This window comes from Coenobita brevimanus, chromosome 97 (assembly GCF_032717465.1).
Source record: "Coenobita brevimanus isolate Jiangsu-jjx chromosome 97, ASM3271746v2, whole genome shotgun sequence".
Lineage (NCBI taxonomy): Eukaryota > Metazoa > Arthropoda > Malacostraca > Decapoda > Coenobitidae > Coenobita > Coenobita brevimanus.
The window spans coordinates 9,841,442-9,913,530 of record NC_137050.1 but is presented as its reverse complement, the minus strand read 5'-3'; the positions used below and the strand labels follow the sequence as shown (position 1 = coordinate 9,913,530).

The 72,089-nt window shown below is 41.2% G+C and overlaps 2 protein-coding genes across 2 annotated transcripts; one reads left to right on the top strand and one right to left on the bottom strand.

The window, feature by feature from the left end:
• Window positions 1-5,801: 5,801 nt before the first annotated feature.
• Window positions 5,802-14,259, bottom strand: LOC145413820 (uncharacterized). Its single transcript, XM_080283482.1, has 8 exons — window positions 14,158-14,259; window positions 12,904-13,109; window positions 9,951-10,171; window positions 9,261-9,422; window positions 8,338-8,501; window positions 7,818-8,021; window positions 7,167-7,334; window positions 5,802-6,070 (listed from the first exon to the last, which is right to left on the bottom strand). The coding sequence occupies exons 1-8, from the start codon at window positions 14,249-14,251 to the stop codon at window positions 5,802-5,804; spliced, it is 1,488 nt and encodes a 495-aa protein (XP_080139608.1). The 5' UTR covers window positions 14,252-14,259.
• Window positions 14,260-32,222: 17,963 nt separating this feature from the next.
• On the top strand, window positions 32,223-57,359 carry LOC145413861 (cysteine-rich protein 1-like). The gene is made up of 3 exons (XM_080283536.1): window positions 32,223-32,330; window positions 54,163-54,315; window positions 56,419-57,359. The coding sequence occupies exons 1-3, from the start codon at window positions 32,291-32,293 to the stop codon at window positions 56,460-56,462; spliced, it is 237 nt and encodes a 78-aa protein (XP_080139662.1). The 5' UTR covers window positions 32,223-32,290; the 3' UTR covers window positions 56,463-57,359.
• Window positions 57,360-72,089: the final 14,730 nt, after the last annotated feature.

The following is a 72,089-nucleotide window of genomic DNA, read 5'->3' as shown; positions in this document are numbered from 1 at the left end:
TCGGGCCACCGGCCGAAAGTCCCAATACAAGGTAACAACATTCCCGAATCCGCAGCTGCAGCTCAGCAGTAGTTCCGTCTCCGCAGAGGTCCATATAGGCTACCAGGGTGGTGCCGAACCACCATGGTCCCTACTACTAGCTAGACCTACAGCCCACGGGCACACCCTAATCTTTCCAGTTGCAACATGCTAAGGGCCATCGACGAGAATGTCGACGAATATGGAAAATTCCACATATTTAATGCCAAAGACGGGAGAGAGATGATAAGAGAAAAGGGATGGAAAAAGCAACAGTAGAAGAAAAATGTTCCGCAAAATTACCTGGGGCAGCGACGGGTATCCTGCAAGAGCTTCCCTACACATCAAGTCCCAGTACACGTCTCCGAAGTCTCCCCATGACGACAACGGGCAAGGAAACGGAGGGTATGATGATGATGATAGCAGTGGTGGTGGTAAGGAAAATTACAATAATGGCAGCATGAGCTGGCCAATAAATTAATGTAATGCTTGAATGTTATTGTGGGGATGATGATGATGATGATGTATGAGATTAAACTGATTATTAGAATGAGGAAGACGATAATTATATATATATATATATATATATATATATATATATATATATATATATATATATATATATGAGAGAGAGAGGGAGAGATTTTTGTAGCGTACTCTTATCAAAGAGGAAATGAAGTCTTTTTTTTTTTTTTTTTTTTTTCCTGCTCGTGTCGCAAGAGGCAAGACTAAGGAGAGAAACACGAGCTTACCTTTGTTTTACTGTTCCTGTTGGTGAAATTTTTGAAATAAACTCCGCAGCACTCAGGCCATAAATGTATCACAGTTTATTAGTACTTTAGAACAGCACTATAACAATATAAAACCCGTTCACTGCAAGACCATCACTTCTCTTGCTACGTCCAGATTATTTTATTAAGATTACGGGAGACTTTTCCAACTAGTGGGATTAGATACTAGCTTCAGTAACTTCTTCACCATACAAGTCTTCCCATACTCCCTTCAGTCCGGTGACGTCTTATAGCTTATTTTAGTAGTATTTGTTTCTTATCCTGTCACTACCAGACCTCCTTCCTATGATAACTATAACCGTCTGGGGTAGCAAGAATTTAAAAAAAAAGTAAGAATGATAATAAAACTGATAATAATAAGACTAATATACAATATATCAACAACAACAATACTACCACTACTACTACTAATAATAATAATAATATTAATAACAGCAACAATAATAACACAATAACAATCATACACACATACAGCAACAACCCAGTCTTACCCACGATGGAGTGGAGACCGAGGACCTACAGAATATTTTGTTTTTGCTGCCGAAAGACGATTTTATTCGGTCTAGGCTAGGAAAGATCTTCAGCAGCGACGGTATTAAAGAAGGTTCCTGTATATCTTAACCTCTCCTGTCCTAAAGCTCTGCCCTCGGTTGCATAAAAAGGAGAGGGTAAGAATAAGATTAATAGTTGATCCTCCCTTTGAAGATGATGGAAGGTTTGGTGGCAGTTTAGACGCAGCCACCCTGGATGAACTCTGAAATTATGCGTGTAGCTCTTGACTGATCGATGAGCACAGAAGCAGGCAGCGGAAAGCTTGATTAATAGATTTAAGTAGATTAACAGGAAACTAGACGAGCAGAAGGACAGACAGGTAGATCGGTAGAAAACTAGATAGACAGACATAGGTTGAGGAGCTGAAAGCTTGACAGACAAACGTAGGTAGATAAATCGAAGGCTAGATAAAAAAAAAAAAAACAGACAAATAGGTACATACAAATGCACAGATACAAATAAGTAGATATATATGTGGGCTAACCGAAGATATAGTTGAGGTATCATAATGTTTTAAAACCTTCACTGTGAATCACTACTATTAATGCTGACCCTCAGGATATACTCATCAACTACCTTTTAGAAGCCGCCAAAATACAATGGTTTATGAATACATCACAATATGTATCCTGTGTTTATTCACATTAAGTACTGCCATCTTAATACTAAGTGGAATGTAGCTATGTTATATACTGGTTATCGAGAACACACACACACACACACACACACACACACACACACAATTACATTAGGCCCTATCACCAAGCCAAACACACATTAACACCGTGACTGACCTGAGGTAAATCTAGCCGTACCGTCTCCAGACTTGGGTTTGGATTCATAAATACTTTCGATCGATTGATTCTCGTAACTAAGACTTTTTTCCGGAAAAGAATAAGGTAAAGTGGGAGAAGAAAGTCCCCCCCCCCTGTTTTTACCTTTTCTTCTTACGAAAAAAATATATATATATATTTTTTGTGACCAAGAAGGGGCCGTATTTTCGTTGGCCTGGAAGCCTTCATAACACCTCTTTCTTAGCGATTTATTCTGGCTGTTACACCTTACTATCCTCCTGTGTGCTACTGTGTGCAAAGATATTGGAGAGATACAAATAATGTGCCGCTTTGGAAGAAGTGCTAGGATACTTCCTGAATGATTTATTTTGCATATTACGCCGTAGCATTACCCTGTACGGCATTTAGATCATTTTTATATGGGTGTAGTTTGCACAAGTAGCATTCAGGGCAACATGAGAAGTACTGAAAGTATGTACCATGGAAGATATGTTAAGATTCCTAAGCTCACGAGAAGGCGATCCCAGGGTGCGGTTGTGAGGTGCTGTGGCGTGATGTGGTAATGTGGTGTGGTTGTGTGGTGATATGGTAATGAAGTGGTGTGGTTTGATAATGTGGTGGTATAGTAGTAAAGTGATGTGGTAAAATGGTGGTATAGTAGTGACGTGGTGTGACAGTTACGTGGTGTAGTGGTTCAGATGTGTGATGGTGAACTGGTGTGATGGTGAGGTGGTTGAGGTGATGTGGTGCTCAGATGGTGTGATGGATGAGATGGTGTAGTAGTTGAAATGGTGTGGTAGTGGAGCTGTGGTGGTTGAAGTGATGTGAAGCCTCGCTGTGGCAGGTGTTCTCGTTACGTACACATAGAACACAACGTACCAGGTTGTGCTTTATACTGTAGAGGGTTTTCCGGGGACATCAACAAATCAGATGTTAGCCATATTGGAGGCATTACAGTAGCGAACGAAGCTACCTGCCTAGCAGTTCTCACTCATTCTTTGACTGTTTAGTCTACAAATGGTGAAGTACTGTCATGTTCACGGCTGTTATTATAGGCAGGACTGAGAGAAAAAATTTTACAGGTTGCTTAACATAGTACGAAATCAGGAAGTAAACTTCAAACGTGCAAGAAGCTTACTTCTTGCTCGGCTGAAACAATATCTCGAAAGAAAAAAAATACTGGATAAGATCAGATTCATCAAACTGCAGGTTAATCTCACTACAACATACCACAGATGTGATGTCCAAGTAACTGGAATTAAAAGCGAAAAACAAAATGTAACTCACAAACCATTTGACTGGAAGGACGTTTTTGTTGGAAAATTCACAGTAAAGATGCCAGATGTGGGAACAATATTGCGAGTACAACGGAATCATAAGAATTAGTAAGAAAACCCTAAAATACATATTTTTTCAACATTCTGCAGTCTACTTCGTTTACCTTATTATATTTACATTTAGAGACTACTGACCATGTTGGCATGTGCAGACCTTTTCATCTTATGGCAGCTGCCTAAGAGATGCTGTCTTGAGCAACTTCCCTACCTAGTCCCCGCAACACGTCGTCCACGTTATGGTAGGTCTACCTCTGGGTATTCTTCACTCCACATTCATACATGTGACTCCTCAATCAGTCGCCCTCCCCTTTCCTCTCAACATCGCCAAACCATCTAAACCTGCCGATTTGCATCACTTCTCTAATACTTATCACTTACACCAAATCTCTCGCAATACACTGTTTTTAGGTCTGTCACATTCATTTAGAAATTCTCTTTTCCTTGCGTTCTGATCTGCTTGTATCCACTTCTCCCACTGGCTGTCTCACTGTCATACAGCAATACACATTTCAAATACTGTTTTGTATACAGTACTCTTAGCACGAAAGGAAAGCTCCTTCATAGCCTATCAACGAAGTTGCACTCTGATCATATATACTCTCCCCAACATAATTTCGTGTGCATTTAGATAAATACCTTTACCCTATGCAAATATAATGGAAGTTCTACGTTTGATTTATGACAGTTCACTAATTCTGAGTAAGCTGCCGACGATAACACATTTCAATCACAGGACAAATTGTTCATTTCGTACGGATCTTCGCGGATTATTTAAATTTTTACATCAAACCGTTCCTTTTCTCTTAGTTGAAGACCATCTTTGTACATTTAAGTAGAAATGGACCACCTTTTCTATGTGTCTATACCCAGACGCCATGATCCCGAAGGGGGTGGCCGTTTGTCTTCGAATAGTTGTTTTACGGGAAGGGGCACTAACCCTCCGCCAACCCACTTGTTGACACGTAGGGAATACGTATGGACTGATTTTATGGTTACCACCCAACACTGTAAATGGTTTCCTGGCTTACAGGAAACCATTAGGCTTGTCACTCATTGTAAAGTCATCTGGAAAGGAGAGAAAAGTAATAAAAAGTGACAGGAATGATAGGAGAAACAGGAAGAGAGGAGAGCAGACAGTGAAAAAGAATGATAAAGGTGAAGGAAAAAGCAGGCTGCACTACATCAAGTGAGTGGATGATGGTCGCCATCACTTACCACCTTTTCAGCGTGTTAATATCGTTTAACATGACTAATATATAATCTTATTTAGACAGGTACGAAAATTCTCTTTATAAAATGCATGAACAGGTAAGGATGGTGCAGTGTCAAAACCACAGGAACTACGTCGAAGTAGCTTAAGAAATACAACCCCATCCCTACATCTTTTACATTCATCTTTTTAATCGCATACTTTTATTCACTGCATGGTGGACTAATACTACAGATACATCAATTACGGCACTTTTCTTCTCAAGGGCACTGTTTACATGACTGTTACACTAATGGAGCTTACTAGAGTAAAAAAAAGTGAGGATAAGGGTTATATGTGCTTATAATGCCTCAGCCTAGTTCCTGTGTGTGTGTGTGTGTGTGTGTGTGTGTGTGTGTGTGTGTGTGTGTGTGTGTGTGTGTGTGTGTGTGTGTGTGTGTGTGTGTGTGTGTGTGTGTGTGTGTGTGTGTGTGTGTGTGTGTGTGTGTGTGTGTGTGTGTGTGCGCGCGCGCGCGCGCGCGCGCGCCCCATAACGATATCTTCATACATTTTATAATGTGCATTTTTATACTTGTTCTTCCGACTAAAAAAAAAAGTTTATGCACTGATATTACAGGAAACCCACCGTTGCAAAGTAAGAACCTGTGTGTCTGGGATCATACCGGCTAGAGAATGAAACCTCTTTGCAAGAAAACCAAGATGATCAGTTATTCCATTCAAGATTAGGATGTTCTATGAAAGAAGGAAATGGTGTGACTTCATCATTACGAAGGTATTTTTGGGAGCTGTTTTGGGTACGGAAAAGCTCGAAGACAAAGGGTAGATGCCTATAAAGACAGAGCCTTTGTGACTGGGAGCTACATTTTTTTTTTTTTCTTCAGGTAATGGAAGTGTCGGTCCAATATCTACACGGAGACTACTGACTCATATACTGCTGTGTACTGCACTAGAATGTTTATATACCTCATATGCCTCCAACATGGTCGTTCATCCAAGACTTCCGGAAGTTGATGGTGACAGTGAAAACCCTCTAAATCCACAACATATGGTCATGCCACTGGCGTTTGTTCCACCGCAGACTGGCCCGTGTGACAGCGACTTAACTGCCATGCTCAATGCACGCGGGGTTATCAATGCCAGTTTTTTCTTGTGACGAAGGTACACTTTTACTGCTGTTGGTGTTTGAGGTGGGTTTGTCAGCAGGTATGATGGTGGTAATGCTACCCGATCTACACCTGACCAGGGTGTAGAAGGCACAGCAGTAGGTGATGCTGGTGGCGAGGGCGACACCTGCCAACACTCTGAAGGTGATCACGTCCCCAACTGCCTCCCTTACCTCAGCACCCACCATCGCACCCAAAAGCTGACCTGAGGATAAATGTGATGTAAGTGAATGTTGTACAGCCTTCCATGCCTTTGACTGTATTATTTATGTATCTAACTAGACTAGTGGTCCATTTGTTCTTATTTACATATTGCGTCAAAAATGGAGTTATTGAGTACCAACTGATGCTACCAACATGGGTACGCCTGTTACTTATTCACTGCGTTTAAGACTGGAAAGTCTTAGGAAGTGCTGTGTATAAGCAACAACAAAGATGTTTTCGTGGCATGGTCATGGGTTTATGGAGGAGTACTGAAGAGAACACCACAACTGAGTCCCACAAATATCTGCCTTGCATACTCAGAGATTCTAACCAGCGGTAATGTAATCATGTCATAAATAACACCCATTAACCTCCCCTTCTCTACAAATTAACACAGGCTCTATAGTGTTTGTGGCAAATCTATCATAGACAATTAAAAAAAAAAATCATTTTCAACCCTCTGATGATGACAGAAATCTTGACTAATTTAATCTGGCAACCGGTAAACTAGGTCTTTACACTGCCAACCGATTATATTCGGCTTAGGGGCTGCTTTTTATCATATTAGGATTAAAAAGTCTCCATTAAACAAAATGAAAGTCTAAAGTTAACTGACAAAATGATATATACAGAGTGATAAATGTAAAGTCTCCTTATATTTTGTGTGCATTGCATGGAGACTCGACCAGGTGGTGTAAGAAGCACAGACATCTTGGTTATTTTGTCAGATTTCTGTTAAACAATGAAACATGTCGACGCAAAAAGTCAGATATTATAAACCATGAACAGGTTTATGGGAAGCTGAAAACTCTGACTGAGCCGTCCCTACAACTACAACACACGAGAATCAGCCAGCTATGAGACAAATGGGGTACAGTAAATGAACACCCTGCATTTGAGAATGACTGACTTCTATCTAAAGGCACAGGAAGCTTAGGAAGGTCTTAAACAAAAATGAGTGAGAAAATCTAATAATGAAGGGTTCAGTCGTATTCTTCCAAAAATTTGGTGTGGCCAGTGGGGTAGACAAACACATTTCAAGGGTAACCAGTGCCACCCCAACCACTCCTCTGATTATACTACGGAAAGAAACGTACCGACACCAATGTACACGACGGCGTGGATGCCCTTGAATGAAGCGAGGGTCTGGAGTGTGAAAAGTGCCGTGCAGTACATGACAGCAGCCGTGGCCAGCACACCATTAGCCACAGACTCCAGCACCTCCAGCGGTAGCACCCACCACGGGTCCTCCAACAGACTGAAACCTGACATCGAACACAGAAGGTAATGAATAATTACAGACACGCAACATAGAAGGTAATAATTAATTACTGATACGCATCACAGAAGGTATGAATAATTACTGACGCGCAACACAGAAGGCATGAATGATTACTGACACGTAACACAGAAGGTATGAATAATTACTGACGTGCAACACAGAAGATATGAATAATCACTGACACTTAACACAGAAAATACGAATGAATACTGACACGAAACACAGAAGGTAAAAATAATTCTTAGAATTAAAGTTCGCGACAGGCACAAACATGAGTGACAGAAATATTGATCTGACCGTGAAGAGCTATGGGTACAGAGACGGTGAATTTGGCCAGGGGGATGTGTATAGTCTTTTGCTTTCATCTAAATGGATAAATAAAATAATTACTTGATAGTTTATACAGATGAATTTGAATATCGGCAATGTATTCCAACAACATACAGAACTGGAAGTGTGAACTGACCAACCAGTCTAACGGAATGTGCAAAGATGCCTAACATGATGAGAGGTGCGTGGCCCAGGTGGCGCACAAGGAATGACGTCAGCAGTGTTAGGACCAGCTCAAATGGCGCCCCTACGGTCACTGTCAGGCCGATCAGGACGGGGGAGGCACCAAGGGAAAACAGGTAGCGGTACATGAATGTCTCCAGGTAACCAAAGAACACACCTGGGGGAAGACAAGTGAACAAATAGCATTCAGTCCATTTTAAGTTTCCTGGCAAGAATACTATGCAAATACTTTAAAAGTTGCCAACCCTATTTAATCCTTCCTGGATTGCAAAATTCAGTCCCTTCCTCATCTGTGCCAGCAACTCACTCAAAGTGTCAAGGATATCTTGCTTTAGCATGATGTTACAGCCATATTCATTTTCTTTTCCAATGGAAAAAAAATTACATACCTAACTTATTAAATGTCGTAGAATTCAACTGTTGTAATTTCATCTGGCACTTTGATAGACATCACTGAATTCCCGTGGACTGACCTGATGCCAACATTGCAGCAAAGAACATGATGACCTCAGCACGGAGTATCTGCGTGATGATGTCCCTGGTAAGCCTCTGTGCCGGCAGCTTGAACTCAAGCCCCAACAGCAGCACCAGACCTGCTGACACCATCTGCAGCCCCGCCGAAACGTAGAACAACAAGCTGCCCATCAAGGGATACAGTTATAAGCTACGAGTATAGTATTCAGATGTCGATCAATCTCTCTCACCTTTCCTGCTTTGGTTTTTGCTTTTACCTTGTTAACATTTTTACACTTACTGCGCCCGTACTTCAGGACATGTACAGTTCTGTTCGACGAGCGAGCATGCATATATGTACGGACTTATGTACGTACGTATGTACATATATGTACTGTATGTACATATATACATATATATATATACAGTATATATATATATATATATATATATATATATATATATATATATATATATATATACAGAATATATACAGTATATATATTTATGTACATATATATAGTATAAATATATATATATATATATATATATATATATATATATATATATATATATATATATATATACAGAATATATACTGTATATATATATATATATATATACAGAATATATACTGTATATATATATATATATATATATATATATATATATATATATACAGAATATATACTGTATATATATATATATATATATATATATATATATATATATATATATATATATATACACAAGCACTTTATTCAGATCCCTTCAGTCACTATCTCTCTCCCATAATTCAGAATTATACTGCAAACTTCAACAATAGTTTAGGAATATGTATTTTCACTGGACATTTGCCATTTCATGGAGAAAAATGAAGGTGATGATGTTACGGCACACTACCAAGAGCCTCCTAAGCCTCCTGCAGGACCATGTTCCTTACCTGAAGCCTCCAGTGGCTTGGACGAGTTGACCACTGAGGTATGAGCTAATAATGACCCCCAGGGTGCCCCAGGCCCGCTGGAACCCATAGTCCACCCCGTCATTCTGAGAGTGGGCCATCACCGCCGCCTCAAACAACATGTAGCTTACAGTCTGCAGGGCCCTGGCCAGGGAAAGGTCATTAATAATGAGGTGGAACATTACTGTAAGTTATTTAATCTATCAAATTACTGCCACCATCAAACTGATGGAACAACTAATACAAATATTACTGTCTGAAAGTAGACGTGAATTTAGTGGATGACTATAGTGGATAAGAATACTTAATCCTACCATAAGGTAGGTTAGATTCATCTCCTGCATTATTAGGTAAGGTCAGGTGAGATTCGGTTATACATTAAATTAGGTTAGGTAAGATGATCTGGTTAAATTCGAGTAGAGTTTTCGCTTGATAGCTATTTATTACAAACGACCACAATAAATAATGGCACTTCGGTTACTGAACACTACAATATATTACAATATATATACTGCAGTTTATAATATACATACATACATACATACATATATATATATATATATATATATATATATATATATATATATATATATATATATATATATATATATACAGTATATGAGAGAACACCAGACATTCTGATATGCACACGATACTTGTTTCATAACTTACCCATACGTGACGCGTACAACCAAATACACCATAAACGTTACAGACAGGGCTTCAGGGTCCACGCTAGTTCCAGATGCGACGGTGGTAGCTGTGGTGCTAGTGACGTTGTAAGTGGTGACTGTGGTGATGTTAGTGGGTGTGGTGGTGATCCTGGCACTTGGTACGATTGTAAACAAGCACGCCAATACACCCGTCAGCAGTGTGATCACACAGTGGCACTTCTGTGAACGCAAATTTTGTTATAAGTGGTATGTTCATCTTCACTTGCAGGAGATTTTCGTCTTTTTGTAGCCGTTTCCTCGTAGCTCAATAGCAGAGTACGACGATACTACGGCTCTAAATCTTTTTCACGGCACATTTCCCGCTACAGCTCAGCAGAAAAGACAGAAGGATGAGTTCTGCGCCAATTAAAAGTGGACAGAGAACAATACAATGGACTCCTTCCATACGAGACACTGAGGGGATTCTGTGGAAGGATAATGTAACATTCATACAGTAGAACCCATCCATACGAGAAATCCTTCCTAATTTGAATAAATGCGTCTGGGGGTATACCCCTTTTACTCTAATCTGGCCTCAAACTGCGACATCTTATTTTGAACACTGAGTTGTACTATACGACTCCAATGTGATATTAGTCACGAAGAATTGCTATGAATAGGATGTAAACATACCGTTGTCAATTTCGTCTATTGACCTACGTAACACAATCTGCAAAAGAGTGAAACATCTGGGTCATGTAAAAATAAAATGGCTATAGTGGGAATCAGAAAAAAAAAAAAAATCGTACTAAAAATCGTACTAAAAGTGTTAATGGAATAATCTCTAGCCTAATAAATGACAGAATTTGTTGAATAAAGTCGTCTGGAAGTAAAGGGAATAAAGAGTAAAAATTGCGCCATCTTAGTACTTACAAGGTGTAGGGGCCCGAGGCTAGGCTAGTCGTAGTCCAGATAATTTCGTAAGGGTAAATGACCGGCCGACGCTCCTGGTGACTTTATATGGTGGAAAACTACCTCCAGATCTCTCGTAAGTTATAACCCTGACTGGCGCCTTTGACCACCACGCTACCACATTTCAGCTTTTTCCTCTTCAGTACGATGATGTGATGGCGCTCTTCTCTCTCTCTCTCTCTCTCTCTCTCTCTCTCTCTCTCTCTCTCTCTCTCTATCAAAATATTGCATTATTTAAATCACAAAAATGAGATAAAGTCATTAACAACGTAAGGAAATGAACTTTCATACCACCTTTGCCGAGAAATGTAAAAAAAAACAAAAAAAAAACAAGCTGTGACAGAATGAATAATGTGAGAAAATTTAAATTAATGAAAGCTTAGGTGTGTGTGTGTGTGTGTGTGTGTGTGTGTGTGTGTGTGTGTGTGTGTGTGTGTGTGTGTGTGTGTGTGAGAGAGAGAGAGAGAGAGAGAGAGAGAGAGAGAGCGTGAGCGCGCGCTCCCCTACACCCTGAAAGGAGCATGGGGAACTGCAGGAGAAAGGCAACTTAATTCTGCAGTCCACCGGGTTTGCGTGATAAGCCCGGGACACACAACAACACGAGCAATGGGAATACCCTCGTACTAAGCGTGCCCAGTGGTCTGGTGGACTGAACGCCCCAGTCGAAGTAACGTCATTCTGTAGGTTGGATTCCCGTGAGTTTAATGAGCTGTACTGTCATACAATGCCACCAAGGGAAGTAGGCTGGCCATCTACCCTCCACAGAACTGGGCAACGGTAGGTTAGCCTTGGACCCTTACACGTTTAAAGAGGTAAAATAGGAATGGATGTTAATCATGTTGTTAGTGTTAATTCCTTCACTGCTATGACGTATTTTTTCATTTTGTGCTTGTTATCTTCTGACGATTAGGCCTATATTAAGCTTAAGGGAGACTTTGGAAATAGTGATTTACATACAGTACCGCCTTCATTAACTTTTCACCATTAGGAGACCCGCCAAAGGTAAATAAAAATAGTCTGTAACTGCCGATAACTAAAAAAAGTCATGATAGTGAAGGGGACAGGAGTGACGATCGAAAGGGTGGGTGGACAACATTTTGGAGGCACGTAAGGTCTAATGTCTTTTGCTGCAGGATTATCTGAAGAACAACATTTAACTATGACTATTTCCATTGTTCATTAAGACCTGCCACTATGTCTCCCTCACAACCACAACTGGGACCCTATTCATGAACTTTCCCCATTTGTGTACGTGAGTGCTTGTTTATACTTCTTCACTCAAGCAGCTATTAAACATCTGACGATCTTTAGAATAAATATAAAATGTAAAAACAAATAAAAAGTAAAACAGTAGTTAAGCGTTATGGGAGATTAAGTACTCTTCGGGATCCTTTATCTATACGAACCCTGTTTTGAATGACGCTACTCTAGCATAACAATACAGTAACAGTGGCCAAATGGTGACGTGTGAGGGCGTATGGGAAGTCGATAACTAACGTTGTTGTGCAAATTCCAGAATGAAGACTTCTCAAAGAAAGACTGGTAAATATATCCAGGTATCAATACCCAGTGCTACAGTTACCGATGCTGTGAAAGTATCTTCGGGAACAAATAAATGATAAATACAGTACTGTACTTATATTTGCGCTAAATTCATAAAGTCCTCTGGATCTTCAGGGTCTCTTACAGTTATGGTATCTTACAGCTCATTGCATGCATCTGGAATTAGCAACAATAAATTCGTTCGATATTTTATATATATATATATATATATATATATATATATATATATATATATATATATATATATATATATAGATAGATAGATAGATAGATAGATAGATATATTGTTTACCACTATGGGTGCTGGGGGCCTACCACATTATATATACCATAGTAAGGAGACCAAACAATATGAGGTGCACACCAGTTCCGTCCTGTTTAGTCCCTGGCCTCAACCACACCACATCACCACATACCCATACTACACCACACCACACCCACACCACGCCACCCACACCTAATCTGGTACCCTTGCCGTCTCTCCACACCTTATAGTCGCCCAGTTTGTCGCCGACGAGGCCCGCGAGGATAGGAACGATGATGGCAACGGATGCCATGGCGGCGCTGACCACTCCAGTCTGGTAGGTGGTGAGGCCCAGGTGCTGCTGGTGGATAGTGAACTGGGGCCATAGGAGCACAACACCTGTCAGGGTGAACCAGGTGAGGTTAGGGCAAGATAGATGCAATAATATCCCTTCAAATACGTATACTCTGTTCACTTAAACTAAGCGTAAAATTGTTGTCTCTCCATTTTGAATGCTGATATATAATAAGAGATTAACAATAGAATATGATGCTAATCATGAAGTACTGCAGAAAATATGTACAGGTAGGTTCGCAGTATTTTCTTCTGTTAACACTGAGCTACGGGAAGTAGGTTGCAAAAGGACATAAATCTCGACCATGTTAAAGAGATTGAACTATAGGGCCTCTACCACAACTGTCCGGGCAGAATATATGGGCTTACGGAAAAATAGATGCAGTATCAACCCTTCAGTATTTAGGGCTATTTCACGCCTGCACGGAAGGGGAGAAGACGAGTTTAGTGGGACTGGGTCACAGCACATGGAATAGCAATGAAATGTTTATCGAGATTGCTTATCATCCACAAACTAAAGCCACACCAGCACCACACCTGTCAGTGAGGGGCTGATGAGAATAGATGGTATATTAAAGTCTTCAGTCCGATGACAGAGCTACTCGCCATGATCGAAAACTTACATCACATCAGATTCGAACCGACGTGCATGGCAAGGCCGTCAGTCCACCTGGTGCATTCTAACCACTGGGTCATCAAGCGCCAAAATGTACAAGTTTATAATTATGTGAATCAACAAGATTAAATATGAACAAAGTCAACAAGCCTACATGCGGTAAGTATCGTATGACTAACATACGTAAACATGTATGAGTAAGCAATGTTACAATCTCTGAGATAGATAGATAGACAGATATATATATATATATATATATATATATATATATATATATATATATATATATATATATATATATATATATATATATATATATATTAGATAGATATAGGCCTATACATACAATATACAGTATATATATATATTAGATAGATAGATAGATATAGGCATATACGTACAATATACAGTATATATATATATATATATATATATATATATACTGAGAGAGAGAGAGAGAAATTCATACTTCACTACCTGCTAGGAGGCAGAAGTAGAGCGCTTTAATAACCATGAGTTTGGGGTTAAAAAGATCGCGGATGAATCGTTTGACATCGCTGGGCACCTTCATCACGCCTAAAAGATGTCCACCTTCTCACACTCCTTCCTCACTTCTCTTACTTTTTATTTCACGTCCCTTCCTCACCGCAACCTGAAAAACAACAAAACTGTCATACTTCAGTAGTTCCGACAATGACTCCAGAAGCAGTTCCAGTCAAACATTCCTCTATACGTCTGCTCCTCTCGTCCATTGCCTTGCCCCTTCCTCTACCTACCCTGACAGAATACACCCTTCCGACAAAGACTTCCGGTGCAGTTGCGGTCCTAGTCTTTCCCTTCTCTACTCTTCCATACCTCACACCCGTTTCCTCACACCCCTTTCCACGCTTCACCCTGAAAAAAAGAACATCGTGGGCCTCCTCAGGCTACTAGTACAATCGAAGTCAAAACTTCCACTACAAGTCTGTTCCTCGAGCCACTTCCCATCTTACCTTTGAAAAGATCACCAGAGTTCTAGCTCCGACATACACATTCACAGTACGATCATACCAGTAGCTAATAAAATGCAAAAAATAATAATAATGATTATGTTTACTTACGTTACTTCATTATCGCCTGATTAAGTACTGAGTATTATACAAATATGCAGCAAAGTTTGTGTGGGTGTGCGTGTTTGTGCATGTGGGTGTTGGTGTGTTTGTGCATGTGCGTGTGCCCTTTTTGCGTGTGTATATAGCACTGGTCACGCCAAGGCTCCTGAGCCAGTCATATATAAAAATCGAGACTGGAACCAAACTGGTCGTTGTGATGAACATAGAGCACAGTATTTGTTTTGTGCTTCTGAATGTCCACCTACTCATTAGTGTGATATGTTGGTAAACAAAAGCTTCTTGCTTCTAGAATCGTGAATGTTCGTGTTCATAAATATATGATGTTATCTATCACGTCCAAATTACAAGACCATCTGCTACATCCAGGTTGACGCTGACCAAATACTGTATAATATTTTGGTGAACACATGCCATTTCGATTTAGGCTTCTTTGTGAAGAATTTGGAATGCACAGAATTATTTCCTTCATTTACTAAGGCTGACACACTATGTACATCAAACCGGACACTGTGGCCAACATATTAGCTACTTGCTTTTGGACTCATAACAGAGCATTTTCGTATACACAAACCTCAATCCTTAGTTCTTTTACCTGGAACGATGAAACGCTGAATTGATGATAGCAGTGGTTGTAGTGATCAACGTGGTAGTGGTGATAATTTTTGTCAACAACTGTAGTTCTGTACTCGACAACGCCGGGTACATCCGCTAGTGAAGAATGCGGCAATTTCTTCACTCATCAACAGCACGACACAGTATCTGCAGCGACAACGTTGGATGTCTGCCCAGTCAACAGATGATAGAATTTTCTCTTGCTGCAATCCAGTTCTACGAAGCGGTGTAAGGATGATGAGTCAAGGAGAAATGTTGAAACTGGAAGGTACATACCAATCTATGTATTGGAAAGATTGAATGGCGATTGAATGGAGGTGCGGCCTGTTTTTGGTGGGATTGTAATGATAGCACGCCTACTTTACTCAAGTACGTTACAACAGGTTTCTTTCACCACCACCACGACCATCATCATCATCATCATCATTATCATCAAAAATCATCATCATCATCATCAAAAATCATCATCATCATCATCATCATCATCATCATCATCATATTGTCCATGTTTGCCTTTATATTGTATTATCACTGCTGCCGTTGACTCTCTTTAAAACTGTAAATAATTTCCTAAATCGTGCTCGGGAAGCGACAGCGGGTGTTATGTTTTGAGCGTCGTGTGTGTGTGTGTGTGTGTGTGTGTGTGTGTGTGTGTGTGTGTGTGTGTGTGTGTGTGTGTGTGTGTGTGTGTGTGTGTGTGTGTGTGTGTGTGTGTGTGTGTGTGTGTGTGTGTGTGTGTGTGTGTGTGTGTGTGTGTGTGTGTGTGTGTGTGTGTGTAAACACAACTCAAGCAGTTCTGACCTGAGTTTAACCAATCTTGGTGGAAACTTGAATGTCAGCCACGGAAAATCTATTGCTTCCTTGAACAATAGTAAAAAGGTCAAGGTCGTGGGGTAAGGGCAAGTTAAACAGTTTATATCCGATTTTGACTAAACTTTGTGGGTTGAAGACAAGGCAAGATTAAGAGTACTCGATTTTCAGGACAATTGGTCAGCAAGTCACAGGGAAAGGTCAAATGGTAAGGTCACAGGGCAAGGTCAGCTCAAACAGTCTTGATCTGATTTGAACGAAACGTGGTGGAACATGGTGGAAGGGTTAAAGATCAGGCAAGAATGAAATTACTGAATTTTTAGAACAATTGGTCAAAAGTCACCGGACAGCGTCAAAACTCGACCTGTGTCTCAGTGTGAACAAAATAACTAAAATAGGTTTGATATGATTTGCATCAAACCTAATGAATGAGTTGAGAATCACCCAAGAAGTTGGCCTATTAGTTTTCTAGAACAGCTGCTCAAAGGTCAAGATCATATGGCAAGGTCAACTTACAGATTTTATCCAACGCAGACTAAACCTTGTGGAAGGAGTCACATTTTATCTACCCATCTATAACCAAACGCCAAAATTCCGTAAGGGGTGGCTGTTTGTCTCTGAGTTAGTTGGTTTGCGAGGAGAGGCACTAACCCTCCACCAGCCTACTTGCTGACACGTAGGGAACACGTCTGAGTAGGTTATAAGGTTATATTGCAGCGTTGTAAATGGTTTCCTGGCTTACAGGAAACCATTAGCCTCGTCACTCAATATAATGCCATCTGAAAAAGGAAGACGAGTGATAGAAAGGGACAGGAAAGATTGGAGAAATAGCAAGAGAGGAGAGCCGACACAGAAAAAGAATGATAAAGGTGAAGGAAGAAGTAGGCAGCACTACACCAGGTGAGTGGATGATAGTCATGCAAAGGTAATTGTCACAAGTCAAGATCACTGGGCAATATCAACTCAGACAGTATGATCTGAAATGAACCAAGGTGGGTGGAAGGGTCAAGGATTACACAAGATTATATTAGGCCGATTTTCCGATGAATCTGCCACACAGCAAGGTCACAGGACAAAGTCAAGTATCCGGCCTCAGACCAGTTGGTTGGCAAGGGGTGCAGCACATTAGTGTTCCTTCATGGTATGATTTTTTTTTTTTTATGCCCTCCCTCCCTCTCGTTTTCTTTTGATTCCTCTCTTCCCCTCTCCTTTTTTCTTATTTTCTATCATCGTCATCATCTGGTTTCCTTCCCTCCTCTCCTCTTGCCTTCCTTCCCTCCCTCCTCTCCTTTTTCCTTACTTCCTTCCCTTCTCTCCTCTTTCCTTCCTTCCTTCCTTCTCTCCTCTCCTCTTTCCTTTCTTCCTTCCCTCCTCTCCTCATTCCTTCCTTCCTTCCCTCCTCTCCTCTTTCCTTCCTTCCTTTCTTACTCTGCTTTTTCCCTCCTTCCTTCTTTCCCCCTTCTCCTCTTTCCTTCATTCCTTCTCTCCTTTCCTCTTTCCTTCCTTCCTTTCCTCCTCTCCTGTCCTTTTTCTCCCTCAGTTCCTTCTCTGTTTCTCTTCCCTTCTTCAATCATTTTCTTTCCTTCTCTCCTTCTTTATTACCTCTCCCGTAATTCTTTCTCTCCTTCCATTCTTTCTACGTTTCTTCCCTCCTCCTTTTCTTTCCTTACCTCCCTCCATTCCTTTTCTCCTTCCCTTCTTTCCTCCCTCCCTCCTTCCTTCCGACTACCTCCTTCATTCCTTCACTCAAAACCGGTCCTTAAGCAAGGGTGGTTAACGCAGGGAAGTCCGCGGTGTTGTATTTTCGAGTGTGTGTGTTCTTATAAGCCGAGCCATAAGAGGTGCTGAGTGCTCCACAGACCAAAGCCTTATTGTCACCAAACTGCAGTTAGCTATATGCCCACAATGCGCCGCAGACCATCCATCAAGAAGTAAAGTGTAGTAGTTTAGGGGATGTGGCAACGTGTAACTTCTTCCTCAGCACTATTACAGAAAAGCCCTCTCAGTGCCCACCACATGATCAGAACAACAATACAAAAAACCTAGACACAGTGTGGCTAAACATTACGACACTGCTCCAAAGCACTGCCAAAGAAACACTAGGCTTCTCCACTCGCCGCCATAAAAACTGGTTTGATGAAAATGCTGAGGGCATATATGACCTTGCAATGAATAATAGAGCACATAACAAATGGTTGGCTCATCCTAGCTCCTTAATCCTAAATACTGAAATTCCAGAATCTCAGAAGTGAAACCCAGAGAAAACTGCGTGACATGGAAAACAAAAGGTGGACTAAGCAAGCAAAAGCGATGCAAAGACTGACATATTAACGACCATCATGGGTTTTACAAGTCCATTAAAACGATCTATGGGTCAATCAAACACAACGTAAACCCTGTTCGATCAGCCGAAGGGCTCCTGAAAGACAAGCAAGCAATTCTAGAGTGATGAGCGCAACACTTCAACACCTTACTGAATCAAAGGAACCAAGTGGAGCATAATATCCTTGATAATATTCCAAATACCCCTCAAGCAGCAGATCATGATGTCCCACCTACATTTGCAGAAACTGCTCAGGCCTTCCGATCTCTAAAAAATAACAAAAGCCCTGGCCCCGACGGCCTATCATGGATTCTAGGAGAAGCTCGGAACCTTGCAGGAGAAAAGCGTAGACAACCGAGGCACAGCTAAAACAGCGTTCTTCCAGCATACCTGGACTTGACATGCCACCTGTGTGGCAAAGTTTGCGGATCCAGAAATGGTTTGCACAGTCACACACGCTGACACCAAAGACTGAGAAACACACCATCTTCGTAAGTATAGTAGCCGTCATCTTCTATAGTAGAAGGACAGCTGTAAATAAGTGTGTGTGTGTGTGTGTGTGTGTGTGTGTGTGTGTAATTCACCGGGTCGGACAGGATCACATGATGGTCGTGATCGTCAGCTTTTACCCTCCCGGGTGGGAGCTGAGAGCTCATATAGTCCGATCTAAGGGCAAGGCTGTGACCTTCACACACACACACACACACACACACACACACACACACACACACACACACACACACACACCCGTCCCCTTGCTCAAGGGGGACAGTAACCACCCACTTCGTCAGTGAAACTTTTCGCAACCTGAGCGAGGCGCGAACTCCCGTCCACCAGTGTGTGTGTGTGTGTGTGTGTGTGTGTGTGTGTGTGTGTGTGTGTGTGTGAGAGAGAGAGAGAGAGAGAGAGAGAGAGAGAGAGAGAGAGAGAGAGAGAGAGAGGTTAGTAACCCCTTAAGTTCCGCTCACAATTACATAACGCTCTCTATCCACGCCTTTTATTCCTATCATAATTACACCCAATTAAATACCCAGTACTTTACCTTATCTCACCACCAAACAAGCAAAAATTCCCCATCAATATACGAATTTCAAATATAAAAATTTGGATACTGTTCAAAATTGTACTTGTTTTCAGTGTGAAGTCTCGATGACACCTCCCAAAAAATCTCTTAAAATAGACAAATAAATAGGTAAATAAATAAACTAATAAAAATATAAACACGTAAATAAATAAATAAACACAACCATGGCTACAAGAGATTGGCAGACTACGAGGCATCCTACGTCCCTTGACAGGAGGGTTAGATTAGTAATGCACGGGGGTTATTAAGGTAGTCAGTGAATTGTAAGCCACGTATACGACACGCAACAACTGAATTAACATCCAGGTCCCCATTTGTACTGCTGGGTGAACTGGGACAAGGATCAACAAACTTCGTCACCAAATCTGACTGGCCCAAGACTGGAACTCACGTCTTACCACATGCTAGGTGGACATGCAGTCTGCACTTTAACTTGGCCTAAAATTGCCATCTCTCCATCTTGAATGCTAAGCTGTAGCAATAGCTTAACACTAACATATGATGCTAGTCACAAATAAGTGCTACGGAGAGGATGAAGAGTAGCAGCATTGTCTTTTTCTGCCACCGAACTACATAAAATGAGCTGCGGAGGGACAAACATCTAGGCCAAGGTAAACTGAACGAACTCGCATGCAGCAGCGGCTGACCCTCTGCCCGGAATAGCACAGTGAAAGTGAAGGCATCTTTCCTCTCCCTTTCTACTCCATTTTTTCGTAACAGTGTAGTTTTTGTGTACTTTCAATACCGAAAACCAGATAACAGCCTCTCTTTATGATACCTAACCCTGTCTATCTCGTATCTGACGTATTACTCGTATTACCAGCCGCGATGGCGAAGCTGGTATTGTTCTCAGTTTGTCTATGTGTCTGTCTGTCTGTCTCTGTCTGTGTGTGTCTCTGTGTGTCTGTTAGCACGATAACTTCGCAACCGCTCAAGATATTTCCACAAAATTTTACAGGTGTGTGGTAGGGAAAATAATCGATCACGAGTTCGAAATTGGTGAAAGTAGATCAAGATCTGTGTGTCTGTTACCGTGATATCTTCGCAACCGCTCAAGATATCATTACCAAATTTTACAGGTGTGTACTTGGGATCAAAATCTCCTACGAGTATTGTTTTCATTTTGTCTATGTGTCCGTTCGGGATTTCATCACAAAACCTTGCAGGTGTGTAGTAGGGATGAAAATCTCCTACGAATTTGAAAATGGTGAAAGTAGGGATCTGTGTGTCTGTTACCACGATAATTTAGCAAGCGCTCAAGATATCATCACAAAATTTTACAGGTGTGTAGTTGGGATGAAAATCTCCTACTAGTTCGAAATTGGTGAAAGTAGGTCAAGGTTAAGGTCATATTCCATGCCGCGCTAGATGTGCATCGGTTCGCAGCTGGTGTGATTCCCCCCTTGGGAGACCTCTAGTTATTCTTATTCTTATTCTTATTATTTTTATTTTTATCATTATTATTATTATTATTAGTAGCAGCAGTAGTAGTAGTAGTAGTAGTAGTAGTAGTAGTAACAGTAGTAATAGTAGTAGTAGTAATAGTAGTAGTAGTAGTAGTAGCAGTAGCAGCAGCAGTAGTAGTAGCAGTAGTGGTATTAGTCTTAACGTTGTTCTTGTCTAGTATATGTTGTTGATATTGTTGTTCCTGTTGTTGTTCTTGTAGCTGATGTTGTTGTTGGTATTGTCTGTCCATCACGTTAACAGATTCAGTGTAAGAATTCGGATAGTGTTGTTCCTTGAGTTATCGTGTTACGGGGTGCCAGGCGCTACCTTATGCCGCATCACAACTACACCAGGGGAAAGAGAGAGAGAGAGAGAGAGAGAGAGAGAGAGAGTGTGTGTGTGTGTGTGTGTGTGTGTGTGTGTGTGTGTGTGTGTGTGTGTGTGTGTGTGTGTGTGTGTGTGTGTGTGTGTGTGTGTGTGTGTGTGTGTGTGTGTGTGTGTGTGTGTGTGTGTGTGTGTGTGTGACCTGATTTCCTGAATAATGCAAGTGGAAGTGAACCATAATTTAGACGTTTCTTTATTCTTCTCCATTTGTTACTACCTGTCTATCGCTCATTACCCATGCTTGACCTAATCCCAACACAAACTCAAATTATAAAATATATACAGTAATTATGATGCATGGTATATAGGGTTAGGTGAGTGCAATGGTCAGCAAATCCAGCCCAAAACTTAAAAATAAAAGTTCGAGTTCCAGGGCCGATCAGAGTCTTGAAAAAAGTTAGCTCCCTCTGTCCCTCTTCATCCAGCAGTACAAATGGGGACCTGGATGTTAACTCAACTGCTGCGTGTCGTATTCTAAGGGAAGATTGTGGCTTGGTAAAAATTGGTTATGTCTTAATGATCTTCGTGCAGTTGACCGGCATTAATCTTCCTTTTACACCGAGAAACCAAAAGAAGAACCGCGGAGAACATGAGAAATCTTGACATACCGACGTCATAGAAAGGACCCTCACAGCTGTATTACGAGAACAAAGGGCGCGAGAATGTAAACAAGTTTTTAAGGGAAACTTGCAATTGTCAGATGTGGTCAGCTTTCCTCTTTTCTGTCTTTTCCTCTCACAAGTTGATTAGATATTAGTATAACTGTTATTATTATATATTCATATTTTGAAACAGATAAGCTCGTCACACGCCAATATGTCTCCTGTTACCTGTACTTCTTATGTACTCCTATCGCAAGTGTATTCAGCAACGATACAGAATGGTCTGACTTGTTTTGCGATCATCACATGCTTCAGAAAAAATGGAGAGGCTTTTCCACACCCTTGCGTTATCAGATTTACTACTGCAGACTTAATTTTGATCCTCCCTCCCCTCCTTCGTAGCGGTGTAAACAATGTCAAATCCAATTATACCTTACAAAACCAATCATCAAAAGATACCCGGGAGTTTTTGCCCGTGAAGCTATCCTTGCACAACACGCGGGAACATAAAGCTATTGCTGTTAACTAGAATTATCACATTTACATACTGTATTTTCACATGTTAACTGTGTTCTCCTCCGTCATAGCTTAGTCGTACACTGACCCTGACGAGCGCGAGAGAGAGCAGTGAGCGCACATGACTTCTAAGTTATAGCTAGCTGCTCGTCAGTGAAGAAGTGACGGATTATGTGCAATATTATAAGTTTACTTTAGGCGGCTTAGCAAGTGATCTAACGTGAAAGGTCCAACTGAGGGTAGGCGTATTGTTATGCGAAACACGTAGAATTTCAGAACTTTCAGGGATAGAAATATTGGTTGCATTGAAGATAATACAGGAATCGGCCAATATCTGTCTTTAAGTAAACTGGATATAATTTTTCCTAGCTAGACGTGGACAAGCCCCTGCCCCCCCCCCCTCTTTTTTTCTGACGCATGTGATGATTGCTGAAAAAACTAGCACACTTCCTAAAACCAGTTAACATTTTCTGCCCCTGTGCTACTAGTACTACTATTACACCACCACCACCACCACCATTACTGCTACCATTACTATTACTACTACTACCACCACAGCCACCACTACTACTGCTTCACTAACTACCTATCTTGCTAAATCAGTCCACAAGCACAGATGAGAGTGGGAGGAATTTTTCTCCGACCACTTTCTTTCACCCTGTACAAATCACCAAACACGGGAACACGAGAAGGTGCGGCCTCTCCTCTTTCACTTCCTACTGTCAACTAGAATCTGAGTGTCCATAACCCACCAACCTGACGGTGTGGCAGGAATAATAGCGTGTGTTGCCGTACGTCAGGTGTTTTAATAATTCTCCACAGCCTCATTGTTAACAGTTTTATTTCCCTTGTTTTGTCATCCGTGTCTGTTCTGCTCTAGAGGGAAGATGGTGGTAGCGGTGACTGGTGTAAATCTGGTGGGACCGCATGTGGTAAGGAAGGAAATTGCGATATCTGGTAACCAACTATCCCTCGCCTGAATTCATTTGTGGTTGTATGGTTTTTGTAGCGTGCACACACACACACACACACACACACACACACACACACACACACACACACACACGACAGTTTAGCTTATCTTACAGGTATACAACAGCAACAAAGAAGTGAAGATATACAGATGCTAAGGTAGAGAATAATGTCAGTAATAACAGACTAAGTTTCACTGCACCATTTGGTGTTTATTACTGTGGCAAAATGGAACATAATAATAAATGATATACTTGGCATGCAAGAACGACAGCAATAATAATAATAATAATAATAAAAATAATAATAATGAAAACGGTATCACTTGTTATCTCTCCATTTTGAATACTGAACTGTAACAAGAGCTTAACACAAGAATATGATGCAGATCATGAAAAAGTGCTCTGGAAAGCATGCAGAGTAGCAGTATTGTCCTATTCTGCCACAGAGCTGGGTAAAATAAGCAGCAAAAGGAAAAAAAAAAATAGGGCCAAGTAAAAGTAAAACAGCTATGGCGAAGACAGTTAAGGTGAACGTAGCCTAGTCTCTCGTCCCTGAGTGGTATTAACCTATGTGAGCAGTGAAGTCCAGACCCCATAGATATAAACACATGGGTCACATCCGCGGTTAGGACGCCTTAACCCACTACACCACCAAAAGGAAAATAATTATGAAACTGACAAACATTAACAAAGCTCTCACTGCATTACTACTACTACTACTACTACTACTACTACTAATAATAATAATAATAATAATAATTAAGTAATAATAATAACTCTACCAGCCATTCCCATATTAACCAATGCAAGGTGTTGTGATCCGATGCTAGATTACCGAGACTAGAATATCTAAGAGTAGACGTAGATGCCTCTTAGGGATTCGAACTGATGCCCCTTTGACAACAAGACCACCAAACTCTGTCCATGTGGTGCACCTGTTAACCTTTTCACTGCGAGAAGTGTTCCATTCGGCTGAACAAAATCGTCTCTTCTTGGCAGGAATATAATAAAGGGATGTCATAATATCTAAATGGTTAATAAAGAGTGATTTTTAACACCTCCACCATGAGATGTCTTCCTTTACCTCTTCAGTCCAACTTAATTTTATTCTTGTTATTTTCACAGTTTTATTCAGCTCTAAAGAGACTTTTCGAAATGGAGAAGTTACATATACCGGCAGCCTTCCTTTACCGCTACAAGAGGCTTCCCCATAGCTGAATCAAATAGTCTGGAGGCAGCAACAATATATCAATAAAAAAACATCACCGGACCAAAGGGGTTAAGCTCAATGAAATCGTTAATCAGTAGCAAGAATATAGAGAAGGGGACGTCATCGTTCTGAAATGGTTGATGATGATGATGATGATTTAGTAGTAGTAGTAGTAGTAGTAGTAGTAGCAGCAGTAGTAGTAGTAGCAGCAGTAGTAGTAATAGTAGCAGTAGTAGTAGTAGTAGTAGTAGCAGCAGTAGTAATAGTACTAGCGGGTGTGTGAGGGGTGTGGTAGTGGGATGTGTGGGTGTTAGGGGTATGGTAGTTGGTGTGTAAGGGGTGTGGTAGTGAGTGTGTGAGGGGCTTGGTAGTGGGGTGTTTAAGTGTGTGAGGAATGTGGTAGTGTGTGGCAGTGTGTGCGTGAGGTGTGTGTGGATGGGCTACGTAAGAGATATGTTGCAGTAGGTGTGTATGTGTAGGAGAGGTATCATCTGGGTGAGCGGGCATAAGTCCTCACCTTAAGTCCCTGTAAAGGTTATTGACCTCAGGATCTTAGCATTCATACGACTCATTGCCACAACGTAACGCAATGTTTACCCTTCATTCCCCCTCCTTTTCCATTTTTATTTTTTTTATTTGTCTATTACGGAATTTACTTATTACTTATGACAGCGAGCCGAGGTGCAATGTTCTTCCACCCTGATTACAGGTACATATGTTTTAACTGCCAATTACGATAATAATATGAGAATTTGCCGTCCCTACATATATGAACAAAATCAATAACGAAAACTGCTGAGTCGAGATAAGGGGCACATTTTTTTAATTTTTCTTGTACCCAGTACATTCTTACAATATTCGACTAATGAATGTGGGCTATTCAGTTTCGGCTTTAAGTTGGTGAACAGAGCACAACGCTCTGTTCCAAGGTTAAACTCTTGATCACCATAAAGCCTGAATTTCCTTACTTACAGAACAGAATTAGGTTGTTGAAAAAGCGAGAAGAGTTTTCCTAGTTTTCAGAGCCGGATGAGCTTATCCATGAGCGGGACCAAAACTTTAAAACATAGGAAGGTTTTCAAAACGTTGCTTTTGCATCTGAACTTTATGAAAAAAACTGAAGTTATAGCATTAACATGCTGTACTGCACTGAGTTTCCTTCCATCGTAATTGTTCTAAAAAGCATTCATGAAACATATTAAAAAAAAAAAAAGTATTTTATTCCTACAACGTTCTTATGACCTTCAGGACCGAGAACCACTGGCGCAACGGAAGCGGAGGTTATGTATTTAATTTACGTTGGTTCTCAGTGTGCCAGTGTTAAACGCCTTAATCTTTTAATTATACAGTACGTATTTTTTATCAACCCTATTTATTGATGGTAAATTTGTTGTTGTTGTAAACTGTTATGATGACAGTGAAGGATATGTATAAATCAGATGAAAGTCTAGGTGAGTTAAACGGCATCTCCGCTGGAGTACGACAAGGTGTGTTAAGGCCTCATTGTGCTTCACACACACACACACACACACACACACACACACATTATCTATCTATCTATCTATATATCTATCTATCTCTCTCTCTCTCTCTCTCTCTCTCTCTCTCTCTCTCTCTCTATATATATATATATATATATATATATATATATATATATATATATACCTAGGCTGTTTCCTCATTAACGGGGGGGAGGGGTAGCTAAGACAGGACGTAACACTCACCAAAATGCTCATCCACACACACACACACACACAGTTACTCGTATCTTAGCCTCTAAGGGGAGAAGGGATCCCTCCTCACCTCACCACATCGCACGAGGGGTCAATTGCGCAGTGCAATCCAGCGGCATCCTCAGCAAGGCCCGAGAGCAGAGCTGGTTTACCCCTGCCACATCATAATGGACCCATCTTCTTCCCCGCCCTTGACGCGAACAGCTGATATATATATATATATATATGTGTGTGTGTGTGTGTGTGTGTGTGTGTGTGTGTGAGAGAGAGAGAGAGAGAGAGAGAGAGAGTTATGTCCTCCAGTGCCATGAGCTACTCCTAAGCTGAATCAGGCATCTGCCGGTAACAAGAATGAAAAATAAAAGACTTCATGATTCTTCACTACTATGTGGGGATGTCACCCCGTTACAAAAAATTCTCCTAAGCAGACCATATCATCTGGAGACAGCAAGATCATAACAAAAAAAAAAAAAAGTACTTTCGGTGAAAGCATGATAAAGGTGAAGGAAGATGTAGGAAGCACTATATCCAGTGAGTGAATGATGGTCACAACCACCTACCACCACTGGAGGGGTTAGACATAGCATCCATTAACCCCTTGAACACAAGAGATCTTCCCATAAAGTGAATTAAATTGTCTGGAGCCAGCAAGAATAAACCCAATCAGTTCGTTCTCGTGGTGAAGGATCAACATTCTCAGACTCCAAGGAATCACTCAGCTGAATAAAATCGTCTGGCGTCAGCTCAGTTAAAATACTAAAGATGTTGCGTCCATGAGAGACAGTGGCCACAGTACACTCCCAGGCTCCCAGGGCTCACTCCCAGCTGAATAAAATCGTCTGGCGTTAGCTGGAATACAGTACCAAAGACGCGACCATGAGATCCTGTATAAATACAATAAGTTTTCGTTATCGGGGTTGTATTATAAGTAGTTCGGGGGATTTCCTCTTCCGTTGTGATTTATGCTGCACGCCACATCTCAATATCCTCCTGTATGTTGCTAATGGAAACTATGCCGATAATAAAACTATCTAAATAACATACTGTAGAAGACTGTAACTGTGTAATAACGCAAAATAAATCGCTTAAGAAGAGGTGTTAACAGTGCCTCCGATGACACTTGAAATTTGATTTCATTTGTACTTTTCATATTACGTCCACAACAGATTACCGGGGAAAAAAAAAAAAAAAAAAAAAAAAAAAAGCTTATTACAGTTCAACAGTAACTTTATGAAGACTCTGACCAAGGTCCAAGGTCCTTCAGTTCACAATACTTTTTTTTTTTTTTAATGAAGTTGTGATGTTTTGCAACACATCCCAACTTCGGCCACAATCTGGGCGGCACAGGAGGCTTCGTAACACCTCTTCCTTGGCGATTTAATCAATATACAGTATCTTATTTTCGCGCTAAATCATGACGGTAAAATCGATGAGTTAGTGAAGGTTTTTCAAAATTACGGACTTGATATTTGTGCTCTGACAGAAACTAGATTAACTGGAGTTGATAAGTTGGATTTGGAGGATGGTATACGTTTATTGATATCTGGCAGACAGGACGGAATGCATTATCAGGGAGTAGGATTGTTGCTGGGTTGTAAGGCAAATAAGGCATTATGTGAGTGGGATCCTATAGATGAGCGATTGTTATACGCACGGTTTAAATCAAATCATGGCAACATCAGTCTGTTTGTGTGTTATGCACCTACTAATGATGCACTCGATGAAAGGAAAGACACATTTTATGAAAAGTTGCAAGAAGGAGTAGGAAGGGTACCTAGACATGATGTTTTGATCTGCGTTGGAGACTTTAATGCAGTAATGGGCTGTTCAAATGAGGGATTTGAGGCATGTATGGGTAAGATGGGAGTTGGTAGTAGGATGAGTGAAAACGGAGTGAGGTTTGGAAGCTTCTGTCTAGCAAATGACTTAGTCATCGGGGGCACACTCTTTCAGCATTGCAGTATACACAAGACAACTTGGGTGTCGCCGTGTGGAAAATATAAAAATCAGATTGATCACATCGCTATCAGTAGGAGGCATAGAAGTTCTCTGCTAGATGTTCATGTTAAACGGGGAGCGGATATTGGTAGTGACCATCAACTTAGCATTGCAAAAATAAGGTTTAAACTTAAAAATCAGAAGAAGGAAAAATCTGGTGTTGGTAGATACGATATTGTTAAGCTTAGAAGGGAAGGAGAAGAAAAGGAGGAATTCAGATTTGAATGCAGAAATAGGTTTTTGGTGTTGGAAACGTTGGAAGAGGGGGAGAAGTGTAGATGAGATGTGGGAGGATGTGAACAAAGTTTTGCATGAGACTGCTGAATGTACGATTGGAAGGAGACATAGATTCAGGAGAAAGAAATGGATATCAGAGGAAACGTGGGATATGATAAAAAAGAGAGGTGAGGCTAAATTGAGGAGTGAGATGCAATGCGTTGATGAACGAGAGATTGAATTAGCAAGAGCTGCGTACTGGAGTTTGAATTCAGAAGTAAGAAGGTTAGCTAGGAGAGATAAAAGAAGATGTGTGGATGAAAAGGTTGCAGAGACTGAAATCTTAATAAACAAAAATGATGGACAGAGTCAAAGAATAGCATATGAATCGATTAGAGAACTGAGTGGTAATGCAGGTAAACGCAAGGAAATACCAGTTAGAGACAGGGAAGGAAATTTATTGACCAAAGATCGAGATATTAAAAATAGATGGAAAGAGCATTTTGAGACAGTTCTTAATAGACCAATACCACCAGAGGAGGATATACCGTCTGCTCAGGAAGATTTAAATATAGAAACAGGAGAGTTGAGGCTTGCAGAAGTGGAGAAAGCAGTAAAAGAGTTAAAGAATAATAAGGCACCAGGGGAGGATGGTTTATTTCCGGAAATGTTTAAAGTGGAGGGGGATAGATTAATAATGATCTTGACCAAGCTGTTCAATAAGATATGGGTGACGGGGTTACTACCATCAGTTTGGAAGAATGGTGTAATTGTTAAAGTTCCGAAGAAGGGAGACCTGAGTGAATGTGGTAATTGGAGGGGAATCTCTTTGTCACCGATAGCTTTGAAAGTTTTCAGTAGAGTGTTGTTAAATAGGTTGGAGCCGGTGGTTGAGGGTATTCTGAGGGATGAACAGGCTGGTTTTAGAAAGGGACGTGGTTGCAATGATCATATCTTTATAGTTAGGCATTTGATGCAGCAAGTTAATGAAATGAGAGTACCGTTAAGTCTTTGTTTTGTTGATTTTGAAAAGGCTTTTGATAGTGTTTCGAGAGAGACTATGGGGAAGATCATGAGACATTATGGAATATCAGAGGAGTTTGTGAGGGTCATTATGAACATGCATGAGGACACATTTTGTAAAGTGATGGTTGATGGTTGTCTGAGTGATTCGTTTGAAGTCAAGTCCGGAGTAATTCAAGGTGGTGTTCTATCGCCTTTACTATTTATATTGGTCATTGATTACATTATGAAACGCGTTGGAACAGAAACCGGTGCAGGTATACTTTGGGGAGAGAACAGGAAACTTTTGGATTTAGATTATGCAGATGATATAGTTTTGATTTGTGATGGGCCAGAAGAGATGCAGAGAGTGTTGGACTGTTTGGTGAGTGAAGGTCGCAAGGTGGGTTTGGTTATTAATTGTGGAAAAACTGAAATAATCAATATGAATATGGAAAATGCGGAGGAATGTGTAACTGGAGGTATAGTTGTAAAGCAAGTTGATAGGTTTAAATATTTAGGTACTTATTTAGCCAAGGATGGTTCTTTGAACTTTGAATTCGAGGAAAGGTTAAAGAAGGCTAATCAGGCAATGGGAATGCTTAAAAATATTTGGAATAATAACAATTTTTCTGTGCATACAAAAATCAAACTTTATAAGGTAATGGTTAGGAGTATCTTAATTTATGGACACGAGTCTTGGTACAGCACAGTGACTATGGAAAATAAATTCTTGGTGTTTGAAAATAAAGCACTTAGAAGAATATTAGGAGTTAAGTGGTGGGAAAGGATACCAAATAGTAGAATTAGAGAAATAACGGGAGTGCAGCCGATCGATGAATATGTTAGATTCTCACGATGGAAGTGGCTAGGACATGTGTATAGGAGACAGGGAATAGTACGAGGTACACCAGGGTGGGTGGCACTTGGTAGGAGAGGTAGAGGAAGGCCAAAAGAGACGTGGGTGAGGACAATGAGACGGGAAGCTGGAGATGAGTGTTGGGGAGATCTTGAGGAGTTAGCACAAGATAGGATGTGGTGGTGTGAGTTCATCGAGGCCCTATGCATCCCCGAGGGTGCCACAGGAAATGATTGATTATTTTCGCATAAGTTACTTGTACCGTTTTAATATCGACACAGTTTGCATCAAATAACATACAAGAGGACACGGAGATTAGTGCAGGGTAAATCAATAAGTGAGAGGTATCAAGACATAAAAGTCAATCAGAATAAGATATTTATAACGAGGACAGCATGTGCATCTCCAGTTGAAGTCGAAATGTCTGGCAACTTCCGCAGAGCCAAGAGACGCAAGCCAGGCGCACCGTGAAGCAGGGTTGCCAGGTGCGCGCGTTTCGCGCCAGATTGGGCGACTTTGGAAGATGATTTGCGCTTAAATTTGAACGGCTGCGCGTTGCGCTTTTTTGGGCGCTTTTTGAAATGACTGAGAGAGTATTGGGCGATTTTGTGTTATGGATACGATGTTCATCAAAATAAGAAAAAAAGTAAGAAGACACAACGTATGCCTGATGTACTAATACTTGTATGACTCAGTACTCCTTGCCCTGCCACTCCCCAAACGCATTGTGAAGCCCCAGCCAATTAGCATCTCTACCTGACCTGCCTTTCCATGACCCCAAGTGTGTGTGTGTGTGTGTGTGTGTTTTAGCCTTTTGTTTTAATCCTGAATCCTCAAGACTCAAGGCTACGCCTTTCTAGTGAGTGTAAATTTAGTCTTCTTAGTCTCTCTTCATATGAAAAGTTCTGAATATCAATGTATAATTTTTGTCATTCTTCAATGTGTATTTTCGAAAGAATATAAGTTCATCCCTATACGTTGCTACTACAGCGCTAACGTCCATCACTTATGTGTTGTACAATTAGCACCAGAGTCATAATGACCACCCTGTTCCTCCCCTACATCTACCTCTTTGTCTGAACGCCTCACACCCTTTACCAAGCCTGCCCATCCAACCCTGATCCCATAATTACTGACGACGCAAAGCTCTCCCTCTGCCCCTCCATACCTTCTGTATTATCCTTCTCTCTCTCTCTCTCTCTCTCTCTCTCTCTCTCTCTCTCTCTCTCTCTCTCTCTCTCTCTCTCTCATCCAGATTAAAGTCCACTGTCTCCACTCATCCTGTTATCCCCCTACCCCTCCCCGGAGAGCAATTACCACCTCCTTGTAAATGTTTCACAGGCGCAGCCGTCTGACCCTCTCTCACCTGATCCCACTCCTCTGGTCTGACTTTTCGACCGCCACCTACTACAACTACTACTACTACCAACACACACACACACACACACACACTACGGGTTAATAATAGAGAAGAATGACAATAACTGGCTCTCACCACTCCCAATACTGATGGAGGAGGTGTGTGTGTGTGTGTGTGTGTGTGTGTGTGTGTGTGTGTGTGTGTCATTTGCTGTCTGCGCTTTTTGGGCGCGTTTTCGGGATGGGTTGGGCGCCAACAGCACCCACCAACCTGGCAACACTGCCGTGAAGCTCAGTTCCCGCGCAGAGGCTGAAACGGACGGTTGAAGATAACATAACTGCTCTTTCCTTCGTCTGACAACCCAGCAAGATGCCCAACTGCCCCAAGTGTGAAAAGCCCGTGTACTTTGGTGAGATGTGAACGCGTATTGTGTCTCAAAGTAGTTTTTTGTGAGATTTGTGGTAATTTTCGTCGGGTTTTAAGGAGGCGCTGTAACACCTTTTGCTCAGTGATTTATTTTGTCTATTTCATCTTGCTAGTCACTTTTGTGTTGTTTATATCTCCAGTGGTCTCTTTTGTGCCCTTTATATCTCTTAAATGGTGTCTTGTGTCTTTTACATCTGTTTAGTTGTCTCTTTTATGCCCTTTATATCTTTAATGGTATCTTGTCTCCTTTATATCTTTAATGGTCTCTATTGCGCCTTTTATGTATCTTTAATGGTATCTTGTGCCGTTTATATTTCTTTAATGGTCTCTTTTGTGCCCTTTAAATCTCTTCAGTGGTCTCTTTTGTGCCCTTTAAATCTCTTCAGTGGTCTCTTTTGTGCCCTTTAAATCTCTTCAGTGGTCTCTGTGTGCCCTTTATATATCTTCAGTGGTTTCTTGTGCTTGTTATACTTCTTTAATATACACATAGCCAAGTTAACATAATTACATACAAGTGTAAATTAACGTGCAGTAAGATTATTTGAACTCGTAGGTAAGAGTGCTTCCTTGGGGGCCTGCTTAGCTGTCAAGAATACAGCTTTAGGATCCTCTCTGGTACCTCATCCATATTAATACTCGTGTGTGTGTGTGTGTGTGTGTGTGTGTGTGTGTGTGTGTGTGTGTGTGTGTGTGTGTGTGTGTGTGTGTTTAATGTTACTGATATACTTTTGCGTACTATTAATATCTTTACATTTTGACGCAGGACGTTAAACTATACAATGGAGTGAGCATTTACGTGTCATAAGTTACAGCGATTAATCTGTAAGGTAAATGTGCGATGATGCCTTGTAGGTTGTGAACAGGGCCCTTTGATTTTGTGTATGTGACGTTTCTTGGCGTTTTCAGTTCTGCAGATGGCGTACGTGGTAAAGGTGACATCGAAGCAGTTACTTATCAGGTGTGAAGTGACTACTGATAACGACTGACACGCCTTTCACGCTAAATGTACCCGTGGGTGATCAAAGTGAGGAACATTTTGAACTTCACTCCGATAAGGCCTTTTTTTTTTCTTTTTTCTTTTTTTCCATCAGTGTTACCTTTAGATTATTTTGTTCAGTTTAGAGGAAACACTTCGGACTGGAGGGCCTGGGTATAGCCTTCCTTTACTCTTTCAACACAAGTGGCATTGCTAATATAATCGTCTGGTAGTAAACAGAATAAAATGGGGGAAAAGTCATCGGGTTCTAGAGGTTAATCCTGAGGGTCTCTCCTTGGGTAAATAAAATCATCTGTTGTTAGAATGAAAAAACAAATCCTCAGGCTGAAGGGTTAAGTCCCTACGATAAGCCGTGCACTGTTTATTATATCCTGCTCACTTTAACTAAGCGTAAAATTAACATCTCTCCATATTCCAATGCCGAACTACAACAAGAGATTAACACAAGAAAACGATGCTGGTCATGAAAAAGTGCTAGAGAAAGGTTTCAGAGCCGTAGTACTGTCTTATTCTGCCACTAAGATACGGGATATCAGGCTGCAAACGAACGAAAACCTCCATCATGTTAAGGTGAATGAACTCTTGTTATTATATTTTCACTAACTCAAACATGGTTAATCATTAGAGAAACCCCCCATACAGTTTAGGTTATTATGGTTCCTTTACACTAAACTGTTCTAAATTTTCGTTGCTCTGCATCTTATTTCGCTTACCTCCGAGGCAGAAAAAGACTTGCCAAAGCACCTCTTCGTGACTAGTAATAAATTCCAGTGTTAATAATAAATTCAAGTGTTAATCATTTTTTATAACTGAGCGTTCAAGGTAGACAGGTATTAGTTTCACACCAAGTTAGAATAAAAGGGGTATAATGAACTCCAGCGCTTTCTCTGCGATAGATTTTTTTTTTTCTTTTATTCAGGTCAACTAAAATTTTTCAGTGGAGAGACGCCACAAGCATTCCAAGAGTTAAATTTGTAGTCGAGATCCTATCAGTCAACTGCCGTGGCGAATACTGGGGTCTGTACAAGGGTGTTGCTGTGTAAATTCTGGTGTATGTTACTGATGATTAGTTTGAGGTACCGTATCATTTTAACGCAGTTTTGTTGTTGTTGTTGTAAGTGTATTTGACATCGAATCATGGTTACATTAGAGATATTATGTAATGTAATATTGTCAGGTACACATGAAAACATTATACCTGTACTAGAAAAACCAAAACACATAAAAACTTAACATATTAGACTAAAATTAAGTTAAGAGACTTTATATTCAGGGGAAGTGATAGACTATTGTACTGAATTAACCTGTTCCCTGTAATGATGTCTTATGGCTTATTCTTTGCCTGATCATATCACTCAGCTAAGGAGCCGCCCGCTGGTCTGTTGACGCACTTAATTTCATTTTTGCTGCCTCTAGATAATTTCATTCGGTTTACGAGACTTTCAACAGGATGGATGCGATATGACGAGCATTATCCCGTCCACTGCCTAGGTCATTCGTAGGCGGAAAAAAATCGTTTGGTGGTGGACGGAATGAAATGAAAAAGGTGTCATCGGACTGTGGGGATTGATGAAGGCTCTAAGTCCCTCTTGGTCGAACTATCATGAGCTGAATTAAATAACGTGGAGTTAATAATGTGGAGTTAGCAAGGATAAAATTAAAAGGCGTCCAAAGGCTTTGTGTGTGTGTGTGTGTGTGTGTGTGTGTGTGTGTGTGTGTGTGTGTGTGTGTGTGTGTGTGTGTGTGTGTGTGTGTGTGTGTGTGTGTGTGTGTGTGTGTGTGTGTGTGTGTGTGTGTGTGTGTGTGTGTGTGTGTGTGTGTGTGCGTGTGTGTGTGTGTGAATGCTACAGCCTAATGGAAAAGAATGTTGTCTCATCAAAACTGTTATCTACTGTACAGGTCTGCTGCTACTACTCGTACTATAAGCTCGGTCCACGATTATGTCTTTCTATAGTACGGAATATTCTTACTATCTCTAGACGATTATATTAAGATTTGGAGAGAATTTTCGCCCTGGAGGGATTAAATAACATCGTCTGGAGGCAACAACAACAAGACATATTACTAAAGGCGTCAGAAAATGGTTAAGCGCCAATTGTAAACAGCAAGAGATTTCATTCCAGTAAACCGCTGCTGTCAATGATAAAACAGCAGCTAGCGATAATGTCAGGAGCCATTGCGTTATCTTTTATCAGCCCTCATCGGGATAATTTATCGTCTCTGTCCTAACTCTAACTTCCATTATTTTCAAATGAAGTGGTGATCCGGATACACAGCAGAGTATGTGAGTGAGGCTGAAGGTGGAAGAAGTGGTAGTCAAGAAGGTGGATGAGTCTGGTAAACGAATGTGTGAGACTGATTTTGTAGGTGGAAGAGGCGTAGCAGGCCAGAAAGAAGGTGAATGAATATGATACATTAATGTGTGAGCATGTGATGAATGGACGATGAACAGAACAGCATATGACAGGGACTTAGCTCTCTCTCTTTCATTTTTTTTTTTTTTACTTGTCGACGGGTTATTTCTGAATTGTTTATGTAAGGCGCATGAAAAATGAAAAATACATATAAAAATGTGCAGACGGTTAGGCTTGTGAAATGGAGTCTGGATTCCAGGGGCATGAATGGTGTCTAAATGATTGTGTTGCCCATTTTACTGGACGTGCTGCTAACAGTATTCGATCTTGTGTACATTCTAATTTCTTGTTTCTGGATTTTACTTCGACTCCTTCTTTAGGTGGGAACGATGATGATGATGATGATGATGATGATGATGATGATGAAGGGACAAGATCCAAAAATAACAACAGCATTCGTACAGGCAAACACAAAAGCAATGGACTTTGTAATCAGAGACCCGGGCCGTAGGAGGCTCCCTGGCATCTATTCCATACCTTAGTACTTCCCTTTATGTTAGTTTTCCTATCTATCGACACAGTTTGCCTATTTAATACACAAGACCTGAAGAGAGTTTAAATGTATCATACAGAGGAATTATATGATGAGGAAGAAGTGCAAGGAAGCCTCTAAACGTACTCAATTCAAGGACACGAAGTACACTCTGCTTGTTTTAACTAGGCGTAAAACTGCCATGTCTCCATCTTGATTGCTACCAGTCACGAAAAGTTATTTTGGAAAGAATGTAGAGCCGTAGCTTTGTTATAGTCTACCACTGAAGTACGGTAAATGGATTGCAATGAGACGAAAACCGCCATGTTAAAGTGAATGAATTAATAGTTTTTTTCTTGCTGCTGCCAGACAATTTTATTTAGGTTAGAACATTTCAATAGCCGAAGAAATTAACGAAGGTCATATCTTACCCCTCTAGGTCGAGAGCTCCCTCTTTCCTAGGCTGAATAAAATCGTCTGGAGGAAGCACAGGTAGCACACAGAAAAAGTACGTCTCGGGCTGATGATAATACGTCCGGAGAGCTCTGTCCTGATCAGTATTCTTTTACTCATTTAGTATTCTGAAGTAGTGGTGCCAGTTTCCAGCCATTTTGACTACTGGTTATGGGTTTGGCAAGATTAGTGTAGATAGATCTCGTAGGCTACAGATGAGGTGGTGTAAAGGAACTACTGACCACAACTCTACACACGCATACTCTCCCTTCGGCCTAACCTACAACAACCGATCCAATTCTGAAATGATGTAAAAGAAGTACTGATCATAGCTACAGGTGGATTAATTTAGCTGTCATCTTTTTTTCATACTTTCGAGGTGATGTACAGTAAATAGCTATCGACCGTAAATGAACTTATGAATAATCCACCTGTGATCTTTCTTGCCTACTGATCCTGTTTTGAATTCATGTAAAGGAACTAATGACGGGAACTGTATATAAGGGAAGGAATGGAAGTATTAGTACACAAAGCAGTTTCGATCCGTCTTGCACCGTCTACATGTGGATGATCTACCTGTGGTCTCTCATACTTGCTGATCTGGGTTTGAGGCAGTGTAAAGGAACTAATTATCATAACTAATATAGCTGGGAATGGAAGAATTATGCAACACTTTCGGCCTGACTTTTACTCTTTACCTAGGAATTGTCTGATCTTTCTTACCTGGTGATCGGCGTTTTTTAGACGATGTAAAGGAATTACTGACGGAATTGTAAAGAGACACAAGCATTTTCCCCAAGTTTGACGAATACTTGACGGAAAAATCGAACCATCTGAAACACGCACTAGTAGGTATAGGGTTTTCAGTGTATTTCGCAAGTTGTAAATATTCATCAGACGGAAATGGGAAGATAGTTTATTCTCTTACTGTACATGTGCATATAATCTACCTTGATACTTGGCCTCACAACGCACTCACACCTCCTCTCCTTGCGCAAGTGTTCGTAGTATCGATCCATGCCCCCCTTTCCTCACCCATCATTATCTTCTGCTTCATCTCTTCCTCCCGAGTGTGTGAGGGGGCATGTGTGTGTACCGGTATTCTGATTATGGATGTGTGTGTGTGTGTGTGTGTGTGTGTGTGTGTGTGTGTGTGTGTGTGTGTGTGTGTGTGTGTGTGTGTGTGTGTGTGTGTGTGTGTGTGTGTGTGTGTGTGTGTGTGTGTGTGTGTGTGTGTGTGTGTGTGTGTGACGTCGTGAACATACCGATAGCCAAGGATGATATGATTTGCTATCGTTACAAAGGGATGGGTAATGTGAATGATGAATTTTGTGGTGTATGCATGTGATCTGGTTTGATGTTTGTGGTTGCAGTGTGATGTGCATATGCCTCCCGATGTACAGGGTATTGTGGTGATGTGCTGTATGAATGTTCTGAAGTGTAAATACATACGGATCTTGTGAACTGTATGAAATCTTGTGAGGTATGGAAGTATCGTCAGGTCTAGATGTGACTGGATATAATGTATGAACGTGTATGATGTATTTAGTTGTTTTATGTGGATGTTGTGGTGTCGTGTGCTATGTTAGTGTGATGTGTAGGGATGGGTGTATAGTTATAGATGTAATGTGTGGATGTGAGTGTTGTGGTTTTGTGAATGCGTACGCGTGTGCTGTGCAGGTAGGTGGGGTGAGTTTGGTGTACGGTACGTTGTGGAGATATGTATGCAGGTCATCGTGTGTGTGTGTGTGTGTGTGTGTGTGTGTGTGTGTGTGTGTGTGTGTGTGTGTGTGTGTGTGTGTGACAGAGAGAGAGAGAGAGAGGCAGGCGTGTCCTTGGAGGTTGATGATATACTCGTAGTTTAGGTGTGATGCTGAGGTATGCTTATTTTTAATGTCGGAGAAGTAAGTGTGGTATTGGAGATGTGATGGTGGCACAGGTGTGTGGGTGTGCAGGTGTTGCTGGATGTACATGAGCCGGGGGTGGGGGGGAAGGTCGGATGCGCGGCAGCTGTGCTGCGTTCCTTCACGTTGCTAAACACTCCTTCAAGATAAACCATTTTTGTTTGTGGTCACTTTAATTGTACTTAACACTTTCACTACAGTGACCTAGTTCATGCGAGGTATAAAATTTTTGCTCTCTCCAGACGATTTTATTCAGCGTAAGGAAATTCCGTAGCAAAGTCTCCTACGCGAATAAAGTCGTCTGGGATTTACATGAATGAAACTAAAATTACGTCGTCGGGCTGAAGAGATGAACCATATGTATTAATCAACCACGTACGTACGATGACGTCTTTTACATTCACTTCTTATTACCTCCAGACGTCTTTACCTAGCTGAGGAGAATGTATGAAGCCGAAGGTGTTAGATGTAGCCTTCATTAACCTGTTTAGTATGAGAAGCGTTCCCTCGCAACAAAAAAAAATAAAAAAATAGACAACGACATGAGTACAGTAAAAAGGAGGCTGGATGAACAAAGACAAACAGTAAAAATAAGAGTGAGGATGAACAAATGCATAAACACAAGGAAAAGAGGACTAGAAGAACAGACATAAACACCATGGATAAAAACGGGCAGGATGAGCAAAAAAAAACATTAACAGTGTAAGAAGAGGCAGGATGAACAAAGACACGAACAAAACAAAAAGGCAGGATAAAGACACATGATAAAATGAGGCAGAATAAACAAAGACATGAACATAGTGAAATGAGTGTATATAATTTAAGGATGTGTAATGTTTAAGTAATCTAAACGTAATGAAATGAAAATGTTTAGGTAGATGTGTACCCGAGATGGTTACAATAAAATGAGTGTGTTTCGAAGGACCTGTAACTGAGAGAGAAAAATTGTTCAGTGCCGAGATGCAAAACAAGCTAGATGCAGAGTATGGGCAAGATCTTCCTGAGCATCGTGCAGTCGATAGGCACAAAACTAACCCTTTTTCACGGAGATTAGGCCTATGACATAAAACCGAAGTAATAATATTTACTCTTACTAACAAATACTCTTGGTTAAATTCGGTCATTTCTTCTTGGGGTTAGTTTGACCAGCCTTAAAGATTTTACTGAGGGTCTGCTTAGTTTTTCGTAATCATTAGGACAGACAAGACAGAAACACATAACAGGCAGAAGAGAAAACCTAACCTCCACCCACCATCAATTGTGGAAGTCATCGTGATAATTAGTGTTATCGTGTAAAAAAACATCCATGCAATAAAATAAAAAAAAACTAACATTTGTTCTACAGAAATCCACCAAATAAACAAACATCATCTTTCTCAAAACTAATTCATAAGCAAATACACATTCACAGACAATCATTATATTCTGTACAAACCACAGACTGACGCGAACATTGGCACACGCGTACACGCAATGACACACAACACCAGATACCACAAGTACACACTGACACACAACACCAGATAACACACACACACACACACAGACACACAGACACACACACACACACACACACACACACACACACACACACTATGCATCCGGGAAGCCTGAGACAGGGGGTTGATATGTACGGCACGTGTTACACCATAGCACCCTGATTCTGGTCTATGCCACATTTACACTCTAATTATTATTAACTTATTAGTATTTCCAAAGAGTTGTGCGTATAAGAATATTTTATTCCTCTTTTACTCATCACCATTATTATTATTAATATTATTATTATTATTGTTATTATTATTATTATTATTATTATTATTATCATCATCGTCTCTCGAACACTAGTAGCAGAGAAATGATGAATCGTCCTCAGCTTCTGCCAAACGATTTCAGTACACGACAGACCCCTCGTGGTGAAAAGTTTAATATGTTTTGTACTTGTGTTATATTTTCAGGACAGACATACACTACATAAACAACATGGCAACAGGAGAAGATTTACTACACTCTTTCCACCTTTACTTGGTCCACGTGTTTGTCCCTCTGCAGCTTATTTCACGTTGCATGCAAAAAAAGACAATACTACGGCTCTACATCCTTTCCACAGCACTTCTTCGCGACTAGCAACATATTTCAGGGTTAATCTAATGTAAAAACTTAGCATTCAAGATGGAGAGATGGCAATTTTCGGTTAAGTTAAAGTGAAAAGAGTACAGTCATAATGCAGAAATAAACCGGATGAGAAAGAGATGCTAGGGAGACGCCTAAGCCCACGAGAATGCGGACCTAGAGAGAGAGAGAGAATTTAGTAACTTTTATCTCGAAAGGAAAGGATCAGTGATATCGCCACTCTGACCTTACTGTGTCCGGTGACTTTGATTCTCTCTCTCTCTCTCTCTCTCTCTCTCTCTCTCTCTCTCTCTCTCTCTCTCTCTCATTACAATACTAGTTTTTTTTTCTCTCTCTATCTCTCTCTCACTCTTACTGTTAATATACCTTAAAACTTAAATTTTTCTTACAGCTAATGTCTCAAGTTGTTAAAGTCCAAGTATTATAACTGACATTTTCTTGAATAAACTGTCAGAAAGTACGATTAGGATGATGATGATGATGCGACAGTTATAGCCACCCTGTTGCTATGTACAGTTTGTTATGAAAGGAGAGGATGTGGTGTGTGTGTGTGTGTGTGTGTGTGTGTGTGTGTGTGTGTGTGTGTGTGTGTGTGTGTGTGTGTGTGTGTGTGTGTGTGTGTGTGTCCAGATACCCCCCTTAATTATCTTTTACCTCTTCCCGTTTTATTGCACTAGAGGTGTACAGTGAAGAACAGTATCATCATCATCATCATCATCATCATCATCATCATCATCACTGTTATTCACAAGACTGTGGGATGGCCAGAAATCTGTTTTTCCTTTCTTTTATTGACAAACCATTCCCATATTCTATCAGTTTCTTAGTGTGGCTGTCTTTACTTGCCCTTCAATACGGCTATCTGATTACTTTTTCTTGCTGCCTGGAGAGAACCTCCGTGCAAAAGGGCTAGGAAAAGTCCAGGAACCCTTTCAGTGCGATTACATATTTTTCTTTTATTCTTGCTACCTGCAGACTGGGGTGCTTAGGGAACAATTCAAAAACCCCTTTAGTTGGTTAAGGTCTTTTTAAACTTCATTCATGGTACCTCAAGATTATTTTATTGTAGTAGCAACAGGGGTAATACAGCTCTATCCACGCGGCATCTCTCACCACTGTTCATTAATTCTCGCCCCTGCTGATAAGGTGTGTGATAAGAGGACCAGATGACAAAGCCAGAGGCGGGATAAGGAGTGTGATAAGATGGATAGATGGTAAAGTTAAGGAAGGGATTTCCAAATGGATTATCTCACTGGGGCAGAGAACCATTTTCACCGCCAATTTTATCGTGTTCTTTGGTATCTCGTTTAGTCGGTTTACTATGGTGTCATTCTTTCAGCCACCAGAGGATGTTACTAAGCTTGTGTATATCTCTCGTCATGACAGGGTTAATAACGTTGCAATCACGGCCCAGTAAAGACTTGTTTTGCCTGGTCGTGGCTCCGATCTACCTGGCATCTTCCGCCATTCTTTTCATTTATTCTTGCTGCCAACAGACGATTTTATTCAGGTTCTCGAAGTGATTTAGTTTATAATTCGATCTATCTAAGCGTCATCTCCTCATATTATTTTTACTCCAGCTACCAGAAGACGATTTTATTCATTTTCTCTTACAGTGACATTATTTAATATGGTTCTAACTACGTGGTGTCTCCCAACATTATGTTTATTTTTTGCACCCCAGCCGATAAGGCCAGATAATGAGTGTGGTAAGAAGGAAAGACGTCTTCATTCATTCTTGCTGCCACTTTGGATATAAGCCTACTTCTCGTCATGGCAGGGTTAATATTCTCTTAGAATCTCTCAATCAGTCATTTAATTTCAGTGCTGCTTCCTGTGGACGTTTATATTCGGTTTAATTCTCGGAGTGAAAGAGTTAAATATCTATGTACCCGGCATCTCCCATCATCTTTTTAATCCTATTCTTGCTACTGAGAGACAATTTTACTCATCTTCTCTTAATGACAGGGTAATAACCGATCTTGCCAACGCTGATAGGGCCAGATAAGGTGTGTGATAAGAGGGTATATGAAACGGCAAGATTAATAACTGGATTATCCCAAATGCGTCCAAGCCGCATCAGCCGCTACTTTACTCGTGTTCTTTTGTTTACAGCCATTTAGAAGTTTAGCCACTTCATCACGATGTCTACTACCAGTCTTGTTACCACCGAACTGTTTTATCTACCTTGGTTTATATTTGGCATTGGCGTCGATAAATAATTAAAATTTAGGTTATTTACCCACTTAAGGCCATATTGTAGGTGATGTAAGAGGCTTTGTATCTCCATCTTGGCGATTTATCGTGCATATTACCTTCACTTTCTCATGGAAGCAAATTTATTTCGTTTTAATATCGGTATTGTTTGCATCATTAACATACAAGTGGATATGGAGGTGTAATAATGCAAAATAAATCGCTATGGAAGAGGTGTCACGAAATCTCCCAAAACACCTAGAATACGACCCTCAGCGTATATGGACCAGTACCGTTTGTCTGCTAGGGTACGTATCGGAATGAATTGAAAATATAAAAGAATTCCTCACATATTCTAGTATCATGGACCGCATACCCGTGGTCAGATGTAATGGCTGTTTTGAAACACTGGACGAATGGTTTTGACACGGCCTGCCACTAGTGCTGTGTTGCCCGCTGATAACAAGTCACGTAGGGTTTGATATCGGCTGAGTCAGGGCCACTTATCGTTTCTATATATAGTGTATGAGATCAGTGTTTAACCATCTATGATTTAATACACACACACACACACACACACACACACACACACACACACACGTAGTCGTCAAAAACTACAAATGATGTGAATGCCATCGATGTAAGAAGCCAACCAAGGATAATCCAACCAAACCTCAAAGGAGTGAATGTTAATAATCTCCCCTCCCCTCCATCCTCCCCCCTTCCCAGAACTGACTGCCACTCCCATCTTTCTACCTTTCTCTTGTGTACCCAGCCCTTCCCTCTCCTCCTCCACAAATATTATGTCATTACTCCTCCTCCTCCTCCTCCTCCTCCTGCTTCTAATCCTCCTTCTCCTACCCAAATCAGGTCATTCCTCCATTTCTTCCTCCATAATGCGTCTTTACTTCCTCTAATATGTCTCCTTCACTACTGCTCCTCAGATTATCTTTTCTTCCACTATTTTTCTCCTCTTACTCCTCCCGCCTTCCTTCCATTCCAGTCTCTCACCTCTCCACCCATCCACATCTTTCTTCTTCTATTTTTTTTACCTCCATTCTTTCCTTCACTACCAATCCCTTACCTATTCACAGGGAGCAGCTTGTGTAATGGTTAGAGCGCGAGTTTGATTCCTGCGCCGACAAGACTCTTAGGCAAAGGTTGTTTCCCCATGTCCCTGTTTGTTTCCCCATGCCCTGTTCACTCAGCGGTAGCCTCTACACTGCGATGGCAGCTTATCATTTTATTCTTACCTTCACCAGACTGTCTTAGACTTCTAGTACTGAAGGAGTTAAAGAGGGCTATATGTGACCCTCTCTCTAACATCATCGCTCCTAAGCTGAATGAAGTTATATGTGGAAAGCTAAAACAAAACGTAATAAAAAATCTAATCCTACTGAAGGGGTTAACAGTCATTACACTTGTTTATTTTATTTAGGCTAACACCAGAAGATGTCGTTTAGCTGAGAAAAATCCTATCATAGTAGTGTAGTTAACGGCTTCAACACCTTTCTCGAGTAACCCTTTCTCTGCTGTCGATACTTTCATGAATTTTAAGACAACACCAGACGACTTTATTCGGCAGAGAGAAATCGTAGCGGTCAAAGGTTTATACCGTATTAGGACCTTGCTACGAGCCTGAATGTAATATAATAATATAAGAGTTTTCACTTGCTTCTACACCCTTTTTGTAGCCTACTGATCCTTCACCTCTCTCTCTCTCTCTTGGAGGGTGGTTGGTAGAAGAAGTTTGATTTAACAAAAAGGAAAAATGATAGAAGAAGAAGTTTGATTTAACAAAAAGGAAAAACAATAGGTGGACTACAACACAGTGATGGTGGACAGTTGTGTTGCGTTGTTTTGTCTTTATTTTTACTTCATCCTCCTATTTTTTAATCTCTACTCCTTTATACCTCCCCCTCATCTTCTTCCCTAACCGATTCCCCTCACTCATTTCCTTCTTCGCTCCCCATGTGTGCATTCTCCACTCCTTTATATCTCACCCTCTTCCTATTCCATTCCCTCTCCCTCTGCCCACCCTCTCTCCTTCCACATTCCCCCCCTCCTATTCTCTCTTCCTTAAGTGTAAACCTCCCCGCTTCATCCTCATCCCTATCTCCCTCCCTCCCTTCCTCTGACCCCCACCCCACGACCCCCCACGAGGCTAAGGGGGCGGGGGTCAACGCACTGGCGACTTTGACAAGGTGGCTCCCACTAAACATTACTGGCAGGTAAGCAGGTCAGTAAGTAAGCAGGCAAGCAGGCACACAGGCAGGCAAGTAGAGAAGCAAGCAGGCAGGCAGGTAAATGCTCAGTGGAAATATGAACAGGAAGGCGGGGAAACAAGCGTGCAACCAAGCAAAGAAATATTAATCAGAGTGTGGTGGAGCAAGTGGCAGGCAGCCATGCATTAGTACATCCAGGCAAGCAGGATCGCTGATAAGAGGTTGAAGCAGCAAGGAAACCAGGCAGGGATGTAGGTCGAAGGGCAGATTAGCGAGAACGAGTGGGCAGAGAGCAACAAGTTCAGGTACAGGTACAGGAAAGTGATTGTGCAAACAACTGGATGCAACACCAAGCAGTGTGGGCAGGTGCTCCGGGTAACGGGATGGCAGCAGGCAGGGGGCCCTATTGTGCTGGCCTTAGTAGACTCCCTAACATTTCCAATCTACGCGTTTACATATTCTTAACTTACTTATGCGAACTGTCAGTCGTAAATAATCATTAATAACTTACGCGAAATAAAACTTCTCAGATTAAAGTAATATCCTCTGAGCTGCGAAATATCGTCTGGGCTTTGGTGGGATAAAAAGTCAAATAATCGTATTGAAGGGGCTATGTTTTATTTTTTAAAAAATATGCATACTACTGAGGGAGAAAGTGCCAAGGACACTTCAAACCCTAGAAAAATACGGCTGTCATGTAAAGAGCTGAGTAAAAAAGTGGGCAGGTAGACACCGGACGGGAAGCCAGGTGGTGCTCCAAAGAGAAAGATGAGATAGGAGTACAGGTAGCTATGTAGATGAGTAGGCAGACAAGAGACACAGCAGGTAAAAATACAACTCAGGTGATGTACCAGACTGATAAGCAGACATTATAAGCAGGTGAAAGGGTGGATAATCAGATCAGCAGGTATAAGGCACAAAGACAGCAGGTGGTAGGATGAATAAGCTAAAAACAGGAATAGGGTAGCACACGAAACAACAGCTAAAAAGGCTACCCGGATGGTGATTCAGATGGATAGGTGGATGGGTAGGTGAACAGGTGGGCAAGCAGGATAACAGGTGGGAAATCTGTGAGCCATGCAAGGCGGGATCCAAACAGGCGAAGGTCAGACTCGGGGATATGTACACAAGGAAGAGAGAGAGAGAAAGTGTGTGTGTGTGTGTGTGTGTGTGTGTGTGTGTGTGTGTGTGTGTGTGTGTGTGTGTGTGTGTGTGTGTGTGTGTGTGTGTGTGTGTGTGTGTGTGTGTGTGTGAGAGAGAGAGAGAGAGAGAGAGAGAGAGAGAGAGAGAGAGAGAGAGAGAGAGAGAGAGAGAGAGAGAAGAAGACTGGTGTGAGGCGACAGAGATTTGGGGTTGTTAAGAGCTGTTCCCTCGACTACTAGAAGTCGATCCTACACTGAATCAAAGGAGCCTGACTGTACCAAATATAAACTCGGTGACATCGTACTGAAGAGGATAGTGGGGATCGTTGATGACCCGTTCACAACGAGAGATTTTTCCCACTTTGAATAAAAATCGCCTAACAAAAAATCGTCTAACATTGGCATGAATTTTACCGTACTCTAGGGAATAATCTTCACTGTTTTTCACTCCCTCACAGCGAGAAGTCTCTCCTAACCTGAATAAAATCGTCTGAGGATAGCAGGATTTAAGTGACAACAATACGTTCCCAGATTCAAAGACTTTAGGAACTGAGCTGAATAACGGATTTCTCGCGCCAAGTATCAAAGAACACATGGCACTAAGTCGAAGCAAAGATGTATGACTCGTAAAGGGGAAAATAATTAGAAAGGACACCTAGAAGTGGTTCTGGCGTTGAAGCGGTCTTGGCGTTGAAGTGGTCTTGATATTCAAGTGGTCTTGGCATAGAAGTGGTCTTGGCGTTGAAGTGGTATTGGAGTTGAAGTGGTCTTGGCGATGAAATGGTCTTGACTTATAAATGATCTCGGTGCAGAAGTTATCTTGGCGTCAAAGTGGTTTTGGCGATGACGCGGCTCCGCTATGAAGTGACTTGACTGGTCAGTTAGTTGAAAGGCTTGGTCCAGGAAGGGAGAAAGGGTCTACGTCTATGAGAGGTCCTTAAATTATTCATGCCATGAGACCAAAATGCCTAACCTCATAGGAGTAAAGTGAAAATAAAGCCTGGAAGAAACACGTAAATATCAAGAAGGGAGGTACGACAGATGAGAAGAGGATAATAGGAGAGAAAGACTGGAGACAAAAAGCCCCTTTTAGTCGCCATTTACGACAAGCAGGGATACTGTGGAAGTATTCTTCTTCCCCCCCCACTTCCCAAGGGGGTAGGGGATAAGGAAGAGGTACCTGGGAGCCTCCAAAGTCCACGAAAACACAGCCCCTTCCCCCTCCACTCCCCCTCATTATTAGCTAAAACTCCCCCTTCCCCTCCCTCTCCTCTCTCCCTCATTATTGGCTACAACTCCCCTCTCCTCCCACCTCAAAGGAGCTCATTTCTCACCTTCATTATTTTGTTTAGCCGTAATCAGAGCCTCGAGTACAATTAGGTGCAATTCGAGAAGATTAGAATACAGGCGGTCATCTTTGTAAGCTTCCTATTTTTTACGTTCTTTATTACTATTATATCCTACACATACACCCTCGCCATCTCTAGTTTAACTCCTGCAGTTCGGTAATGCATAGTCTATTTTAATCTTTCTACTGCCGGGCCATTTTATCTAGCTTAGGAGAAATTTCCTGGGGTGGAGAAGTAAGATGTAGCCTTCAATAAAATCTTCCGTATCATGGAGGCTCACTTAACTAAATATGAAATCGTCTGAGTGGAGGTAGCATGAATAAAATCAGGCCACAATATTGAAGGGTTTAAGAACAATGCTTTTTTCTCCTCCGTATTCATTACTAGTCCGCATGAGGTATACTACTGTACAATACTACAACTGGACCTTGCCATAGACTGAGACTGATAATTTACCCTTCCTCATGCTGGTGAAATGTTGATCAGGACGGGTGTCTGCAGTGAAAGTGATAATATAACTGGAAATGAAAGTGGAAATGTACAGGGTATGTTTGTGTGTGCCAGAGTTTGTATATGTAACGGGTATAAAGTGACAGGTTGCCAACATGTGCTGACTTATGAGAGGATACAGTTGATCTACCAGCATCCAGTTTACAGTCCGCCATGGATTCAAACTCAGAAACAGGGCACCGCGGATCGGTAGACGAACACAGTAACCTATGGGCCACCACGACTTCAATATGGCAGCAGCAAGAAGAAGGCTTAGATGAACACCTATCGACTACAAGAGGGTAATTAAGGCAGATAATCGATTTTTGTTACCTCAGTCTACCCCTAAAAAACGACCCGAATGAGTTGGTTTACATGCAGGTCCCCAATTGTACTGCTGGGTTAACAAACTTTGTGCAAAGGTCTGACCAGCCTCGCAGTAGGATACTTAAGTTAGAGTCAGTAATTCTTCCAGTCCCCACAAAACGACACTACCGTCAGGTGCGTGAGAGGTCGATTTTTTTTTTTTTTGGGGTGGAGGGGAGGGGAGTCTTTATTTCCTGGATTGGTTAGGTGGTCACGTGCGTGCATCTGATTGGAGGGAGATTACAATCTCCTCTCGGCCAATTACGTTTCCCTCTTCTTGGCACATTGGGAAATTGTGGTGATTTTAGCGATCTCTGGACTCATCATGAAACAGGGAATTGGGCTGAGGCTCATGGAAAGCTGCTTGTGGGAAAGTGAGATTTATATATGTCTGATACCAATTAATGGAAGTCATGTTTTGAAAGACAGCCAAAGGATTTGTTTTTACTGGGCTTGGTAGGCCCTTTTGCATCTCTTTCTTTCCAGTTTACTGCTGGTATTTCTTCATATGCAGTATTTTATTCTTTGTTATTTATGCCAGTTGCCCAAAACATTACAAACAAGTCACAATAACGTATCGTACAAGACAGAATTTAAGTACAATTTGCAGAATAAATTTTAAGGAAGGGAAGCTAAGAAGGCCATGAGAATATATCTCTGTTGAAATAAACTGTCTTCAGAAAATTACTTGCAGAGGATATACAGGGTGTTCCAGGAAATGCGCGAGAAACTTCATATTCTTTCTGGGCTATAATTTTGAGTAAAAAATCTATATCAACATGTGTCCAGTTCTCAACCACTATGGAGCTACAATTACTGATAATCTTATGGGTGAATTATGAGAGAGACCATTTTCACCCATATGGTCTGTAAATGTAGCACCGTACGACTGGGAAAGGATCCATGTATAAGTAGAGTTAAAGTACTTGGAGAGGGAGGAGAGTGTGTGTTATGTACTTCAATGCCATGAGCTGCTCCTATAATGAATCAGTCATCTGCTGGTAACAAGAATGAAAAATAAAAGACTTCATGAATCTTCACTACCATGATGTCTTTTGTGCCATATGACTACTTCCAGACGATAATTATTTACCCGTGCGTGTGTGTGTGTGTGTGTGTGTGTGTGTGTGTGTGTGTGTGTGTGTGTGTGTGTGTGTGTGTGTGTGTGTGTGTGTGTGTGTGTGTGTGTGTGTGTGTGTGTGTGTGTGTGTGTGTGAGAGAGAGAGAGAGAGAGAGAGGGGGGGACCTGTCAGCTAAAAAGTTTAAGGGCCAATGAAAGAGAAAGTCATTACTCAGAAACTAATCCTTCTATGTAATGATACCTTAAGTGTTGGGAGATGAAGTTGAAGTAGGTCAGGTCAGGTCAGGTCAGATCATGTGAGAGAGATTGGGTCAGGGAGAAGAGAAAGCTTACAAATGGCAGGATCGTGTGTTGGTGATGAGGAGGGGGAGTGGAGGAGTGTGATATAATGACGTCACCACTACGCATTAGGCAAGGGGAGAGAGAGAGAGAGAGGGGAGGGAGGGATTTTAAGTGTGTGTGTGTGTGTGTGTGTGTGTGTGTGTGTGTGTGTGTGTGTGTGTGTGTGTGTGTGTGTGTGTGTGTGTGTGTGTGTGTGTGTGTGTGTGTGTGTGTGTGCGTTGAGGCTGCGGCCCCACCCTTACGTCACCCCTGCGTAATGTAAGCAGCCATGTTTGGAACGTCAATCAACCCTGGCAAACTGACCAAGTTTGTCAGTAAGTTGATGTTGTTGTATCGCAAATGTTGGGTTAAGCAAGAATCATACGTGTGTGTGTGTGTGTGTGTGTGTGTGTGTGTGTGTGTGTGTGTGTGTGTGTGTGTGTGTGTGTGTGTGTGTGTGTGTGTGTGTGTGTGTGTGTGTGTGTGTGTGTGTGTGTGTGTGTGTGTGTGTGTGTGTGTGTGTGTGTGTGTGTGTGTGTGTGTGTGTGTGTGTGTGTGTGTTTTCTGGCATAATCTGCTCGTAAACCTGTTGATCTATGATATCATTCTTAATTTTTAATCTCTGTCCATCTGGTTGCCATTTTGTTCGTGTTTTTCTTGACTGTACCCCTTCAATGCTACGACGTCTTTTTAGTTTATTTTTGCTACCTCAAGATGATTATATTTAACATAGGAAAGACCTCTCGCACTGACCGGTTACCGAAGACTGCACCTGACCCCTCCAGTTCGAAAAATACCTAAACTTAATTAAATTCCCTACAGATTACAAGAGGGGAGGGAAAAAGTCGTCTAAGCCAAATAATTTGTTTAGTGGCTAACCCTTTGGCCACGGTACTTCTCTGTCGTTAATAAAATCGTCTGGTGTATTTAATTATTGGCTAAAACGTTCACTGAGAAAGCTTTTAAGGTTTTTGTCATGAAGGGTATCTCTGGCATCAGTTAAGATCGTTTGGCCCTGGCTGAAATAAAATGCAAAGTTCGTACGAGCATATGACAGTGAGAGGATTATGGAGCTAACAGCAAGCCAGTGCAGAGAGTGACTGTAAGAGGCTAGGTGTTTCCTGGTGTAGGTGTGGGGTGAGGGATGAGTGCGTGTAGGGTGAGGGGTGCGTGGGAGAGGGTGGGTGTTAACTGGGGGGTGGAGGGTTCAGGGTTTTGGTGCGGGTAGGGGGAGGCGAAGAAGGAGGCGAGTGCTAGTGAGAGTGGGGTGTAGGGTGTGTTGATGAGGGTAGGGAGGCAAGGAGGAGGGGGTGTTCGTTGAGGTGGAGTGTAGGAGTTGCTGGTAGGGATGGGGGACTGGAGACACAACAGGACAGCAGTGAGGTCATGCACAAATCAAGCGCTCATGCTATCCTGGCCAACCCCTGAGCTGCCATATACTAATTTGGAATTTTGTTTCTGCTGACAGATGATTTTATTCAGCTAAGAAAAACTGACCCGAGGCAAAAGGTATAATCCCCTTTCATACGACACCGGATATTTTTAACTTAACCTTACCACCACCACACGATTTTACTCGTATTGATTTTATTGCGTTATAGAGCGTATTCTAATATGTAAAGAGATTAACGAAAACTGTATCCAACCATTACAAATTATCTACCTATGGTGAATTTTAGCAAGAGTGAAAGGGGAGATACGCCACTGGACTGAAAAAAAGTTAGATCCTATCACTATTCCCACCAAATGATTTTATTCAGATTTGGAGAGACTTTTCAAACTGAAAGAATTAAATGTAGTCTTTATTAACCTTTATTACTTATGTAGGTTTGCACTAAATTAAAATAGTATCAAGAGTAAAAAGTAATCGGACTGAAGGAACTAAACTATTCTAGGTGGCATGATACAGTAGGTTTCGCAGTACGTTTTTCTTAGCGATTTACTATGCCTATTAAACATTTATATTCTCTTTCACCTAATATGTGTTAGTACCTACTTAGCTGGTACCAGTAACATACGAGAAGAAAAAGTTTGTTACGCAAAATAAAATCGGTAAGGAAAGGGTGCAACAAAGTCTCCTGCTTCACCGGGAATACGTCCTTCCATCGTACTAGCGCCACTGCTTATCTACCCATCCACTACTTACCTATTCATCCACTATTTACCTACTCATCCACTGCTTACCTACTCATCCACTGCATATCTACCCATTTACTACCAAACCTATTCCTCATTACACTACTTATCCACTAACCCATTACCCTGTTCCTTCTTATCTTCCTACTGAAAATGATACAAAACTTATTCTGCTCCAGTACGCCTTATGGTGAGAATGTGTGGTTAGTCTCCCCCTTCCCTTCTATGCCGTATTTTCTGTCAAACTTCACTACGATGATGTCCTTATTTATTTCTCGTTCACCCCAGATGTTTTATTCAGCTTAGGAGAGGCTTTTCTTGTTGGAGGGGTTAGAGGTGGGTTTTCCATTAGAGGCCCTTCTTGAGTTGAACAAAATCGTCTGCTGGTAGCTCGATGAAATGAAAAGGACGCCATCGGGGTGAACGGGCTAAGTGTGGATTTCTCCCAGCATATTACTGAGCACGTTTGTGGGGGTTTCATAAGACTTGCAACATCTCCCTCCCCCCCTTCTCTCTCTCTCTCTCTCTCTCTCTCTCTCTCTCTCTCTCTCTCTCTCTCTCTCTCTCTCTCTCTCTCTAACCACTCATTTTGAAAAAAATTTAAGTCTAAAAATCTTCATCAAACCTTCAGTAATAGCTCATGTGCATCATAAAATCGCAATATAAGTTTTATTTGCACAAGATTCTATACGCTTTTTTTTAGACTCTACAGAAATATCTCACATCATAATGCCACATAACATCTCTTGTCAGATTCGGATTTTTTTTTCTTTTTTTTAATGAGTTACCTTTCTGTTTTTTCGTCAGTATATCGTTCCCTCTTTCCTTCATTTACTTCCTTTTCCTCTTCGCCTTCTCCTCTCCTCATTCCCTCCATCTCTGTTTTCGTCTTTCTACCACTTTACCACTGCCCTCTTTTTCTTCCTGTCTCCATTTGTTAATCTTCTTTATAATTTCTCTTTTTGCGTGTTTTCTTTATCCTGTTAGACACCTCCCTCCTCTCCTACCCTTTTCCATTTCCATTTTCATTCTCACTGTCTTCCATATTATCATATCCTTCTTTTCTCCTTCTTTCTCAGCCCGTAACTAACTTTCCTTCTCTTCTTCTCTTATATCCCCTCCCCCCCCCCCTGTATTTCTTTACCTCCATCTATGTTTTCTTTCACGTTAGGGTATACTGACAAAAATGTTCCAGTCATCGTTGTCTTTGAATAGGCAAAACATCCAGCCATCGTAATCATCTTAAGCTTTGCAGGACATATTTCGGTAAAAGTTGGTCCTCTGGCTTTTTTTTTTTTTTTAATAGTCTTCTATCGAGTGGCTTTTGCCGAAGAGAAGCGTGTTCGTGAAGGATTCTTGTAGTTATTCTATTCATTACCATTTCATTTTAACTGCAACACAGGGAGATTCAACCATACCTCTATACTGATTTTTCTCCTTTAAATGAATTTCGTTTTTTCGATCCTTGAACTGAATTTCATCCCGACCCACACCTTCATTCATTCATTACTGTATCTTCATCAACATTACCATTATTGGTATAATTATGTTCTCAGCCCTAATTCCCACCTTGGAGATGGGATGGAGTCGGATTCACAAACAAATGAAAACACAAAATATATGAAATCCTTTCAAATTATCGACTCTCTTCCTCTCCCACTGCTCTCCACATCTCTCGTCTTTTCTCCCACGCCCTACTTAACGTCCAACACTCCTCAGTGAGCCCACGTAAGACCTACCTGAGCAAAGATGAAAAGGCCTTCGAAATGCCAGGCCCTCTTAACTTCTCCATTCTCCCAGCCACCTCTTCTCTCCCTGTCCCTGTCGAATCACAACACTGCAAAGAAACAAAGAAAGCACAAATACAGAAAATCCTCTGAGGTTCTTACAGTACCTTTCACGTTCTCTAGTCCCTCACCCACCCTTCTGGCCTCTCTAACATCGCTTAATACTTCTGCAGCTGTGTGAAAGACCTCGCACGAAAAAGACAGGTACCAGAAGGAACAGTGAAAGAAAAACGCACAGCTGTAGAGTCATTTGAAATTAATTACCTCTGCTCTTCCCTAGTCCTCTAACCATTGCCCTTCTTGTATCCCTGTCCCTATCAAGCTTTTAAGACTCCTCAATCCCTCCACAGCCGAGCGTAAGACCTCGCTGGGCAAGGACTGGCACGCGGGCTGTCTGCGGTGTGAGAAGTGCAACAAGACCCTGACCCCCGGGAGCCACGCCGAGCACTCCGGCAAGCCCTACTGCACCACACCATGCTACGGCGCCCTCTTCGGTCCCGGAGGTTAGCAACGGGGATTTGGTATAACCCCTTCTGTTAGAGGATCCTTATTCTTATTTATACTCTCTTATAGGCCTTGGACTACGTTTTAACCTCTTGAGTCAAAGTACGTTTTATTATCATTACAGTTTTATGATGATGATGATGATGATGATGATTATTATTATACCACCAGACGACTTTATGCAGCTCAGGGGAGACCTGTCGTACTGAAGGGGTTAACGAAGGCTATATCTAACCCTTCCACCTCAAAAAGGTCTCTTACAATGGATTAAACCATCTAGAGATTGCAAAAATTAAATGAAAAAGAAAAAAAGGCCATTAGAGTGAGACAATCCCCAACCCTTTCATCCAGAAGACTTTTTTTTATTACTTACTATCCTCGGTCGACCTTACTCAGCACAGGGAAGACCTATGTCGTGAAGGCATTAATGTAAACACTAACCCCCAAATAAAAAAACCTGCCCTAATCTGAAAGAGTCGCCTGGAGGTAGCAAAAATTAAACATAATTCAAATGAAGGGATCAGTGCTGAGGCCAGTGTCAAAGGAACACATTAGTTTAGCCTTCATATGTGTTAGTACCGGTGAAAGTGATGCGTCTGACACTGGAACCATAACATTAGTGTATTTCTTTCAGCGTGGAATTAGACTATCGAAAAATCTATCTCAGCTGAGGAGGTTACTCTGAGGGAATCTGTTAGGGTCAGGATCAAGAAAATACTACACAGTGGTTTAGGTTGCATGTGTGATTGTGTGACGCAGAAGACTGTAATCCTGTACTCTGTGGATATAGCGCTAGTGTGATTTTCTTTCCAGTGTCATGATAGGCGGATTGCACGTCTCTTATCTGTGGGAAGTCAGCCGATGGTATCTGTGAGTATAGTAAGAAGTGGACAAATTAGGTGGAAGAGGCACCTAGGGGCGATCCTGTGTGTGTGTGTGTGTGTGTGTGTGTGTGTAAGAGGCACCTAAAAATGATTCGGAGAGAGAGAGAGAGAGAGAGAGAGAGAGAGAGATTCACACGGGAAACATACGAAATTCAACAAATCGGACCATTATCATATTTTGCTGTTCCCGTCACGGTATCACCCGCCGAGCAGTAACCAAACTCGAATGGTCTGTATGGATGGTTTAAGGCGCATGTTGTGTATATCCTGACAGTTTTATAATCAGCTGAGTTAAACGTTTATTTTATGAGTGACGTAAGTACAGCATCTCAGTGGTGGAAATTAACTGTTCGATCTCTGCTTACTAGTGATGCAGGCAATTATGAAAGGGAAGCAGTGAGATAGAAGGGTGGTTATATGTTACTAAAAATTATATAGGCCACAAGAGGTACTTTGATAATCATAATAATAATAATAATAATTAAAAAAAAGGCTACAGAACACAATACGAGATATTTAAGGTCAGAAGGATAAATTCAGGAAAGAGGGCTGCAATAATTCTGGATAATAATAACGGATGGAATAATCTGTCGTCCAAAAAATGGCCAGAGTGCCAAAAGTGTGCGAGTGGAAGTAGTCGACATACTATTGTCGTTATCGTTTAAGACTAGACAGAAAATGAAGAGGCATAATAAAAAACGCATGGGCTTTTGGAGGTACTAATGAATTTCAGTTTTGCCCTTCATTTTGTCGCAGTTTTATTCCTCGGCGTTTCATTGTTATGGTGTTAATTCATTAGGCACTGATAACGAACTTTAGGAGTCATCAACCCTAAAACACATGTTCGTTACTCTTTACGACTGTATACATAAAATAAATTTAATACCTCTAGGACATAACCTATGTTTGCGACATCCGAGGCTTGGATTGTCAGCGCCCTGATAATTAAATTTAAATAAGTTATGTAAAGCGAATATGCACGTAGCTTAGTGTGAAGAGTTACAGAAAAATGTTTATGTGGATAAGGCGAACTTCTCTCAGTATTACTAAAGCACTGTCAGTAAAAGGCTAGTGAAACAGGATTCCCAGCTCTCCCTATGAAAATATTCCTCTCACCTAACCACTGCTGCCCTGTTCGACTGACGCCACGATCTCCTCCCAATGCAATCATCATAATTATTATATGTTTATTATGCTAATTTTCTATATTTCTTGCAGGTTATGGCCGCGGTGGCACCCAGAGTTTCGTGTATGAAAAGTAATAAACACACCTACCCCAGCCTCGTCAACACTGGCATCATGTTACCCTCCTCTTCCATCGGCGTACCCCAGGTCACAGCAGCCTCCTAAATTATCGTAGTCATCGTAGTTACCGTAGTCTTCAGGCGAAATTGAGTGTAAACTAACCTTTCACACTGTAGTAAAATAATGTTATTAAGCCTTTAAGTACAGTGATGTCCTTTTCTCTAGTTTATTTTTACCACCACCACACGATTTTACTTAGCCTGATAAAGTTTTTTTTTTTTCCTTGTAAGGGGGTAATAAAGACCATATCAAACCCTTACAGTTCGAAATCTCCCAGAAGCTGAATAAAATCGTCTGGGGATAGCAAGAATAAGGTAATGCTGATTTCACCGTCCTGAAAGTGTTAGCCGTGTCTTATTCATTGTGCTGTGTATTGATCAGATGAGTGAATTGTTACCCGCATGCTGCTGATATTGTGTGTATTATTAAGATACGATAAATAAACAATGTAAGGCAGGTATCATTCACTGCCTACTGTCTGCAGTGAGAATTCTAATTAGTCGTGTTGTTCAGTATCGCAAACCAGAGTTCTTTATTATTATTTTGGTGTTAATGACTAAGTTATGTTGCATTTGTTTCTTGTGACCAATATCAGTCCGGAAATGACTAATACGTTGCTGTGAACTTCTTGTAACTATGCTCTGTTGTTCTACTGTCCATAGTGTACCCATCTGCTTTTTCATGGTGACTAACTCTTTGTTATTCGAACACAGTCTGTTAATTTAAAAAGGTATATACACAATATCTGAGGTACAGTTGTTTTTAGTAAGGCCAGTGCTCTAATTGGTGAAAGTTTATTGTTCATTTTTGCATGTCTGCATCATATTTACACCAAATTATTTGAATAAATCTATAAGTATTTATATTTACTTTCCAAAATGGTTTCCGTAAAATAGGATCGGTAACAGTTGCAGAATGGTGAATAAAAGGCACTTCAGCCTTATGTATGACTTGTTTTAACGTATCATGAGTGTGGGGCTCAGCATGGAGAGATACTGTCGTGAGTAAAGTTTGCCGACAATCCCCTCCCAGCATTGTGTTTTGCCAACCATACTTCCCATCCCTCCCTGAATGACAGAGAGTATCCTACCATCTCTTGCTCATTTGGTGTGCGCTTCATGTTACTTTCATATAAAAATATTTCATACAGCACTTTTCATCTCCACACCGAGTAGGGATGTGTGGGCGAACTTTTGATCGCGAGAGTAAGTCAGGGAAGTGAGTATCTGCAAAAAATTTGAACACAGCGCAGAAAACTCAAACCACGAGGAACACGCATTAGTAAATATAACGCTTTGATTTTGTTTTATAAAATTTAAATATTCTTCACATAAAGCTGGGGGATTATTTGTTTCCTTGGCTGTACAGTACCAGTATCCCTTGAACCCGAGGTCGTCTTTCTTATTTGCTATTAATACTGCGAAACTATTTCAATCCCACTTAACGTGAATGGATCACTCTTCCATTCTCCAAAGCAGAATAAAATCGTCTGGTGGCAGTAAGAACAAAGAACCAAAAAGTCATGTGTTCAAGAAGTGTACACAAGATTTAGGACAGAAAAAGGTTGAGAGGGCCAGCTTTGCCTGGTCATTGTTATATGAGGCCACAGGTAACAGACAACTACCTCTATCAGGTCAGGCAACCTACCTAGCTTGTCATGAAGCTACAAAGCTTTCCAGGTAACTTTGATGAAGCCCTGACTACCTCACTTATCTTCCCTATTTAATACCTGACCCATCATATCTGTGCTACTGGAGATCTCTTTCGTAACTGTATAATCAGGGTCAGATATTCCACTGTTTCTCTTCACACTTGGGGGATGACAGTCTCTTTCCTTCCCAACGTATCACTTGAAAGTGCATTGTCTATGGACAAAGAAACTTAACAGGCCTCTTTCAGCTTAGAAATATTAGCCAGCAGAGGAAAGTAACTAGTTAGAAAGGTGAAACATGAGGCAAACTTTTACCCCAACTGTACAAAGCCACTGATATCTACATGAAAAATGGTGGACTTGAAAAGGGGGCCATGGCGTGAGAGCAGTGTATATTTACCGGTATGTGTACAGGATATATCATGGTGACCAGCAACAGCAAGCAGGGAAGTAAGGACAGCTGCTCACTTCAATGTCGTCTTCACAAGGCCACTACGCATCGGATACATATATCTTTACAGTGTAGATATTTTGTCGAACCGGGATGAGAGATGGTGGTCGTTTCAGATTTAAAATAAAAAAAAATGTTCTTCTTTACGGGTATATGGGCACACACACACACACACACACATCATTTTACACCACATCGCACAGGACTGCAACCTATTAAGAGAAGCAGGGAGGAACAGAAAGTGATATTACTCACTCTTCAACTGTAAGTAACTATACTGGATAACAATCTTAACAATTCACACAACTGAGACAACACAATATCTCAAGTGTATGGGAGTTGTGGTCAGCTAAGCGGGTGGGTCGATTGTCTCCGTGGCACACAGTCTGCTAAGTGACAGCGAATCAAGAGACTGTCCAACAACATAACTATCACATGCACACTTCAGAGGATCCATCAAGCCCTTATAAAGGTGTTACCTTCATGAAACTGATGGCATGGAATAGATGAAGGATTAATATCAGGCTTCAGAACCAATGCTCAGGTATCTGCATGGAAAGGACAGAGACACTTTCTAACCGCTGATGAACATATGTATACTTGACTCAGGCAGGGAAAACATTTTAGCAAAACCTCTTGAGGGATCGTCTTTGGCCCTTGAAACAGGTCAATAACGAAAACAACAATGGCCATAAGAAGGACAATGAAAAATGGGACAGCAAAAGCAAAAGTGCATACTGAATTTCTGTAAACATTTAGCACAGGGATGAGGCCATCCGTAAAGTGAAATTGTACCTGAGTCTTCTCCTCTGATTCTTGTCTCCCAGTGAGATACAGGAGCACTGCCAATTTTGTCATGATCCTGATACGAGTACACCGCATGGACATGGTAATTCGACTTAGACTGAGAAAACAAGTGGTGAACAGTACTTAGCATAATTCTAAGTTCCCCTAATGATCAGGCAAAGGCGATGATGTCTGTGGTGCAGGAACAAATGTTACTGGATACATGAATTATAAAATAAAACAGAGATACGTATTCCTCTCTCTCTCTCTCTCTCTCTCTCTCTCTCTCTCTCTCTCTCTCTCTGTATGTATGTAGGTGTGTGTGTGTGTAAACGAGAACAAGAAAAAATATTTCATTACAACTCAGTTACACAACAGATGTTATGCTGCTGCGATGGCATTAACTTCTTCCTTTTGAAATAACACTTGTACTTTTGAATCGTGTAATCATCAATAAAAATGGCAATATCAAAAACAGAGAATGAAGCGGCCCCCTTAAGAGTATCGATGACAAGTTTGTGTCAGCATTGCGGGTTGTGTGTAGCTACCACGATTTGTGTACCCTGCTGCATGATTATTTTCTTTTTTGTTAACGTTTTGCTGTTTAAAGAGATACAGTATTACGTACACTGCTGCTGTAAATATTCATCACCATCATCATCACCAGTAAAAAAAAAAAAGAAAGAAAATGAGATGGAATTGTAGCCAATGTGTGGCAAATATCAAGTGTTAATTGTAGATTCTAAATACAGTAATACTATGTCAGGTGCTTGGAACCAATTTCAAATTCTGTCGTTAACTAATTCTATCGTAGACTCAAGAATCAAGGTGGAAATTCTGTGCTGGAATCTGTTGATATATGCAAATGTAATACAGTGCAAAAGTTGGTGGTAGAACTGTAATGAGCAGTTTCATGCGAGGCGTTACTATATTCCAGAAAATTTACGGGAAGATGACCGGCCTACACATCGACTAACATGCATAACATCGTAAAATTTGCAGTTCACTCTTGGGTATTCTAACCAATGAGCCCGGCACCTCACTTTCACCCCAGTATGGTTTTCTCTCTCTCTCTCTCTCTCTCTCTCTCTCTCTCTCTCTCTCTCTCTCTCTCTCTCTCTCTCTCTCTCTCTCTCGTTTTTTAATCTGACTTTAATTCTGTGAATGCTGATGCATGTCTTCTAAGCGAGCCCTGACGCCATGCCATGCATGGGGTCAAAAAAGCCCCCTTTCCCCTCCATCCACACCTCAACTCACACCCACATTCCCACCCTGACCTCTTTCACCACTCATACCCCCACTCCCACTCCTACTCATATACCTACCCCTACCCCTACCTCCTACACCAGAAGCAGGCCAAGGTCGCATTCCCACCAAAATGGACAAGTTTTTTGGCTGAGGATAACACGATAACACGAGAGGATAGCAGGCGAGGAGAGATTTCTTTATTTTTTCACATCCTTAGTCCCTTCAATCTTGTAATTTTCTGTGTCTGCCTCGTGCACCCACTGCATTTATTAAATACGTGATAGTTTCCCCTAAATTCTAATTTTATACTTGATTTTGTTGGTCACTTTGCTAATTATCTGTTTGCAGTTGCTTTGGATTCGGTATATGAGGGATGCTGTACATCAGCTCCGTCTATTCGATGTCACCCATATATATTTCAATCTCCACCAGGAGATTTTATTCAGTGTCGAAGAGAGCCGTCGTAATGAAAATTAGTTAGACATATACGTCAGAAAACCCCCTCAGCCTGACGTCATGTATATTTCATTCTTGCAACTACCGATCGATGTTCTTCAGCGTAGGAGAGCGCCCTAGCAGAGGAAGAGGTTAATGTAGGATATATTTAAGTCCTCCGTTTGGAAAAGTATCTTCCGAACCTAAGATGAACGACTACTGTTACCTAAAACAAAATAAAAGGCGTGACCGTATTGGAGGGGTTAAGAACTATCATCAACTTGCTATAATCGTATGCCATGCCCATTTAGCAAAGAGAAATGTACTTATTCGTGATTACTTGAACAAAGACACTGGGGCTGCAGGAGAATTGCATGAAGCTGAGATAGTGCCAACATCAACGTAGGGGCGTGACACTGGAATGGTATAAATTGCAATATTCAGTGACTAAAGCAGTAGAAATGGGGTTCGTTAAGAAATCCATATGGTAGACAAGAAAAGGTTTGAAGGGATTATATAGAGATGTAGTGAAAAGAAGTCTACGGTTCAAAGAGTAGAGAAGAGTGTGTTGAGATATATCCCATTGGAGCCCAGTGTCCTCAGTATTGGACAGAACTGGAAATTTTCAAATCTTAATACTGTAGAGTAGGAAACCCCCGCGTAGGGACCTATGAGCTTCGCGACCATGAGCCGATAGGCGGAGGGCGGTACGCTTAGTACCTTCCCAGTGCAGTGCATCGCCCAGCAACCCAGTGTCACGCCCCTACGTTGATGTTGGCACTATCTCAGCTTCATGCACTTCTCCTGCAGCCCCAGTGTCTTTGTTCAAGTAATCACGAATAAGTACATTTCTCTTTGCTAAATGGGCATGGCATACGATTATAGCAAGTTGATGATAGTTCTTAACCCCTCCAATACGGTCACGTCTTTTATTTTGTTTTAGGTAACTGTAGTCGTTCATCTTAGGTTCGGAAGAGACTTTTCCAAACGGAGGACTTAAATATATCCTACATTAACCTCTTCCTCTGCTAGGGCGCTCTCCTACGCTGAAGAACATCGATCGGTAGTTGCAAGAATGAAATATACATGACGTCAGGCTGAAGGGGTTTTCTGACGTATATGTCTAACTTATTTTCATTACGACGGCTTTCCTCTACACTGAATAAAATCTCCTGGTGGAGATTGAAATATATATGGGTGACATCGAATAGACGGAGCTGATGTACAGCATCCCTCATATACCGAATCCAAAGCAACTGCAAACAGATAATTAGCAAAGTGACCAACAAAATCAAGTATAAAATTAGAATTTAGGGGAAACTATCACGTATTTAATAAATGCAATGGGTGCACGAGGCAGACACAGAAAATTACAAGATTGAAGGGACTAAGGATGTGAAAAAATAAAGAAATTTCTCCTCGCCTGCTATCCTCTCGTGTGCCTAAATGGCTCACTTGGTAAGCTGCTGTACTCACGCAGTTGCAAGCGCTGCTTCGAATCCCCGCAATATTTGGGGGAGGCGGTGGCTCAGTCGGTAGAGAGGTAGCCTGCAGTCCTGACGGACCCAGGTTCGAATCCCGGCTGGGGCAGGGAACAGTTTAAGGATTTGAATTTCATTAAAATCAGGCTTTACTGATCTACCAGAAGACCCGCCGACATGTCGTAAAAATACCCCCGCTAATACCAATACACCAGTCCTGTATGAGACAGCCCTAGCATGTATTCAATATGGACGGTGGGTGTTAGCGCCGAAGTGGTGACATGTAGAGGTGTATGGTATGAAGGAGGACTGCTGGGCCTTGATAGCAGGCTGTGAAGCCTATGCCCAGATTCGGACACATAAAAAAAAAATATATATATATATATAGTCACGCTGAAAGATGGATATGAACTGAGGCCTGTGAGAAGGTGAGTTTGAGGGAAGGAGGCTGAGTAGACAGAAATGTGGACGGATATGGTGTGAATATATGAACAGTGACGTAGGAATGTTGAGAAAGCAAAAGTACTGACAAATGATCGAAGGTGAAGGATGAAGTATATGTGACGATGCACATGACAATGTTGCAATGCATTTTTACTTTGGCAGTCATATGAATGATCTCTAACTCACAACGTTATGAAGTGATATATTGTGAGTGGATCGTTCAGGTTGGGAGGCGGAGTTAAGAAATCCGAAGTTTTAAATGAAGAGAGAATGGTTATGTGACCCAAATAACTTTGTATATTTTTTATGCAACGAAGACGGAACAAAAGGCTAGAGGTCAGAAAAAAAAAAAAAAAAAAAAAAAAAAAAAAAAAAAGCCAAATTTAATATCAGTTTATTCTGAGATGTCACGTATGTGGTTTTCTGTTTATGTTTATGCATTCCTCCCACCCTGTGTACTAGTGAGGAACAGGTTTGGGATGATGGACGAAGCATAGAATAACATGTTAATGACAGACACTTTCGTAACAGTTACAATATCTGCTGACGGGAAATATGGCTAGCAAATTAATTCAGCTTAAAAATAAAACTAGGCAGCTGTGGTAAGAAACTGACGAATATGTAACACGACTGTCAGGCACTAATTTCCTTATCTCTGGCTGGCTATACATATACACACACACCCACACCCACACCCTCCCACCCACCCACACCCACCCACCCACACACACACACACACACACACACACACACACACACATATATATATATATATATATATATATATATATATATATATATATATATATATATATATATATATACTTGCCAGACGCTTTAATCTGGTAAGGGGTGGCCACAAACAAATCGCCTCCATGTCACCCAGTCCCCCGTCATTTCACTGCCCTGCTCCAAGCTCACATCCCCCTCTCTCACATACCTCTCCACTTCATCACTTCATCTAATCCTTGGCCTCCCCCCCCCTGCCCCCCTCCACTTCATTCACGTATGCTCTCCTCGTTAGGCTCTCGCTCTCCATCCCCTCCACATGGCCACACAAACATATTATATATATATATATATATATATATATATATATATATATATATATATATATATATATATTGTCAGTAAAGTATTGATTTTGCTATGGTCTCTGGGTAGCTGATATACGCTTAGTACGTTTGTCAAAGAGGAAAGTTCTCTCGTTTTGTAACACTTCAGGCGAGTGCTTGTGACTGATATGTGGGGTTTGGCTGCATCATCTCTGGGTCATCCGTCTGAGGCATCACAGTCGCTGTCATGTGTCGCCGCCACTCTCAATACGTCGTAACTTTGGCTCGTGCCTGTGGATGCATTGTAGCCGCGGGAGAGTGTGGTTTAGAATGAGTCGTAACTTGTGGGACTTTATTACACTTTCGTTCTTACGGGACAGTCGCACATACAGCTAGCGTTATATATGGTGCGGCTACATTATAATCTTGATATATCTGAGGTACGTTATAGGTCTTCTTTGTAGTGAAAGTAAAGTTTCTCCTTGAAGTGATGTGGGTGTGGGGGGAGGAGGGAGAGTGTTGGGGTCTGTATCAAGCCGTGCCACTACCAGACAACAGCTAGTGGTTTACGGTGGTTTGGTGTTTATTACCTAATGATAATAGTAACCTATCGCTCCACAAGCGTCAAGTGAAAGGACCCAGTGCATTTCCCATCATCAAACTTATTCTCGTTCTTTTCCTCGATTAAGTTTGAACTCTTTAAACCCTTCCTTGGGCTAAAGAGTTTGGTACAATTATTCTGTTAATGTAACTTTCAATCGTCTTCATTATCATTACTGAGGGATGTTAACCGGCTGCTGCTATACAGTATACATACAGTGGGCTACATACAGTACATTAATATATAAATACATACTGGACATGATGCACTACATACATACACACATACATATATATCCTATCCTTATCCTCAGATCCCAACGTTATCTATACGTGCCGCCCTCCATTCCCGACCTCAACTAGTGCTATTACCTTTTATCCCCCATCCCTCCCATGAAGTCCATCTTTGATTCGGGACTTTAAGCCAAAAACAGAATGAACAATAGCTTCTCTGTCCTCGGTCTGGAAATTAATGTGTCAGAATCACGTATAAGGATCCATTGGCAATATTTCCCTCAACCAATGCTCTATATTGATTTTTTAAAATCAAATTTCAGATATACTATGGGTATCAGTTGGGAAGGTGTGAACGATGTCTGAATGAATGTATGGAAAATTTCATTGGGTAGGACTACTTTGAGGACAGTTCTTCCCGTATTATAATGACGCTTTCCTGTTTCTAGATCCTGCCCACCTCCTTTATAAGAGTAGCAAGTTTCCTACAGTTCGCTGGGTTCACGTTCAGATGAGCCTGGTGCCACAAAAACTACAGCAACAACACAGTAGCGGAAAACAAAGTTAAAGTAGCGATGAATGTTACCAGTAGCAAACTTATTCATTACTACAACACATACTAAGTCAACTGGGTTCTTTGAAAATGTCAAACCCTGAAACTATAAAATGCCCCGTAATGATGTCTGTCGGCCAGATACATACACCAGGTTATGATGGGGGGGGGGGGAGGTTCCAAATTTCAGACAGTAATTCTGGGGGACCATGGTTAGAGTAAAGCCTGTTTATCTTCTCTGCCCCGCTTCTGAATGCACTCTCAAGGGGCATGCAGGGTAAACACACGGAATGCCTTCAGCTGTCTTATGAATGGTTGTTAGAAACTGGGGTCTCACATGCACCTTGGCTCCCTCATTTTTAAACCTCTTTGTTGGCAGGGTTTCTAGTAATCTTTAAAAAATCGTCCGGTAATATCAAGAATCATATAAGAAATGTTGTGGTACTGAAGGAGTTAATATTAAGCTCTTAAACTGAGTAAGACAGACGGTGGTCAGAAAATAAACTGTCTTCAGAGTGCTGGGAAAATAGAAATTGTTTTAAACCCTTTAACTTACAATGGTCTCACTTCGGATAATTAAAATCGTCTGGCGAAAGCATGAACAGATAAAGAAAAAATAATACAGCCATTTGCTTAAGACAGAAAAGAGTATCAATATGGGAATGGATATCAGGAAGACAGAGTACAGTACAGTGCAACGGGACCTGTGACTCACTCTATGTACTACCGTGTTTCAGAGAGTAACTCATCAAAACACGTGCCGTCCTCTTCTTTACGACCCCGCCATTGTTGAGAGTAGGGGTGTGTGTGGGCGAGGGGAGGGTGAATAAATGGATCTACTAATTACCGAGCTTTCACCTTCACTTGGTCACTTTCAATGTGTGTGTGTGTGTGTGTGTGTGTGTGTGTGAGAGAGAGAGAGTGAGAGAGAGAGAGAGAGAGAGAGAGATCGTGTAAGAACTCCTAAACAATACATAACCTAAATAAGAGAAAAAGAGAAAGAGGTAGTATGTCCATTAGCAATAATTTCACGATTCAGTTCAAATTCCCTTCACTTAGCCTACTCACAGCTCATTAATTCCACCATATCTTACGAGCAATACTTCAGCAAGGGGTAACTAGCACATTTATGCTGTCACAGTCCTTGCAGGGGGGTGGGTGACGAAGGTAAGGGTGAAAATAACACAGGCATGATTACAGAACCCAGCGTGATGCGTGGTGAGGTGACGTGACTTCGTGGGTGGAAGGTGGGGTTGTATTGTGCAAGCGTGAATCTTTTGTTATTACGTCGATTTGCATTTATGTAATTTTGTCTTGTTTTTATGTGTAACTCGCCTTTATTTTCTTATTTTGGGGGTAAGGTGGAGTTGTATCATGCAAGTGTGAGTCTACTTATTACATCCATCTGTACTTTGAAAGTGTGTTGTGTCTTTATATGTAAATGTCCTCATTTTGTATTTTGCCGCTATAATTTTGTACTGAACTGTCTACATTTTGTAACTTTACTGTGTTTTCGTATGTTACTGTCTTCACACACAAACATTCGCGAGACTGACTTAACACCTTCAGCACAAAGATTTTATATACACTATTTTGCTTCAAGTTTTTTAAGTGCTACTAATCTTTATCCCCAGACAGTTTTCTTCATCTATGGATATTTTTTTGTCTCTATTAACCCGTACACAGCTATGGGGCTTTCCCAAACGGAATCATACGGAATGAGTTAATACGAAGATGTTTTTGTTTGGACGATGTAAACCTATGGGATCGAGCTAAGGATGTTTGAGTCTTGAGGTATGACGTAATTGACTTATGCTCTAGTCCACCGAGCACTTTGTTGATAGTTTTGTTTTTAACTTCCTTCCCTAATTCTGGATATTACACATCCCATTTAGGCTATTACAGGAAAACTGGATGATAATGATGATGATGATGATGATGATGACGATGATGATGATGATGATGATGATGAAGATGATGACGATGATGATAATGATGATGATGACGATGATGATAATGATGATAACTGTCTTAACCGATGTACATTATCTCTTCCTATCTTGACTGTTTCTGCTAATAAGACCCTTGAGTAATGTCCTCAAAGTGTTCAGGTAAACTCTTCCACTCTGTTTATTATAAAATCTTATAGACATTTCATAATATATATTATTTTTGCACACTCTCACTATGGTTACGCAATACTCAGAAATTCATTTTGGATAATGATAAATTCTTGCTTTATTTCCTTTTGATTATGATATACTGAGCACTTTCTTATGTGGCTGCAATGGACTTACAACGTAGGCTGGGACTGTGAAATAATTGTGCGTCCTTATGTGTAAGATTTGTAGCAATATTAATGTTTTGTATGCTTCGACATTGATACATACGTGGGGAATAACTCACGGTGGTCTAGTTACGTGAGGGCGTCGTACAAGTGCAGTAAATGACGGGTGGTGTGGCAGTGTGCGATGGTATAGCAGTATGGTGTGGCAGTATCTGCAATTGTAGCAATGTGTCATGCGGTAATGTATGGAGGTGCAGCAGTGTGTGATGCAGTGATGCGGTAGTGTATGGAGGTGCATCAGTGTGTGATGTGAATGTTTGCGGAGGAGCAGTAGTGTGTGTGGGGCGTGGAAGTGTGATGTGTGGCAGTGTGTGGAGGTGCAGCAGTGAGAAGTGTTGCAGTGTGTGGCGTGGCAGTGTATGATGTGGCACACTGAAATGTGACAGCATGTTGTGTATAAAGGTTCAGCAAAGTGTGGTGTAGCAGTGTAAGCTGTGCTGTTTGTGGTTTGGCAATGTAAGGTGTAGCAGTGTGTTGAGTGAGAGTGAGGTGCAACTGTGTGAAGTGCGGTCGCTAGGTGTGACATTGTGAAATGCGGTACTTTGAAGTGTGACAGTGTTTGGTGTGGTAAATTAAGGTGTGTAAGTGTGAGGTGCTTGTGAAATGTTTGTGAAGTGTAGTTATGTGAGATGCTTGAAGTGCGGTAATGTGAGATGTGGCAGTGCACGTTGTTTCAAAGGAGGTGTAGAGTGTCTCAAACGCACAGTAAGATCTCTAATGCCCTAAAACATCACCCCGTCTGTCCCCAAACTGCCACAGAACAATCATTCACCGCCTCTAAAATGAATCCTCGTAACTTCAGGCCTGTACTTGGATATGATCTCGTATATTCGTGCTCGTGGGGGCGCACCTGGGTGTGTGTCGTGCCTGAAGCGTGCGTGCGGACCTCACCTTAATTCACCTCGTTGTGGGCCTTGCAAGCACGCACTCACCTCCCTCATTGCCTTGTTGGAGGGAAGGTGGTAGGAGAATAAAGGAGAGGCGAAAGAATGACCTAGAGGGGAGGGAGGGTGAGACTGAAAGTGTCTTGGGTAGCTGAGTGGGGGTGTGAGGGAAAACGTGAGGTGCTGACCCGTCATTATGATGATGACTTTTATATTTTATTCTTACTATACCGTGAAATGCTAATATTAAACTCACGAGAGACCCCTCACTGAACCTTCAAACTGCGATGGCAACTTCCACATACATTTTATTTGTCCGCAGTTACACAATTTTTCCCAGTTAAAAAAGAATCCTAAAAGGCATTTGCCTTAGGAGAAAGGGTATGTGTGAAGGTATACAGATGTGTATGGAGGGTAGCTTGGTAGTTTGTATGAAAAGGAACACGAAAGGCCAGTAACCTTTTGAGCCCATGCAGGTATGTCCGTTCTCACTTAATTTTTGGTATTCGCCGGTGATTTGATTAAGTCAAGGATAAGCGTTCGCTAGACGGGCCAGATATAGTACTAATATAACCATTCAATTCGAGAGACCTTTCACAAGCTAAATAAAATAGTCTGGTGGCAGAAAAATAAACTAACAATGATGTCAGCCATATTCAAGGAGGTAAATGTAGGTTCGTGGGCACCACTTCATCACCATAGAAGTGACCCGTCGCCACCGACATCTGGCACACTGGTATTTTGGAGTGTGTAAACGTTCTCTGGTTAGCTTTTTCTTTTCTTTTTTTACGTGCGAACGTCTCTGGTTAGGGAAGTTTTTCGGAATGTGTAAACGTTTTCTAGTTAGGGATGCTTTTTTGAATAAGTAAACGCGTTCTTTGATGTCATGGCAATACCTGTAAGTGTCGGCCATATTCTAAACCCCTTTCATCCGATGTTTTTTATTCGAACTAGTTTCATATAATATTATCCACCTTAGGAAAGACCTCTTGTATCGAAGGGGTACATGAAGGTTATTTTTTACCGCCAGTTCGCAGTGGTCTCCCAAGCAGAATAAAATCTTCGGGAGTCACCAGGAATAAATTGCTTTACAATTGACGTCATCGCAGTGGAGTGGTTAAAACCGAGAGGATGGAGGTGTATGAAAGCACCACATTACGGAAGAGTTGTGGGTATACGATGTGGTTAGCCTGCATGCCGCGTTTCATGATGCAGTCAACAGCGAGGAAGAGATGGTACACACGCATTACCCTCATTACGGATTTCACACATGACTCCATCTTTAAGGGTTTGTTCACACTTTCGACATCTGTTTTGACCCCTTCAGCCAGAGGACGACTTTTTTTTCTTTAATGCTTAATATCTCTGAGCCATTTTATTCCATCTTTGGAGAGATTTTGCGACATGGATGACTTCCGAGTTTTCACTAACCTCTCCATTACTAAGGTACTTTTCCTATGCTGAAAAAAAATGTATGTATGTAAATAAGTAAATAATTAAATAAATGAATGGCTAAATAAGATAAAAGACGTCATCATAGAGAAGAAACCAAAAAAATGGCCGTGAGTGTTTGTGATTCGTTGTAATAAAAGTGAGCCACGAAGGTTTGGACTAACCTACAGTTTTTGACGATAATTTCTGAAGTATGTCATGAGGATAGAACGCGCCTGACCTCTCTATATCGTTACTAACTACAGCACATTCTCTTGTGGGATGCAGACTGATTGTAGCTAGCAATTATAGGTGTTCCATTTTAGACCGTCAAAAATTATGGGTTTGATTACATCACCCCACACTCATTCTGATATATAGCCGCGTGCGTCTTAGAGAGAACTTCACGAAGTGTATGCATGTGATAGCTCATGTAAGGACGCACTGCCTACCCACACTTAAATACGGCCTCGATAGCGCATAGTGGTAACGAAGACTTTAATCTGCTGTGTGTTCCTGTAACTTCTCCACTACGAGGTCAAACCTAAACTGAATAAAACTGTCTTGTGATACCCTGAATAAAGTGAAGACATCACCGTACTAAAAAATATAAATAGTTATTACAGTTCAGTATAACCGTCCCACAGTAAAAGAAGTGATCTGGAGACTTTTGTAACGGGATCCTCAGACAACAAACATTTTCGCAATGTTGATAACTTTTAGTGGTAGGTGGTGGCGACCATCATCCACTCACTTGATGTAGTGCTGCCTACTTCTTCCTCAGCCTTTATCATTCTTTTTCTGTGCCTGCCCTCCTCTCTTCCTGTTTCTCCCATCTTTCCTGTCACTTCGTATTGCTTTTCTTTCCTTTACAGGTGGCTTTACATTGAGTGACAACTGACAAGTCTAATGGTTTACTGTAAGCCAAGAAACCATTTACAACGCTGGGTGGTAACCATATAACCAAACAAATACGTGCTCCCTACGTGTCATCAAGTGGGTTGGTGGAGGGTTAGTGCCCCTTCCTGTAAAACAAATAACTCAGAGTCAAATGGCCACCCCTAACGGGATTATGGCATCAGGCAATAGATAGATAGATAGATGATAACTTTTGTTACTTCGAAAATGTTTGCCTGTCGGTCTGCCTGTTTTTTCGCCTGTCTATCTGCCTGTCTTACACTGTTTGTGTACACTAAGTGTCTGTGTCTGTGTCAGCAATGCCTGGCGCGGCATTCACTCAGGAATGACCTGGACGGAAATATCTCCATTTTTTATACCTGCATTCGCCAGTCCAATTGTAGAAAAGGTGAAGGTCAAGCGTTCATCACGCTATTTTAACACCTACAATTCGTAAGCTGAATAATATCGTCCAACAGCAGCCGCATTAAAATAAAGCAAGACTTTTTTTTTTTTTTTTTTTTTTTTAAACTATCTGAAAGAAATCTTCAGCCTGTTCAATGTAGCCTACCTGGTAACACTGCATGCGTGCCCCCAATATATATTGTGGGTTTGTCTTCACTTAACGGAACTGAATCACTCCCACAACTTGAATGCCAAGTCGTGGTTTCATGATATTCAACGAGCATTTGTGTTGGAATGGGTGTCCTTGGCTACTAGTCAAACTGCCTCTACAGTCTGACTAAATCTGTCCATTACCTACGGGTGTTAAGGATCTTCAGGTCTGAACAAAATATGCACTGCAGCTGATAATAAGACAGCTGAGTAGAGACATCACAAAATGAGAAATTACTATAATGAAATGACTCTACGCCAACTGATATATTTAGCTGCCTTACTATATTACTCAGCTAAAGATGGACACTGTGGCCCAAACAATTAAAGCATGTGCCTAACTGATATCAGGCAAGTTTCCTAATTAGGAAGGCAGGGCTGCCAATATAATACAGGTGTAGGCTATACAATTACTCCTCAGAAGGTTTCGTTCTTTGTGTCACATTTTATCAATGAGGAATGGGGCCGATAC

Bases quoted from the DNA above. Each gene is read 5' to 3' on its own strand.
- LOC145413861 (XM_080283536.1), top strand. From the start codon at position 32,291: ATGCCCAACTGCCCCAAGTGTGAAAAGCCCGTGTACTTTG. The intron at 32,331-54,162 runs GTGAGATGTGAA...ATCCCTCCACAG, and splicing joins TGAAAAGCCCGTGTACTTTG to CCGAGCGTAAGACCTCGCTG. The intron at 54,316-56,418 runs GTTAGCAACGGG...TATTTCTTGCAG, and splicing joins CGCCCTCTTCGGTCCCGGAG to GTTATGGCCGCGGTGGCACC.
- LOC145413820 (XM_080283482.1), bottom strand. From the start codon at position 14,251: ATGAAGGTGCCCAGCGATGTCAAACGATTCATCCGCGATCTTTTTAAC. The intron at 10,172-12,903 runs GTGTGGTGTGGT...TTGCGTTCACAG, and splicing joins GTGTGGGTGGCGTGGTGTGG to AAGTGCCACTGTGTGATCAC. The intron at 9,423-9,950 runs GTAAGTTATGAA...TTCCCTGGCCAG, and splicing joins GTTGTACGCGTCACGTATGG to GGCCCTGCAGACTGTAAGCT.